The 72,089-nt window shown below is 33.7% G+C and overlaps 5 long non-coding RNA genes across 7 annotated transcripts in view; all 5 read left to right on the forward strand.

Moving 5' to 3' along the window:
* Positions 1-3,446: 3,446 nt before the first annotated feature.
* LOC120203419 lies at positions 3,447-49,463 on the forward strand. Its single transcript, XR_005523828.1, has 3 exons — positions 3,447-3,676; positions 4,447-4,520; positions 49,395-49,463. It is a non-coding gene; the product is annotated as an uncharacterized LOC120203419 (long non-coding RNA).
* Positions 13,748-15,243, forward strand: LOC120203485. Its single transcript, XR_005523832.1, has 3 exons — positions 13,748-13,809; positions 14,581-14,641; positions 15,217-15,243. It is a non-coding gene; the product is annotated as an uncharacterized LOC120203485 (long non-coding RNA).
* LOC120203321 lies at positions 18,606-19,322 on the forward strand. 2 transcript variants are annotated; one of them, XR_005523812.1, is made up of 4 exons: positions 18,606-18,644; positions 18,868-18,960; positions 19,046-19,086; positions 19,289-19,322. It is a non-coding gene; the product is annotated as an uncharacterized LOC120203321 (long non-coding RNA). The 2 variants fall into 2 exon arrangements; XR_005523809.1 differs by lacking the exon at positions 18,606-18,644 and adding an exon at positions 18,660-18,748.
* LOC120203226 lies at positions 19,350-36,525 on the forward strand. 2 transcript variants are annotated; one of them, XR_005523803.1, is made up of 6 exons: positions 19,350-19,400; positions 19,486-19,549; positions 19,624-19,778; positions 28,171-28,427; positions 28,531-28,684; positions 36,324-36,525. It is a non-coding gene; the product is annotated as an uncharacterized LOC120203226 (long non-coding RNA). The 2 variants fall into 2 exon arrangements; XR_005523805.1 differs by having other exon boundaries at positions 36,327-36,525.
* Positions 49,464-68,656: 19,193 nt separating the features above from the next.
* Positions 68,657-72,089, forward strand: part of LOC120203735 — a 3,600-nt gene continuing 167 nt past the window's right edge. The window contains exons 1-7 of the long non-coding RNA XR_005523896.1: positions 68,657-68,688; positions 69,473-69,532; positions 70,124-70,304; positions 70,658-70,719; positions 70,838-70,879; positions 70,978-71,129; positions 71,660-71,785. This is a non-coding gene — a long non-coding RNA (uncharacterized LOC120203735). The remainder of the gene's footprint in view (positions 68,689-69,472; positions 69,533-70,123; positions 70,305-70,657; positions 70,720-70,837; positions 70,880-70,977; positions 71,130-71,659; positions 71,786-72,089) is intronic.

A 72,089-nucleotide genomic window follows, 5' to 3' on the forward strand; every position in this document is an offset into this window, starting at 1 on the left:
CAATCCTTCTCAGATAGTCTTTTCGTCACCAACGGGACTCCCAAATACCTAACAGGTAGCTCTCTGATTTTAAATCCCAAGATGTTCTTAAGAGGGCCGATGTTTGGGTTTTTTAGCCGAAAACTTGGTTACCTGGAGCCTAAGGAAAATGTTCTCTCTTAGGGAGATTGTGAGGTCCTTGTTTGAGGTTGCTATATCTGTTCGGACACAGTGGTTTTGGCAAGAGTTGCGGGTCAAGAACGATAAGGTTCCATGGAAGAAGTTGGTATGGTTCCCTTTGCATGTACCTCGACATGCTGTTATTGTTTGGCTAGCGTTGTTGGATCGTTTGGCCACGAAGAATAGACCTCGTCGCATGAGGGTGGTGATTGAAGGTGCTTGTGTTTTATGTAGGGATGCGGAGAAGAGAAGAAACCACCTCTTATTTGAGTGTGTTTTCTCGGTTGGCATCTGGAGGGATGTGCTGTCTTGGTGGGGTATTCAGCATGTGATTAGGGTTGGGAGAGCGACTTGTAGTGGTAACATATAAATGCTCACCGGTCATTCTCTTTTCCCATGTTCCATCCAAATTAGGGTTCTTCATAGTAATAAATCAGGTATGAGATTGTCATCGATAAACCCTTGTAAACAAATCCAAACTCACCCCACCCAGAAGATTACTTCGGAGAACTTATGAATTACCAGTTCGAGCTCTTTGAAGGTAAACACACGAAGACTTGAGAGAATTGAACAAATCACTCAATAACAGTGGAGACTCCCAATTACTGATATCAAAGAGTGACACCTGGAGTTTGATGCAAATCGGGAGGATGCAATTCAAAAGGAAAAATTAAAATTTACTCAAATATTAGTGATTACTTGTGTAGTTTATCCTTTTTAATTTTATATGTTCATCGTGTTACGTCAACAATCTGTTAAAAGTCTAATAAAAGTTAATTCTCAGTGATCACATCTTAATAAAATAAAAACGGAAGTGGTCAATTTTTTTTTTAAATTTAGTGAAAAATATACAAAACTTAATCGAAAATGATCAATCTTGTAGTTTAGCATTGTATATTATATATAAGTTATAAATCTAGTCTGTAGAAATGACCATCCAGTTCAATTGGTAGAGCACAAGGTTTTTAACCTTGAGGTCGTGGGATTGAGTCCCACAGAGGGCATTTTATAATTCGGAGGTCTTATACGAAGTTGCTCTCAATTGGTATTGGGGTTATATATATATAAGTTATAAATCTAGTCTGTAGAAATGACCATCCAGTTCAATTGGTAGAGCACAAGGTTTTTAACCTTGAGGTCGTGGGATTGAGTCCCACAGAGGGCATTTTATAATTCGGAGGTCTTATACGGAAGTTGCTCTCAACTTGGTATTGGGGGCAGCCTACTATATTACCTCCCCTTACCCCATACATATGAGAAAAAAGGGACAACCATTTTTTTATTATAAATTTAGTCTGTGTATACTGATTTTTAATTTTCGTTTTATACTTTCAAATCGGTTTCATATCATATTCGAGGATGATGGGAATTTGCTTCTTCAAGGTGGTTGCAGATAAAAATAATTATCTTGTCAACATTCTATCTTTGTTGCTAATGCACAAATTTGTTTTTAGAAAAACCTAGAGTTTAAGGATGAGTAAAATTTGACTCAACTCAAAAAATTAATTTTTCTGACTCGATTTGACTTCACTTCACTTGACTCGACTCGATTTTTTTTTAAATTTAAGCCGGTTATAAAATATAATTCGAATAACTCAAATAACTCAAAGGTTTTAGTGGTTATAGTATTGATTTTCAAGTTTTAGTCAAGTGAATCAATTATGTATGATATATGTATATCATATACGGAAAAATGTGAAAAAAATATATGTATGTATATAGTTATAGAAAATCGTTTAAAATAGAATAAAAATATACGATAATATTATACATATTTACAATTAAATTTAAACAGAAACTCGAACAACTCGACTCGAAAAAAATTCAAATAAAGGTTGAGTTATAACATTAGGATTGGTTAACTCAAATAACTCAACTCGATCAAACACTCGTCCCTAATAAAGCCCATATATTGATAACAAAAATGTTATAGGGTGTATTTGCTTCTTGTGACCATAATGCCCAATTTAATTTTTTTCTTTAAAAAATCTAGGATGGTTATAAGGTGTTATTTGTTAAAGATTCACAATCATTTAACAATGAAAGCTCAACCATCCTTATTTAGTCTTTGATGCTCGAACCTAAAACCTCTAGGAATAATAATCACCCCTTTAATTATTGAAATAACTTGATTCGTGCCATTTTAAAATCCTAATTATGATTCAAATAATACAAAAAATTATAATATATAGTTGATGTACTGCCTAAACCTCATGGGTCATGATATGATTACACAAGTTTGAATTCATAGCCTATTATATTTGCAATAATAAACTTAATCCATCTAAGATCCAATTGAGATAGATAGATAATAGATATTTTAACCCTAATTATAATTTTTTATTCTCAATCTTAAAAAAAAAATCAATTTACTCTTTGAATTTTCTTTTCTAGTTTAATCTTGATTTTTTTATTTTTGTTGTGAAATTAAATTAACTATAAAAAACACATGCTAAGCTTACACCAATTATTATCTTTTTAACAACGGTAGCATTTTTTTATTTTAGGTAATTTATGTAAATTGTTTTTTAAAATTGTTTAAAAGAATATTGATTTTTATCTCATTAATAGGATGAATATTTGACATGTATCTGATAGGTTTCGATTTGTCCAATCATATGCGATTTTTTATTTTAAAATTTGGAGTTCATTTCGGATTAAATTTGTTTTGAAAGATAATATTAGATCGGACTCAGATTTATAATAAAAAATACTCGATCCCAAAAAAAATATATAATCTTCATATATTTGATGATCATTTTTATAATATCTCTCTATAAATAATTTTTCAATTATATCTTTATTTTAGCTAATAAAAGTAAGATTATATATATATATATATATTTGTGTTCGTAATATCAAAGGAAAGTATGAGTTCTTACCTTAAAATAGGGTCAAAAATATCGATTGAACATAATGACTACCGGTATTTGTTATGTGCAGTAAATTACATCAGAGTGCTTTAGCCTTACAGAGTCAAACTTCTCTTAATCTGAATTTGTTTTGAAAACTTAATCAAATATTTTTGAATCAAATAAAATAATCTTTAAATCAAATGGGAGCCTCCATAGGAGCCAACGGCTCATATTCAACCAACGGCTATCATATCTAACGGGGATCTTTTGCAGCTTCGTTATTTTTTATTTTTCTTCTCGGTATGTTGCATTTATTAATGTCCCGGTGTTTCTTTGTCTTCACCGCCTTTTCTTTCTTTCTTATCTTCGAGGAACAATTTCAAGTCCAAGAAAACCCTCCTTTGCCTTGCCTTAATCCATCTTTATCCCCAAATCAAATCTTTCCAAAATTATACCCAAAAAGCCTTCCCACTTTCTCTCTACTTCAACTCTTCCCATTTCCATTGGATCGATTGCGTCGTCACCAGCTTCTTCTCTCGTTAGGGTTTTGTTTCTTTTCTTTGGGGGGTGCCGTTTTCCTTCAACGAACGGGGGATCTTTTGCTGCTTCGTTATTTTTGAATTTTTTTCTCGTTATGGACTATGAAGTTTGCGATAGTAGTGGTATGTTGCATTCATTAATATTGTATTATTGTATTGAACAATGCCTGGTGCTTCTGGGTTTCTTTTTCTTCACCCCTTTTCTTTCTTTCATTTTTTGATTCGAATTGGAATATTGGGTAATGGGTGCATTTTTTTTGGGGTTGGGGTAAAATAAGAAAGGAGGGTTTAGGGTTTAATTGGGGTCATTGGCTATTTGTTCAATTTTATCAAGGAAATGATTTCTTGCGCTTTTCCTTTCAGAGAGAGAGAGAGAGAAATCCATGATATTAAAGCATTAATTTTTTTCTCTGTTTGGAAGAAAAGTTAATTTTCTTTCGTTCTTTCATTGTTCAATTACTTTTCCATAATACGCTAGATATTAGTTGGCTGATACAATGAATTTCCATAATACGCTTGATATTAAGTTGTTATAGATATATATCATGTTATATTCTCTTGTGTGTTGCCCATGATCTTTTTCATTGTTTTGTCTCTTATTGTTCTTTATTTTGTTTTATCGTGATTCAGAGAGAGAGAGAGAGAAATCCATGATATTAAAGCATTAATTTTTTTCTCTGTTTGAAAGAAAAGTTAATTTTCTTTCGTTCTTTCATTGTTCAATTACTTTTCCATAATACGCTAGATATTTAGTTGGCTGATACAATGAATTTTTCCATAATACGCTTGATATTAAGTTGTTATAGATATATATCATGTTATATTCTCTTGTGTGTTGCCCATGATCTTTTTCATTGTTTTTGTCTCTTATTGTTCTTTATTTTTGTTTTCAGGGACAAATCTTTCTAAAAAGGATTGCGGTGAGTTACGGGAAAGATGCTTGTCTTTTCTTTTAGAGCTGCCACAGGTTAAGATGCTTGTTAATTTATTCTTAATTAAATTTATTTATTCTTAGTTTAAATTAATATATTCTTAATTTATATTAATTTATTCTTAATTATATTAATTTATTCTTAATTATATTAATTTATTGTTGGTATTGTAATGTCATCGTTTCGGTGCACTTTTTTTCCCTCCGATTAGTTGTAGGGAGGTTTTTTAACAGGCCCGATTCGATGTTTTGTTTTGTATGTTTTTTCTCTATCTATACAAAACACCCCTTTCAAAAAAAGAATTATATTAATTTATTCTTGAATTAAATTAATTTATTCTTAGTTATATTAATTTATTGTTGGTATTGTAATGTCATCGTTTCGGTGCACTTTTTTTCCTCCAATTAGGTGTAGGGAGGTTTTGTAACGTGGCCCGATTTGATGTTTTGTTTTGTATGGTTTTTCTCTATCTATACAAAACACCCCTTTCATTTTTTCTTAATTTATATTAAGTTATTCATAATTTATGTTAACTTATTCTTAATTTATATTAATATATTAATATAGTTTATAAGTATAATAATATTCATATTTAAATTATAAATGACAAAATATTAAAGATATATTATTTACTCTTTTTTCCTGAATGCAAAGATGTGTCTCCAACTTGTTTTGAAATTAGATACCAGCTGGATCACTTACTCAGGTTTGTTTCCTTTAAATGAGTTTTGTTGTTTTTCTTACCTTGGCTCTGATATTTTGGGATTTGACTTATTGTGCTATCTTCAAATTCCATTTTTCGGCTATTATGAATGGATTTTGGGTTGTGTTATGGATATTGACAAAGCACCGCCGGATGTGTTGTCTATTATATTTACGTTGTTGGAAGGTTCAAGCTTATTCACAACTGGTTCCGGGGAGGTATGAGTCTCTGATCTAAAGTTTCATAATGAAACTAGTGTTCCTGTTTGACCTTGTAGCTCCAAGGATGAAAAGTTATCTTTGATCTTTTATTATTTTAGGTAGTTTGCTTTGATTAACTTGGTCAATTATATAAATGTTAAAAGCTGTTTTCTAATTTTATTTTCATTTCCATGTTGACTTTTATTTTATTTTTTTGCAAACTAATTCCATGCTTTTTCATAATAAAGCTTCCAAGAATTATATCTGAATAAATAAAGATTCAAAAATAACTTTTATATTTGCAGTCTTTCCCAACTTGTAATGTATAAACTATAAAGTATACTTTGCCTACTTGAAAATCTTTTGCATGTGTTGGGGCTGAATTATCACTTATTATGCATTTTTAAGTTCTAATAATTGTGTAACTAGACTAGTTTCATTTTTAAGTTTCACTTTGTACTTGTTTTATTTTTGTGTTTTCACCGTTCGTTTTGCTCTTGAGACTGCCAATGGATGTGATTGTAATATTTACTTTGTCCCGTGGAGTTGTTTTCTTTTATTCTCCTCCTTTCTTTTTTTAATCATCTTGGTTGTTGAAGGCCCAAACCTGAAAGAACATGTCCATGGCATTTAATATGTGTTGAAATAAGGTACTCTTTTCCTCCTTCTGCTAGTTTCTCCTTTCATTTATGAAAGGGACAATTATGAAGGGGGGTTTTAATGAGACCTCCTACTTTTATAAAAAAAAAATGTGTTGAATCAATCTAATGCACTAAACTAATTCATTTCTTGTACCTTACATCAATTGCAAATTGGGAGGTTTCTCACTTTCAGAGATCTTTTGTCGTGGTAGCATTTGATAATGTGTCTAAATTGGGACCTGAGGATTCATTTATTCATGGTGCCTTGTTTTGCTTGATGGTCTAAGTTTAGGTATACTCCTCTAGTATTGAATATTTATTTTAATTCTTTGTTCTTCCTGATGTGAAGAATGTGATGTGGATTTATTGACATTACTGGCACTGACAACTTCCCAGTAAATGCTTTTTTCTATGTAGAATTGTGACTAACCTTCATGATTAATATTGACTTCTCTTAGTGTTTTTTTTCCTGTTCAAAGACATGGTATTTGTTTGCTGATATTTTGTAAGTTGTTTATATAAATATATATCATGTTATAATCTCTTGCGTGTTGCCCATGATCTTTGTCATTGTTTTTGTCTCTTATTGTTCTTTATTTTTGTTTTCAGGGACTGGTCTTTCTAAAGTGGATTGTGGTGAGTTACGGGAAAGATGCTTGTCTTAGAGCTGCTACAGGTAATTGTTTTATTTTTTGGGAAAAATTAAAAAGCATTGTTAATTTTCTTGAATTATTAATTTATTCTTGAATTATATAAATTTATTTAAAATTTTAACACTATGATAAGATAGTATGCCATCTTGTCCTGGTAAAAAAAGAATAGTTTATCCATCTAAATAGTCGGTGGAAAGATGCAACATATTATTGAATATTGAGGGCTAAAAGAAACAATCATTTCTTTCAAAATGTTGAGATGCCAAAACCATTTCAGTTAATTAATAAATTACTTCTTTCATTTTTTTTTTTTATATTTGCCTCCATTGTCTTCACTTCTGAGTGGTCCATTATTGTCCTTCACAAGTATCATGGTGCATGTCTGTACAAGTGTTAATGGATATGAATTTTGCATATATTATTGGAAAGCAATATTTAAGCTATTTAGTTTTAGTTTCCAGGCTGCAGTTTAAAAATTGTCTGAACTGAGTAGTCAATGATATTGTGAAAAACAATCTTTAAGTAAAGCCTTTTTTCTTCTTCCACATCAAATCATTTTTTCGTATGTGGAATGCATCCTGCAATTACATAATGCTGATCTGTCACAGTAGTTTTGTTCCATTCTTATTCTTCTTCTTCTTGAAAAAGAAAGAAAGAAAAGGCAACTACAAGCTATAAGTCTTTGTCTTGTTCCTTTGAGGTAATATTATAACTTTCTTATGTTGCTCTTTGTGTACTTCATGAATAGAACTAATCTCTTAACATAGGCATTAACAGTTTTAGGAACTTGGTTATGAATTTCAGCGAACCAACTCTAATTAATTATTTATCCTTTTTGGCAGGTTTTAGAGTGTCTTAAAGAAAGCTTTGGATTATTTTTGGATATCATGTTCTTTATATCCATTAACTATATCCGAATAAAACAAGCATCTATGAACAACATGTTTTCAAGTATTTAGGTTGTACCACAAGTTACATTTTAATGATTTCCAGGGTGTATTTTAAGTTTAGATTATTAAATTACTTGGATATGTTGTCATTATGTCTTTCCAACTAAAAGAAGGTAAAACGAAGAAAAAGGCTTCTTCAATACACTAATGTTTTTCTTATTCTTGTTACTATGTTATGTGTTGTATGAGGCTAGCAACAGGAATGTCATTCAACCACTAATAGGTTTTTCTATTGACTGTTATCTTGTTTTCTTTTTATGTTTCTTCCCTAGTAATTGTTGTCCAAGAAGGCTGGAGGAGACAATGGTTGAATCTCATCAAACTCATCTCCATCCCTAATGAAGGTGTATGAGGTACTTGGTACAATTCCTTGGGGTTTTACCAATTATGCTAGCTTGGACCTTTTTCTACCATGATTGGATCCATAACTAAAAAATATTTGTACTTAAAAACTTTCTTGACATGCTTTTTCAATCACAGCTAACCTAGAAAATAATGGGCGAAAATGTTATTATGAGGACATATGAAGTGTGAAAATGTTATTATGCTTCATGTGGGAAACTATTTATTTTAATTACAACTCATATAAAGATGTTAAAAAAGATCATGATGTGCAATATATCTGATAATGACCTGGCTTAGTCACTTTATCACGGATATTCATGCATTAATTCATCCTTTTTTTCTCAGATTGTCAGTGACTCACCATGTTAATTACATATTTGACTCGCCTGCCTCGACAAGGCCCTCTTGACTTTTGAATCACATTTAGCAGCTGTCCATATTATAGCCATCTCAGAAACTTCCATGCCAAATCATATTGTTTTTATTTTTTGCATTTCAGTACAAAATGTCTCTTGTTTTCCCTTTTTTATTTTCTAAATTAAATAAACTGATACTGTTATTTTTCATGCTTGTTTGGTTGTCAAAGGGAAGCATGCAGGGCTTTTGGGATCATATGGTGTTCAAATCAATCACTTCCATAATGAATTCTGGTTTGCTAAAGAAGCTTGACTTTGATGATTTGCTTTTGCTGCCGGTTGATATGGATCCTTCTACATGTCATGAAAAATTATAAGGTTGCTGGCAAGATCAGCAAAATAATTCATGCTGAAATGCATCATTATTTAGAGCAATCTTCTATGCTTATAGATGGTCATATCTTCGTCTAGGTTTATTAAAGGTATTCTTACTCTTTAAGACTGCTTGAGATGACATCTGGATGTTCTTTATGCTTCATTGAAAAAAAGTGAAAAAAGAAAATACAAGCTTGTTTGTTTAATATATTGTTTTCCCTGATGCATTATAACATTTGAGAAATTGAGGTGTACCTGTTTATTGGGAATTATGGGGTTCACCTTGCAAAAAAGTAAAAAAAATCCTTAACTGAAGTTTTCAAGTTGCTATATATGAATTTAAGTTTTTACTACTACAAATCAATTTTGTTTTTTTCAGGTTTTAATGATTTCATTGGTTTGCTGGACGATTGCTTCTGAATACGCTAATTCTTCTTGAAAAGATAGCAGTGGCCACCACATCTCTAGTTTTGTTGTAGCAATCTTTTCATTCTGTAACATCTCTCCATGCTTCAGAATGAATTTTTGTTTTTCTGCATTTCACTTAGTAACATTCATAGTTTTGTGCTGTTAACTTAAGACTTTGTTGAGTTGGGTCATGTCATTGTTTTGGTCTTTTGCTGGTTCATGTTCTGTCCGATATGAGATAATAAAGAGAGTTCAACAAAAGGTTTCTTAGTATACTAGGATTATAGGTTCATACCAGTTTCTAATGGAAGAACTGCTGTTTCTGATCGCCTCTCAAGAAAAAGCATCCTTCATTTGCTGGATTTGATTGGACCGAGGGGAGTGAAAGGTAAGGTAAGGAAGATGATACTTTATTGCTAAATTTTTCGACTGTATATAAAGTTAGCTATATAGCAACATTATGAAAGTTAATCTATTTAATGTGGTGCTCAGTGTTTCATACATCAATGATACCATGTTCTGTGAAATGCATATTGCTTTAGATCCGTCGTCGTTCATGATATATGCATATTGGTAATTTGAATATCTCTTGCAAAGTTTATGAATTCAGTTAATCTAAGTTCCGCTCATTCTGTTAAGTTTTACAGTTTTCCTATGAGCATGGAATCTTGACTTTTCCTTGTATTCTGATTGTAACTAACTAGGGTCTGTAATAAATAATTATAATGAAGTTTTAGTTGTAATAAAATCCATGAATTAAGAATATGCTTTCTTTTCTTCTTATTTATGTTAATATTACATTTCATGTAACATCTTTTCTTTCTCTGTCAAAAACAGTTTTGTCTTGAAGAATGATTCCATGCTACTTTTTTCACATTTATGAGAAGGAGTGCCCGAACAAATTGGACAATAAATTCTTCTTATAGAGATTATGCATCAGTTGTTGCTCCGGTTTGAAGTTCAAATCCTTCTTATTTATTATCATGAATCAAACTAAGCAAGTAATATTCTACTTAGCTCCCCTTCCACATTCCCTTCAATGCTGGCTCTCTTTTATTTTTCTTTTTTGATTGGAGTAGCAAAAAGATTGTTTTTTCCTTTTTTTAACTTGAGAAATTTACTAATGTTTCAAAAATCATGTATATATGTATTTATACATGTGTATATATGTAAAATCTAGGTAAATTTTCAGAGATATTCTTCTACATCTTTAGTAGTCATTGGAGCATGTTTATCATGTGTGGATGTCATATTGCTTACGAAGAAAAAGATTCATGGGGATTTTCACTTATACCATGAGTGGCTTTTAAAATTTTCACATTTCATGGCCCGGGTAAGCTTTCCTACGTTTAAGTCATTGACTTTTGACTCAAAACTTTAAGCAGTTTTCTTTCTTTTATGAACTTTGTTCTGGTATCTTAATAATGTTTGTTTGTTTCTAAAATATTTAGGAAATGATCATGTTCTTTTTGAGGTGTATTTGTTTTCAACACATATTGTGCGGTACAGTCCTCGGTGGATGGTGGATTATAAAAACTATGTTTGAAATCCCTCATTTACAAAGAGGCATTCTCTTCAATGGAGGTACTTTGTTTTTCCTTTTAGAGATATTTTCCAATTTATCAAGTGCTTCTCTATAATTTATTGGGTTGTTTACCTTGCTCATCTTTAAGAATTTAATGGTGTGTTAAACATTCCAATTTATGTGCCAAGCATTCTATGTTTTGTTTATGTTGCTCTGTGGACCATGTAATGCATTCAAGTAGGTTTGCAGGCTTGACTTCTCATATCATGATAATATAAAATTTTAACCCTATGAGAAGATAGTATGCCATCTTGTCATGGTAAAAAAGGAATAGTTAAAAGAAGAACACATTATGGATGTTTTTATGGTACAATGCCATAACCATCTAAATAGTCGGAGGAAAGATGCAACACATTATTGAATATTGGGTAAAAGAAACAATCATTTCTTTCAAAATGTTGAGATGCCAAAACCATTTCAGATAATTAACATCTTACTTCTTGCAATTTCATTTTTTTATATTTGCGTCCATTGTCTTCACTTCTGAGTGGTCCATTATTGTCCTTCACAAGTCATTGGTGCATGTCTATTCAAGTGTTAATGGATATGTTTGCATATGTTCTTGGAAAGCAATATTTAAGCCATTTAGTTTCCAGGTTGAAGTTTAAAACTTGTCTGAACCGAGTAGTAAATGATATTGTGAAAACAATCTTTAAGGAAAGCCTTTTCTTCTTCCATTTCAAATCATCTTTTCGTATGTGGAATGCATCTTGCAATTACATAATGCTGATCTGTCACAGTAGTTTATTCCATTCTTATTCTTCTTCTTCTTGAAAAAAGAAGAAAGAAGAGGCAACTACAAGCTAGAAGGCTTTGTCTTCCTTTGAAGTAATATTATCTTTCTTATGTTGCTCTTTGTGTACTTCATGAATAGAACTAATCTCTTAACATAGGCATTAACAATTTTAGTAAGTTGGTAATGAATTTTCAGCGAACCAACTCTAATTAATTATTTATCATTTTTGCAGGTTTTAGAGTGTCTTAAAGAAAGCTCTGCTTTATTTTGGATATGTCTGTATATCCATTAACTTTATCCGAATAAAACAAGCATCTATGAATAGCAGGTATGATTCAAGTATTTAGGTTGTACCACAAGTTACATTTTAATGCTTTCCATGGTGTATTTAAGTTTAGATTAGTAAATTAGTTGGATACGTTGGTTGATATTGTCACTATGTCTTTCCATCTAAAAGAAGGTAAAATGAAGAAAAGGCTTCTTCGATACACTAATGTTTTCTATTCTTGTTACTATGTATGTGTTGTATAAGGCTAGCAACAGGAATGTCATTCAACCACTGTGTATGTATTCTTTTATGTTTCTACCTTAGTAATTGTTGTCCAAGAAGACTAGAGGAGAGACAATAGTTGAATCTCATCAAACCCATCTCCATCCCTAACGAAGGTGTGTGAGGTCCTTGGTACAATTCTTGGGGTTTTACCAGTTATGCTGGCTTGTGTTTGGACCTTTTTCTATCATGGTTGGATCCATACCAAGTAAGATAAAAGTTTTAGGACTAGTCAAATATTTATACTTAAAAACTTTCTTGACATGCTTTTTCAATCAGAGCTAACCTATAAATAATGGGCGATAGATGGTATGTAAAAGATTAATACAACTAAAAACTATATCGAGGATTTGTGAGGAGGACATGAAGTGTGAAATGTTTATTATGCTTCATGTGGGAAACTGTTTATTTTAATTACAACTATATAAAGATGTTAAAAAGGATCACGATGTGCAATATCTGATAATGACCTTGCTCTGTCACTTCATCACGGATATTCATGCATTAGTTATTCATCATTTTTTTCTCAGAATCATGATGTGCAATATATCTGATAATGACCTTGCTCAGTCACTTCATCACAGATATCATGCATTAGTTTATTCATCTTTTTTCTCATTACATGTCAGTGACTCAATTTAATTACATATTGTATAGCTTTCCCATTAGTATTCTTAGCTTATGTTTAAACTTGTTTAATAATAATCAAATTGAAATGGTTTCTCGTCATTGTATGGATATTAGTTACATCTTCTCTTTTTTTCAGATTACATGTTTGTGACTCAACATGGTTAATTACATTTTGCATATCTTATTCTCCAAATTGTAATTAGTAATTCTTAGCTTATCTTTGTAATTAGTAATTCTTAGCGTATCTTTGTAATTAGTATTCTTAGCTTATTTGTAACTTGTAAATGGTAACCAAAACTTATTTTTCCTCGAAGCAGTTTGCCAATGTTCTTATTCATTAGATTTCCCATCTTCGATAATCAACATTTGATAAAGGTTTGATAAAGTTTTCATATCAAAGCCTTATATCTTTACTCTTATGTTATTGAGACTTATTAGCTAAACATTTTCATGCTGAACTTGTAGCCCTCTGGAAGATTCACTTCTTAATTTTGAGATGGACATTGAGGAATGCTATCACACAGACTCTGTAAGAATTCTTTCATCTTAACTTTTCTCGTGCATGCTTCTAGCCTATTTAATGTTTATATGATTTGTATATTTATAGAAATAATTTAAAAACTGTGCTCTAGCAGTGTTTTCCTTATTGTTCTTACACCAAAAGAGTTTGGACCCTCCACAATATTTTATTTTTAGTTGTTTTATTTTTTGTATTTCAGTACAAAATGTGTCTTGTTTTCCTTTTTTTATTTTCTAAATTAAATGATACTATTTTTCATGTTTGCTCGGTTGTCAAAGAGAAGCATGCAGGGCTTTTGGGATTATATGGTGTTCAAATCAATCACTTCCATAATGAATTCTGGTTTGCTAAAGCAGGTTGACTTCGATGATGTGCTGTTTCTGCCAGCTGCTTGATTGAAAAAAAAGTGAAAAGAAAATACAAGCTTGTTTGTTGAATATATCTTTGTGTGTTCCCTAATGCATTAAAATATTGAGAAATTGAGGTATAACTGTTTATTGGGAATTCTGGGGTTCACCTTGCAGAAAAGTAATAATTCTTGACTGAAGTTTTCAAGTTGCTATAATTTGTTTTACTACTACAATATAATTTTGTTTTTTTGCAGGTTTTAATGATTTCATTGGTTTTGCTGGACGACTGTTCTGAATAAGCTAATTCGGTTTCTTCAACAAGGTTTTCATATCTCTAAATCTAAATTCTTGAAAGATAGAAGTGGCCACCACATCTCTAGTTTGTTGTAACAATCTTTTCGTTCTGTAATATCTCTCCATGCTTCAGAATGATTTTGCTTTTTCTGCATTTCACTTAGTACGATGAGTTGGGTCATGTTATGTTTTGGTCTTTTGTTGGTTCATGCTTCTTTCCCATATGAGATGATAAAGATAGTTCGGCAAAAGGTTTCTTAGTATATTAGGATTTAGGTTCCTACCGGTTTCTAAAGGAAGAACTACTATTCTGATCGCCTCTCAAGAAAAAGCATCCTTGTCATTAGCAGGATTTCATTGGACCGAGGGGAGTGAAGGGTAAGGGAAGGGAAGGAGGGAAAATGATACTTTATTGTTAAAATTTTTCGACTGTATACAAAGTTAGCCTATATACCAAAGTTAATCTATTTAGTGTGGTGCTCACTGTTTAATCTATTTAATGTGGTGCTCATTGTTTCATACATCAGTGATACCATGTTTGTTAAATGCATATTTAGATCACAAGTCGGCGTCATGATATATGCATATTCGGTAATTTGAATATCTCTTGCAAAGTTTATGATTTCAGATAATCTATGTTCCGTTCATTCTTTAAGTTTTACAGTTTTCCTATGAACATGGCATCTGACTTTCCTTGTACTCTGATTGAAATCTAGGGTCTGTAATAAATATTATAATGAAGTTTTAGTTGGAATACTTATGATTGACCTTGCTATTTCAACTTCTTTTTCTTTTTCAGGTTCTGGAAATTCGGATGGCTATGTTCTTAAAATATCGTAAGGCCTAGTATCAGTTCTCAAGTGAGCTTTTTTCTCTTTTATAATGATTTTATACGTATCTCTATTATTTTGTCTATGTTTGTGTCTACTGTATTGGTCCGTCAGATTTTGTAACTAAGAAGTGTCCAAAAGTCAAGTTTGTCAAGAAAAGATATGTTAACAGCTTGGGTATATTTAGTTGAGAATATCAAGAAAAGATTTAATTTTTACATGTTATTCCTTCCAAACCATTAGTAAGCAGATAACATGAGGATTGATTTTGTTGTCGCAATAGTTTACTTCTCTTAAGCCTTACTCATATATTCTTAACTACATGCTATTCAAAAATAATAAAAATGTAAAGTTCAATGCAAACCATTAATGGGTTCCTAACCTGCTACACTGGCATGTTATTCAGATTTCTAATAAAATCCATGAATAAGAATTATGTTAACCTTTTTTTCAGTAGACTGTAATGTTGCAAGTGCTGAAGGTACTCCTAATTGCTATAGCATCCATGAAGTTTAGACTTCAGAAGTAATTGTCTAGGATCTAGTTATCTCTTTATTGGTGGTATATGAATTGAATCATTTGTAATTTTTCAACTGAAATTGCAGTCCCATGGGGGAATCTTTGCTGCTGCTTATTTTCACCTCAAAAGCAGAAGAAGCTTCTAAGGAGACCAAATGATAATGGAACAAGTTAGGGATGCACTACATACTGTGTCAAGGCTACCACATTTTCATCTATCAAAGATCTTCAAATATTTCTGGTGCTGATATCAAGTGCATCTTTGTATTTGTTGTTGTTTGATTCATTTGATTTCAAGGTCTCAAGTTTTATGTTTTCCAGGCATTTCTTTAGTGAAGTTTCTTTGGTTTTCACGGTTCTTAAGATGAAATGTATCTACTTTATAAGGCTTAGGCGAGTTTTATTGATTTTCCAGGCATTTCTTTAGTGAAGTTTCTTTTGGTTTTCACGGTTAAGATGAAAATGTATCTACTTTATAAGGCTTAGGCGAACATTATCTGATTTATTGGGTTGAACTTTAGTAGACTTAATGTGTTATATTGCATTGATTAAAGTGGTTTTTATCTCCAAAGGTACAACCGTATTTTCTCATTCTTAAACCATCTAGGCTAAACTTAAATTGTGGTTGATCAAACTATTATAAGACAATAATGTTGGTTCTTGTTTCTTAAATTTTCTGAATAAAAAATTTTGTGCAGAGGCAGCAGGAGCGCAAGCATTCTCACAAATGTCAACGCTCCTCGCACTTATGTAGAAGCAGTAAGTGATATCAGATTTTTTCTTATAGTGAAAGGTATTTCTTTTCAGAGACGTTATTTCCAATTGTGTTTTGCTTGACTTGAGGAATGTAATCGGCTTGATCATCTTCTTTGTCAGGGGAAGCAGTGTTAGAGCTAATGATCACACTTAGGATGGAAGGTAACCCTTCTTAGAGTGAAATGTATTTCTTTTTAGAGACGTTACTCTCAATTGTGTTATGCTTGATGATGCATACTGAAAAATATCTTTTACGATAGGGTTTGCCAACTTCTGTAGCAGTTTGCTCCTAGGGTTTCTTCTCATGCTAGCAATAATAATACTTACCAAGCAGCCATTGATATTAATAATTCAACTTCTCAAAACCATCAAGTGGAGGTCTTTGATGAATTTGTCCCTGCAGTTCCGTTTCAGGTATGAAATTCTATATGAGTTCAATGGTTTTTGTGTTCCAATTCAAGTGTTTTTTCTCTGCAAAGGTACAATTGTATTTTCTCATCTTGCCTTTAATTGTGAGATATTTATTGTTCATGCATTCACTAGTTGACATCCATTTTTCTTCCTTTCTTTAGTAATAAACCTTTTAGAATATTAGCAATGAAATGGAACTCAAATAGAAAAGGTCTATGCTTTATCTAGTTTTTTTATTCAGTTCCATTTATGTACGTTTCTAGATCATGATCAGTGGGATTTGTATGATTACTTTCTTCTGTGTTAACAATTTGTTAAAGATGTTGCTTCTGAGTTTCATTCTTGATATGAGCATTAAATAATGGGGATGTATAAGTCGTGTTCAAGGAATATGGGTGACAAATATGATTATGATTGTTATGAAACATGGATTATGAATGATAAGAAGGTCATGGAAGAGACCATGAGTAAGGCTATAAGATGATGATCGGTATGACAAATATGGGGATTCAAACAATTGTTTGGCAGAGATTATGAAGACCGCTACAGTAGGGATGATGACTACGGAGGAAGAAGTGTTGATGATTATCATACGCACAGGATTTAGGAGCTATGGTAAAGACTGTGCTTTGAGAGGATGGTTCTTCTTGTTGGTATCCACTTATTTACTTTGAGGCCTTTATATGCTATGTTCATTCATGAAACATTAATATTGTTTATTAAATAATGTTGAACATGTCTCAATTTTGTTGAAGTAATAATGAAAAACATTCAAAATGAAGGTGTAAATATATAGTTTCTATTGCACTAGATTAGGATTTTTAAATGTTGAACAGATTTGAAACTTGAGATCCTTGTGAAATTTCGGTTACGATGCTAATACCTTTTTGATATGCTTTACATGGGAATGAATAAGCTTTATCATTTTCTCTTCCAGGGGAAGTAGTGCTAGAGCTAATGATCACTCAGGATGGAGTAACCATGAAATAACTTGATCATCTTCTAATCCAGGCAAAGCTTGATATCTTACACACTTCCCAATAGTGTTTCCAATACTATGTGGGATTGAGCATTACTCAACACTTCAAAGAAAATATAGCAATTTTTGTAGCATGTTCCCGCTTAATCCATATTTAAAAATATTAAAACATTTTCATTTAAACTATATGTAAGTTTGAATTGAAATAGATATCTACAACTCTTTTAATTCTCTTGATAAAATGTTTTAATATTTTTAGATATGGATTAAGTGGGAAAATACTACAAAAATTGCTATATTTTCTTTGAAGTGTTGAGTAATGCTCAATCCCACATAGTATTGGAAACACTATTGGGAAGTGTATTTAAGGCTTGGATTTCCCATTTCCTTGTTGAGTGAAAGAGAACAAGGGGGACTCTCGCGCGCCGCCGCCGCCGCCGTCTCGGGTCGGGTCGGGTCGGGTCGGGTCGTGGTCGTGGTCGTGGTCGTGGTCGTGGTCGTGGTAATACGTGTCTTCGACACGTCCGCGCGGATACTATCTTTTTAGAGAAAATTCTTAAGAAAGAAACAAATGCAACAACTTTTGAAAGAATTTACTCATTTTCTGAATCGCGTTGCGATTCTTGGAATCGCGTTGCGATTTTCTTAATCGCGTTGCGATTCTTGGAAGATCGCGTTGCGATTTTCTGAATCGCGTTGCGATTCTTGGAAGATCGCGTTGCGATTCTTGGAATCGCGTTGCGATTTTCTTAATCGCGTTGCGATTCTTGGAAGATCGCGTTGCGATTTTCTGAATCGCGTTGCGATTTTCTGAATCGCGTTGCGATTTTCTGAATCGCGTTGCGATTCTTGGAAGATCGCGTTGCGATTTTTGGAAGATCGCGTTGCGATTTTATGAATCGCATTGCGATTCTTGGAAGATCGCGTTGCGATTTTCTTTTCAACGTTGCGCTTTTCTAAATCGCGTTGCGGTTTTGATATCGCGTTGCGATTTGTTGGTCATTTTGGCAAATCAAAAAAAAGTTGGTTAAAATCGTATATTATAAGGCATTTTTGGTCACTGAGGCGATTTTCTCTAATGAAAAACATTCAAAATGAAGGTGTAAATATTAATAGTTTCTATTGCACTAGATTAGGATTTTTAAATGTTGAATTACTTGGTAACTTTCTATGGAATTTCTCTATCCAAATGTGCTTTTGAGTTTCATTTCACCATATAACATTCCAGATTTGAAACTTGAGATCCTTGTGAAATTTCGGTTACGATGCTAATACCTTTTGATATGCTTTACATGGGGAATGAAATAAGCTTTATCATTTCTCTTCCAGGGGAAGTGCTAGAGCTAATGATCACTCTCAGGATGGAAGGTAACCATGAAATAAGCTTGATCATCTTCTAATCCAGGCAAAGCTTGATATGCTTTACAAGTGTTGAAATTTAAAGCCTAGACTTGTTGCATCCCACCTCTTAAGTGTGTATTCTTAACCATAGGCTAAACTTCAATTGTAGTTGATCAATATTTTATTAGACAATAATTGTTGGTTTCTTGTTTCTTGAATTTTCTGAAGGAAAAAAATATCTTTTTTGCAGGCAGCATGAGCGCAAGCATTCTCACCAAAATGTCGGTGCTCATCGCAGTTATGTAAAAGCAATAAGTGAGATTCAAATTCCTTATAGTGAAAGGTATTTCTTTTCAGAGACGTGTTACTTTTAATTGTGTTTTGCTTGACATGGGGAATCTAATTAGCTTGATCATCTTCTATGTCAGGGAAGCAGCAATAGAGCTAATGATCACTCTCAGGATGGAAGGTAACCATGAAAGAAGCTTGATCATTTTCTCTTCAAGGGGAAGCTTGATATGCTTTACAAGTGTTGAAATTTAAAGTCTAGACTTGTTGCATCCCACCTCTTAAGTGTATTCTTAAACCATCTGGGCTAAACTTCAATTGTAGTTGATCAATCTTTTATTAGACAATAATTGTTGGTTTCTTGTTTCTTGAATTTTCTGAAGGAAAAAAAAGTCTTTTGAGCAGGCATGAGCAGGCATTCTCACCAAAATGTCGGTGCTTTTGCAGTTATGTAGAAGCAGTAATTGAGATTCAGATTCCTTCTTATAGTGAAAGGTATTTCTTTTCAAAGACATGTTACTTTCAATTGTGTTTTGCTTGACATGGGGAATCTAATTAGCTTGATGATCTTCTCTGTCAGGGGAAGCGGTGCTAGAGCTAATGATCACTCTCAGGATGGAAGGTAACCCTTCTTATAGAGAAAGGTATCTCTTTATTGACATTACTTTCAATTGTGTTTTGCTTGATGGTGCATACTGAAAAATATCTTTTATGATAGGATTTGCCAAACTTCTGTAGCAGTTGCTCCCGGGGTTTCTCCTCATGCTAGCGATAATAATCATAACCAAGTAGCCCTTGATCTTAATAATTCAGCTTCTCGAAACCATCAAGTGGAGGTCTTTCATGAATTTGATCTATGTGGTTCAGTTTCAGGTATGAAATTCTATATGAATTCAATGTTCCAATTCTATTACCTAGATGGTTATATCCACTACTCCTGAAATAGTTAGCAATGAGTGAGAGAGTCTTAGGAGGTCCGCACTCTGGCGAGGAGTGGACGGTGTTTGTTGATTATCTTAGCAAAAGAGTCACTTGGAGATCATTAAAGGAAATTTTTAGTCACCATGGGAGTGTTTTGAGAGTTTATATCCCGAATAGTTCTAACAAACCAAATTATAGAGATCATTCGTTTGCGTTTGTTCAGTTTGCGAAGGAAAAAGAAATGCTGGAGGCGATAGAGAAGGTCAATGGTACTTGGATTGACAGGAAGAGAGTTTCGGTATGTGTAGCTAAATATCGGAGGCAGAGGACCTTGCAAGTTGGTGGAAGTAAGTCCAGAAAAGATGAAGATAAGTCGACTAAGGGTGCGAAACAGAGGAGTAGAGCGGGATCTGAGTCTTTTAGTCGGTTTAGGGATGAGAGGTCATATATGGTTGCTTTAACCTCGTCTGATGGGATGAGGAAAGTCCCGGTTGATGAAAGGGTAGGGAGGGTCACCCTTGTAAAGATAATGGAATTAGAAATCTTGGGAGATGCAAATTCCCTCTGATGAAAGGGATTGGGTGAAGAGAGCATTGACAGGGATTATCAAACCTCACTTTGATCTGGAACTAGTGCTGAAGGGATTGGCAAGTGATGGGTTCAAGGTTAAAGGAGCTAGTTGGGGTTATGCGTGGAACTCTTGCATATTAACCTTGATTCGGAGGAAGATTTTAAGGAGGTGTGGTCGAGCAGATTAGTGGAATTGTCCTTCTGGTTGATTGGATTGATATCCTTCTGAATGATGACGGTACCGATGGCTTTCTGTTCAGTAGAGTTAATTGGTATCCCGTATTATGCTGGAATGTCCTCTTTATGGAGAAACTTGTCTCAAAGTTGGGGAAGCTAGTCTGTATCCACGATTCGACGGTGAAAAGAGGGACATGGCGGTGGCCAGGCCTTACTGAGGGTGGCCAGTCCCTATGATGTTCAGGAGTCTGTTACGCTGGGCTCGTATGGGAGATCTTTTAAAGTTAAAATTAACGTGGGGTCGGTCTTATTAAACAGGAAAGTTTTTTGGTAGGAAATTCAATGGTTGCCGGAGAGGATAGGTTCAGAGATGATGAATTTTCAGAGGATGAAGAAGAACAGTGCGCTGTTGGGGGTGGTAGACCAGACCTGCCAGTTGAGGATACTAGGGACAGAGTAGACAGATGGTTAGTAGGGGATGGAAGTTCAGCTTTAGTTGGCGATGAAGCAGGTCAGAATTTACTGTGGAAGGAGGGAGAAGGTCAATCTAGTGGAGTAAGGTGTCAGACTTTCCAGCAGAGGATTTGAATTTGAGAGGGAATTATCAGGGTATTGGGATTAGGAATATTTTTTCTAATGAAAATGATAAGCCCAATCAGAGGACTTGAGTGAGCCCATTAGACTTTCTACGGCTGGTCCAGTTGTTATTTTAAAGCAGCTGGGCTGTGGTAATCTAATAGAATCTGGGGTGGTGGAACTTGGAGACTTACAGCAAAAGGAGATGGATTACTCAAATAGGCAGGGTCGGGATAGAGCTACGCCGCTTTGCGTACCATTTTTGCTTAAGGATGGTACGAAAGTCAGTTTACAGAATATTGTTTTAATGAGGTCTGATGGAGGAAAGAGTAATTCGGGATAAAGGAGAGGGTAATGCGGACAGAACAGAGGTGGAAAGGGTTGAGAATCCAGTTATACTAACTGGTTTCCAGGGGCGGATTATAAAGAAAAGAAGTTAAGGATTGCTCCAACGAGGTCTGATAGTTCTGGTTGGAGGGTGAAGTGTCATTTAGTTTTCATGATCGAGTTTATGAAAGACTGGATAGAGGTCTGGATAGGGAAAGTTTGGATCGAAACCAGTGTTAATTCAGCGCCCCCAAACAAATGTATTGAAGCAAGACTGGAGGCTGCTGCTTCTAGAGATGTTTGTGATATGTTGGGGATCTCTTTCAAATGGGGTAATCAAATTCTGGAAAAGGAGATCTTGAAGATGGAGCTTAGTGAGAATAGTAGAAGCTTGACTGATTTTTTTCAAGATAGTAAAGGTTGTTGCTTTTATTAATTATGTCACAAATCAATTGATTTCATGGAATGTGAGAGGGCTTGGAAAAAAGGAAAAATCAAGAGCTGTTGCTAGATTAGTTTTCAAAAATCAAACCGATGATTCTGTTTCTCCAGGAAACTAAGTTGAACAAATGTCGAAAGGGATTGTTGAGGAAAAAGGGGGAAATTTCCTAAAAGGGTCTAGCTTTCAGCCATCTACTGGTTCTGCAGGGGGTCTAATCTGTCTGTGGAACGAAAATCTGTTTGAAGTGAGCAGGGAGTTTAAGCATAATAGGTTCCTTGCTTTATCAGGAAAGGTTAAGACTGTTAACTTTGATTGTGGGTTATAATGTGTATGGGCCGTCGGTTGAGTCTGATAAGAGGAGTTTTTAAGTGAGCTAATGTTTTTTACACAACAGCTTGATTTGCCTGTATGCTTAGGGGATTTCAATGCTTATATAGATCCGAGGAGAAATTGGAGTCCAACAGAATTGGCATTCTATGGAGGTATTTTCCAACTTTGTATTTAATCTTAACCTTATGGATCTTCCTTTAGTTGGAGGGAGATTTACTTGGTGCAACAATAGAGAAGCTTCAACGTGGATTAGATTAGATCGGTTTCTATTAAGTGGTGATTTTTTCCAGATATTTCCAAAAGTTATCCAGAAATTGTTGCCGAAATCCTTATCTGATCATAAACCCTATAATGCTGGAAGATGACCACAACAATTGGGGCCCTAAACCTTTCCGGTTTTTTAACTATTTACTAGAGGATGAAGGGTTTGATGGGTTGGTTCATGATGCTGTGGGTGATTTAAAGAGGGAGAATGCAAGAAGGGGTATGTTGAGTATTCTTCATGGAACGAAGAAAGCCATTAAGAAGTGGCCATACAACAATAATATGGGATGTAGAAAAGATTTCAGAGCTCGAAAATAGGATAAACGACTTGGAATTAAAGTCTCAGGGTCGGGGAATTTCAACACAAGAATGGGGGCAACTAGTAGCTTGGAGGAATGAATTGTGGGGTCTGCATAGGAAGGAGGAGAGTATTTGGTTCCAAAAATCACGTAATAAATGGATCAAGGATGGGGATAGAATACCAGATTTATCACATTTGCGCTCTGAATAGGAGCAGAATGAATGCTATTTCGTCTTTGAAAGTGGCTGGGATTGATATTTCTGATCCCAACATGATTAAATCGGCTATTTTTGATTACTTTAAAGTAAATACAATGAGATATCATCTCTGGAGGTGGAGGAATGTAATCTGAATTTTGCCAAATTGACCGTGGAACAAAAGGCTGGATTAGAGGTTAGTATCACTGAACAGAAGTGTGGGATGCTGTTTTTAAGGCGGACAGTGCTAAGGCACCTGGTCCGGATGGATTTACTATGGGTTTCTTTAAAAAATACTGGACTATATTGAAAGACCTTGTCATGCAGTTTGTTCAAGATTTTCAAAGAGGGAAATTATGGGAAAAGGGAGTGAATCATTCCTTCATTACGTTAATTCCAAAGAAGGTTAACCCACAGGGAATTGAAGATTTCAGACCCATTAGTCTCGTTGGCAGTCTCTACAAGATTATTTCTAAAATACTCTCGAAAAGACTAGTCTCTGTTATTCAAGGTTTGGTTAGCCCTTCACAATTCTCATTTATTCCGGGTAGGCAGTTGCTAGATTGTGCACTTTTGGCAAATGAAGGAATCGAATATTGGAGAAAACAAGGGAGGAAAGGAATTGTCTTTAAAGCTGACTTCCGTAGGGCCTATGATTCGGTTGAGTGGCCTATCTTATTCAGGATATTGAAGGACATGGGTTTTGGGGATAAATGGATCTCATGGATTAAATGTTGTGTTTCAACGGCATCTATTTCGGTGTTAGTTAATGGTTCCCCTACCGAGGAATTCAATTTAGTAAGGGTTGAGACAAGGGGCAGCCTTTCCCCTCTCCTATTCAATTTAGTGGGGGAATTATTAAATCTTATGTTGATTAAGGCAGTTGATAAAGGGCTTTCAAGGGTTTAGCATTGGTAGGATTGGCAATTCCTTCCAGTGACTCATCTGCAGTTTGCTGATGATTTAATCCTCTTCTGCAGCGATTCAACAATGCAATTTCTAAACTTGAGAAGAGTGTTGAGGGTCTTCGGTGTGATGTCTGGGGTGCATTAAATCTGTCAAAGTGTACTGTATTTGGGTTAATATGGATGCTGATAGGGTTCAGGATTGTGCTAGGAAAGCAAGATGTGGAGTGGGGTATTTCCAATGTCTATCTTGGTTTACCGATTGGATCTAGGAAAAATTCAGTGGGTATGTGGGAACCGGTTGTCCAGAATTTTAATAAGAAGTTAGCTGGGTGGAAAGTAATTCACTGTCGTTGGCGGGCAGACTTGTTTTGGTTAAATCGGTGCTTTCATCTTTGCCAATTTTTTACCTATCGATTTTCAAGATTCCACACAAAGTGGCTCAGAAGTTGAACTCGCTGATGGCCAACTTCCTTTGGGGATATGATCTTGAGAAAAAACGAATCCACTGGGTGAATTGGAAGTCGGTTGTCAACCAATCGAAGAGGGTGGTCTGGGTAACTGGATTTTAAGGGTGATTAATAGGGTCCTTCTAGGGAAATGGGTTTGGAAATTTGCTAATGAAAAATATAGTCAGTGGAAGAACTGATTTGCAGCAAATCCAACGTTAGCACTTTGTCTCTCAATTTCAGATGCGTCTACACCTTTGATTCCTGGATATGGAGAGGTATTCTCAGTAACTATAATAAGAATGATAAGATTGGTGGATTTTGAGAAATAATTCAAGGTCATTGTAGGGATGGGCGGTCGATTGCTTTTTGGAATGATATTTGGATTACTAATCTGCCTTTAAAAAGACAATTCCCAAGAATTAGCTTTGTCGACAAACAAATGGGGGATGATCTCTGAGTTTGGTGAGTATGAAGATGAGGTTTGGGGTGGAATATACAACTAGAAGAATGTTGTGTGATTGGGAATGGACCAGTGGATTGCATTTATGTCTTTGATTGACAAGTCGTCGCTGTCACGATGTGTGGATGATTTTTGGGCTGGTCAGGAAAGGGGGATGGCACTTTCTCGGTCAAATCTTGTCGATATCGTTACAAGATAGGTCGGAAGGGAGTTTTGTATGGAAGAAGTGGGTTGGGATGGATTGGCGCCTCCAAGAGTTCAAACTTTATTATGGCAGATCTGTCATCAAAAGTGGCAGTGAGAGTGGAATTGAAGAGAAGAGGACTTCAGATTCGGATGTTCTTTGTCCTATGTGTCATGATCAGGATGAAACTGTTGCACACCTGTTCCTAACGTGCCCTATTGCCTCGGAATTGTGGAGTAAATTTCTAAGGTTATGGAATATCTCTACGGTGATGCCTCAAGACCCTTCTTCAATTTTGTGTTCGTGGTCGAACCTTAGGAATAATTCCCTATTTGGAGGTTTATTCGTCTGTCATATTTGGTCTATTGGAAGGCCAGAAATGAGGTTGTATTTGAAAATGGCATATGTGACTCTACTGTTCTGTTTCTTCATTACTAGATTTAGATGGCTAAAGGTTCTTGGCTAAATACCCGGGGGTTCGGATTGACAGACCTCTAGTAGGGATCCTACGCGGCGGATTATTACCCTCTAATTCGAGTTCTAAGAAGATTAGTGCTGGACTCCTCCTCCATCTGATATGTTCAAACTCATGTCGACGGGCAGTGACTGGAGATGGGATGCAGGGTGGTATTGGTGGGGTTTTGAGAGACTCCTGCAGCTGCACTTTAGCTAATTTTCTTCCGCAGTGGGCCCTGGTCCCCCTATTCTATCTGAACTGAAAGCGATTAAGAAAGGATTGCTCTTCTGGAAATAGGAGTTCTTGTTTCTACAAAGGGTGTTGTTCTGAGATGGGTTTCTAGGAGTTGAATATGAGGCAGATAGGTTAGCTAAGCAGGGAATCGGATGAGTGTTGAAGGCTTAGTGTTGTTCGTTACGATATGTGGTGTGGGGTTAGGCTGATGGGTGTTTTTTTTTCTCATCGCTTTTTGTATTATGGTCATGGTGTATTTTCGAGGGTTAGAGTGTTATGTTTATCCTGTGTTTCTCAGGACCAGGATGTTTTGTGTATCTTATGTAATTCTGGTTTTTCAATAAAATGAGGTGCTCTTTTCCTCCCTCAATCAGTTTACATCAAATGTAAACTATGAGGGAGGTTCCTAAGGAGTCCTACTATTCCTATCAAAAAAAAATTACCTAGATGGTCATAGTCATCTTCAATTATGAAACATAGTTTATGTTATGTTCTTTTTTCTTGACATATAGCCCTGAAAATGTAATTTTCCGAGTTGTCCAAATATTAGGTTTGACATGCGCTGTTGTCTCAATTTCCATTTTATTATTTTTTAATTTATCTTTTATGTGGTAGGTTTTAGTGTACTTTCTATCTTTGAATTACATGATTCTTACCAAATTGTTAGTCATTTAAATAGGAATATTACATTTTGGGGGCATAAACCTTTTACTGTTAGTTACATACTAGTGACAATTTTATATTAAAACCTGAAAGACTATTTTGCTGACTTATTTCAATTTTGATTTTAAATTGAAATATAAAATCCTTTAACCTGTTTTGGATTGTCTTTAAGTATGCAGAGTATTTCTTTCTCGATTTACTATTTTTGAATATTTAATTTCTTCTATGTAGTCTTTTTGTTTTTTTATAACATTTAAGGGAAGACATAATTCATTTGAAAGCCTTCTATTTTTGAATGCTTATTGTCTTCAAATTTTTTTTGTTCAATTTGATTTTGGAAATCAAATGTTTATTTTTTGCATAATGATTACAGACATGATCTGTTTTTAATTCCGAAAGATTAGAAGCCTATGGATCATCTTGAGGGAGATAATGGTTTAGATGGTGGTAAAAGTTTTCCTCTGTCTACAACAAGTATATTGAATATGGTTTGCGGTTATGTGATAATTGTTCTTCTGACAGGTATGGACCCTTTGGTCTGCTAACCTTGATTTTCATGGATGCGCTGTTGCTTCAAATTCCATTTTATTATTTTTTAATTTATCTTTTATGTGGTTGGTTGTAGTGTACTTTCTATCTTTGAATTACATGTTTCTTACCAAATTGTTAGTCATTTAAATAGGAATATTACATTTTGGGGCATAAACCTTTTACTGTTAGTTACATACTAGTGACAATTTTATATTAAAACCTGAAAGACTATTTTGCTGACTTATTTCAATTTTGATTTTAAATTGAAATATAAAATCCTTGAACCTGTTTTGGATTGTCTTTAAGTATGCAGAGTATTTCTTTCTCGATTTACTATTTTTGAATATTTAATTTCTTCTCTGTAGTCTTTATGTTTTTTTATAACATTTAATGGAAGACATAATTCATCTGAAAGCCCTTCTATTTTTGAATGCTTATTGTATTCATATTTATTTTTGTTCAATTTGATTTTGGAAATTCAAATGTTAATTTTTTGCATAATGATTGCTGACATGATCTGTTTTTAATTCCGTAAGATTAGAAACTTATTGTCTATGGATCATCTTGAGAGAGATAATGGTTTAGATGGTAAAAGTTTTCCTCTGTCTACAACAAGTATATCGAATATGGTTTGAGGTTTTGTTGATAATTGTTCTTCTAACAGGTATGGACTCTTTGGTCTGTTAGCCTTGATTTTCATGGTTCTTAAGATGAAATGTATTTGCTTTATAAGGTTTAGATGAAACATTCTGTTATATAGGGTTGAACTTTAGTATACTTGAAGTGTTATGTTGTATATGTTGTTCACATAACAGTGAAAGACACGTTTATGCTACTCATTTACATTTTGATGTCACATTAATTTGTCCATGAATTTTTTTTGAGATTGATTAAAATGGTTTTTTTATCCAAAGGTGCAGCTGTATTTTCTCATCCATACCTTTAATTGTAAGATATTCATTGTTCATGCATTCACCAATTGACATCCATTTTTTTCTTTCTTTCTTGAGTAATAAAACTTTGAGAATATTAGCATATAAATGGAACTCAAATAGAAAAGCTCCATGCTTAATATAGTTCTTTTTTATTTATTTCCATTTATGTACATTCTAGTTACATTTCTTGATCATGATCAGTGGGATCTGTATGATTACATTCCTTCTCCTGTAAACAGCTTGTTAAAGATATTGCTTTGGAGTTTAATTCTTGATATGAGAATATTAATTAGTGGGGATGTTGTGTTCTTCCATAATATTTTCTTGTTTGTTCTACAGGTTTCAAAAGACATCAACAGGTGGAATGTATAGGAAAGATTAATGAGGATATAACTACAAATATGATTATAATCATTATGGAAACAGGGATTATGATGATCAGATTGGTCATGGAAGAGACCTTGAGTACGGATATAGAGATGATGGTCAGTGGGAATTCAAACATTTGTGTTACTTTCATTGTGTTTTGCTTGACATGATCATCTTCTCTGTTAGAGGAAGTGGTGCTGGAGCTGATGATCACTATCGGGATGAAGGTAACCCTAACCCTTCTTATAGTGAAAAGTATTTCTTTTCAAATACATGTCACTTTCAATTGTGTTTTGCTTGATACACACTGAAAAATATATTTTATGATAGGTTTGACCAACTTCTGTAACAGTTGCTCTTGGGGGTTCTCCTCCTGCTAGTAATAATAATCCTTACCAAGTAGCCCTTGATCTTAATAATCCAGCTTCTCGAAATCATCAAGTGAAGGTCTTTGATGAATTTGATCCATTTGGTTCAGTTTCAGGTATGAAATTCTATATGATTTTAATGGTTTATATTGTAAAGTTTAAACCAAGAAAACAAGCTTGAAAGAAAAAAGGAGAGGAGCAGAAAATCAAAGGAGAAAAGAATGCATATTGTCTAAACAAAGATGGAGAGGTTTGGACTACTCTCGTCATTCTAACAATTTCATTTAAAAGGATTACAAAACACAATAATTTGAAATGCACACCTGTCAAACATTAGTGTAAAATAAACACTCAACTTAAAACAGACTAAAAAACAACAAAAAAAACATTACACCTGATATACATGACAAAATCGTTTGCAACCTAAATTCTCAACTGCAACATACTATCTGATTTCTAGTTTAAGGTTCTAGGTTGCAACATAATATTTGATTTTCAGTATCAAACTCAAAACATCAACACTCCAACTTGAGGTTGATATTGGTCATATCAAGCTCATGTCTGAGAAAAGAAATTCTATTCCTTTTTTTATAAGAGTAGGCCTCGTTAAAACCCCCTTCATGATTAAAGGAACGCCTACTGGAATTCCTTAATCAGCGGAAGAAGGAAAAGAGTACCTCAAATATTGTTGATAAAAAAGTATTACAAAGAGAAGACTACTTCCAATAACAACCCCTTTCAACTGAAAGCCCAAAAAACAAAAGGAAGAACACCCAAGCTGAAACTCCCAAACTTAACCAATACCAGATTTAGCTAAACCATCAGCCTCTATATTAGCTGCCCTAGTTACAACGAATAACCTTGCTGAACTCTTAACCTTTCAACAATATCCTTAACAATAGTAACAAACACCTCTGGACATTTATCTAGATTCTTAACCCACTCCACAGACAACTTGCTATCACTTTCAATAATTAAACGTTTCTTAAAACTCCATCAAAAGGAATTAAAGAAGATTAAACCCTGCTTGATTGCCTTGAGCTCCAACAAGGTAAGTGGACCTGGACCATCAGCTTCTTGGAAAGAACCAGGCATCGAACCAACTTCATCTCTCAAAATCCCGCCCAGTCCACTAGTCTTCCAATCAGCACTGACGGCTGCATCCACATTCAGCTTAGAAACCTTTGGGAGGAGGGGACTAAGGAATCTGTTCAACTAACAGATTTTTAGAATTCGAGCAGATATCCCCTAGAGAAAGATCACTAATGAGGTCTTTGGAAATGGAAACATCATTAGTCTTTGCTAAGAACCAAGAAACAAGCCTGAACCTAGCAGTAAAAAATAATTTATTCTGATCTAACATCCCCCCCATAAAAACAATAGCATTTCTAAATTTCCAAATTATCTAAAGAATATTCCTAAGCTAAAAGAAACAATTTAGCATTTTCGTGAAAAACCGAAGAAATATCCATAGATTGAGGAACCGATTCCACGAAACTGGACAGGAGAAGAAAACGTGTGCGGAAGATTCCAACTCTTGCTTACGTAATGGACAAGACATCCACTATTCCTTGAACCCCTCTTTGATAATTCTGCCTTTACAGCTAATTTTTATGAACAACTGTCACGAAAAAGTCTCCACCCTAGGAGGCACCAGCCCCCTTCAAAGGATACTCTTCCAAAGGGGATCTGCTTCCGAGCTAAAAGAACACTACTTCACAAGAGCTGCCAGTATAAAAACCCTCCCCATTACCTTTCCAAAACAAACCATCTCTCGAAACTTTCGAAAGACTAGTTCTATTAATGATTGATAACAATTCTGTCCACTGATCCAATTCACAATCGCTTAATTTTCTTCTCATCTCTATATTATAAACCCAACCTTCATTTCGAATTTTGCCAAATTCTATTAACTTACAATTTTAATTTGTTGAAAGGACAAAAAGTCTAGGGAATGCATCTTTGAGAGTAGATTCCAACTCCCATATGTCTTGCCAAAACCGAATGAAAATGTACATAAACAAGCTGCGAAACTTGGACCGAAAAGAATCTTCTTTAAAATGATTTTCACCATCGATTTCCGAAGTCAAGAAGCTTGTGTCGGAATCTTACTGTTGAACAACAATAAATTCTTGTCAATATTGTACTTATTGCAAATCATCTTCCTCCAATTGGATTCTTTATCATTAGAGAACCTCCAAGACCATTTTCTAAGAAGAGCTCTATTCATAAAATTGAGTTCCAACACACCGAGACCCCATTCTCTTTGGCTTTGCACACTGTCAACCAATTAACCCAATGAATCTTATTTTTTCTATTCACCCTCCATAAGAATCTAGCCATGATGGAATTGACCTTTTTATTCACAGAATAAGGCATCTTGAATAAGGATAAATAATAAGAAGCTTGTCTAGTGGGGTGGTGCGTGGACTTTGTCAAAATTGGTCATCTCGCCAGACAAATGCAAACGAAGGGCCTCACTGGCTTCACCTTAATGAGAGCTGCAGGTAATGCGATTTTAATGATTTTCGAAGACAATGCTTCCTTGAGAAGTGTGAAGAACGATAAATCAAAGATTCTCGCAGAGTGGTTCTCCATAGTTGAAGCTTGGTCAGAGAGTTTGGTAATGGAGTGTCGTCGAGTATGGTTAGTTTGCGAGGGTGTTCATTTTCACACATGGAATTGAGATACTTTCAAGAACATTGTTGATAAGTGGGGTTTATTACTAGCTATCGACGAAAGTTGTCAGTCTCCATCATCCTTTGATCGGGCAAAAATTCAAGTCCTTACAAAGGTTGATGCGAGAATTGATGCGATGGTGGAATTGAAGGTTGGTGACAACTTCTTCAAGGTCATGGTGCATGAGATAGAGCCTTCATTCAAACCAAACTTGGGCTCTGAAGAAGAAGAGTCTCATTAGATCTTGTCTCTTCAATTGTGGTTGTTTTAGTCTATATGGTTGTAGGTGTTGCTTTAATTTGTATTATGTTCTGTTGCGCTGTTTTATTCCTACTGTTGGTGTGTAATTAGAAGTAAGGTGTTTAGACTGTGGCTTTGGATGAGGTTATATGAGGTTAAAGTGTTTGTTGTAATTGTGTACATCCATGAGAGGATATTCCGTGGTGTCTTTTGTATCGAGTTTTATCAATAAAATTTGAGGTACTCTTTTCTTCCTTCCAATATTCGTTAACATACATTTAGTATGTGAACGAATACGAAGGGAGTTTTAATGAGACATCCAACTTCTATAAAAAAAAGGATAAATAATAAGAAGGAAGAGAACAAAAGAATCGCCTTTAACAAGACCAATTTCCCTTCCAAAAAGAGTTGTGGCCTTATAACCTGAAAGTTCTTGTAAAAATTTTGAAGAACCAGATCCTATAAGGCAGCAAAATTTATGATAGCACCAAGAGGCAGCACAAGATAATCTGAAGGGAATATTCCAACTGTGCAACCAATGACACTTGCTCATTCCTTCACCTCCTCTTCACTTGTGTTAATGCCAAATAATTGCTTTTGTTAAGATTCAATTGAAGACCGGACATAACTTCAAAGACTCTTAGAACTCTCTTAACATTAAGAATCTGCATCTTCGAGGCCTTACAAAAAATAATTAGATCGTCTACGAATTGCAAATGCAATAAATTGAAAGAACGTTCTTGCTTTTGATCACCAAACCATCAAATAAGCCCAAGGAAATCGTTTTAAGTAACAATAAGTTGAGAAGTTCCCCAATCAAATTAAACAACGGAAAAAAGGAGCAACATTGTCTAAGCCCTTTGTCATTGGGAATTCCTCAGTAGGCACCCATTAACCAAAACTGACACCGAGACATTAGTAACTCATTTTCTAATCCAATTACATCTTTTGTCCCCGAAACCCATCTTCTTCACACCTTAAAAAGAATTGGCCAATCCACTGTGTCATAAGCCTTTCTAAAATCCACCTTGAAAAACAACCTTTTAGACCTTTTTTCCTCCAGTAGTCAATTCCTTCATGGCGATAAAAGAGCAATCAAGGATTTGTCGACCAGGGATGAAAGCAAATTGTGAAGAACTGATGATCCTTAATGCAACATCTCAATCTCCTCGAAAGACACTTGGAAAGAATCTTATACATCCCTCCAACAAAGCTGATAGGCCTATAGTCATCTAAGCCACCAATGTTGGAACCCTTAGGGATGAGTGTAATGAAGGTATGATTGATCCCAAGCTCTCAATTTTCCAACGAAAAAGTTGTGGAAAAATCTCAAATATCTTCTTTTAAAAAGGACCAAAACCTCTTGAAAAAACCCATATTATACCCGTCCGACCCTGGAGCTTTTGCTATCGCACGAGTTTAAGGCATCCCAAATTTCTCCTCCGAAAATCATTTTCTAGAAGAAGACATTGTTCCAAGGAAATACTAGCAAAATTCAGCCTCACATCTTCCAGTTCCAAGGTAGATCGATTGTAAATTTCGAAAAATGATATCGGACACTTACCTTAATGAGAGCCGAATCCTTGATGATGGTTCTTTAATATTCAGAACATTCAAGGAATTCAACCTCTTCCTTATGGAAGCACAAGTATTGAAGAATCTTGAATTACGATCTCCGTCTTTCGCCTATTTCACTCTCGATTTTTGGAACCAAATCTGTTCCTCGATTTATATATCCCCTAGATCATTTCTCAGCGAAACCAGATCTACAACAATCCCATTCGAATTATGATTCTGCTGTAGCTTCTTTTCTAAATTGTGATTTTTCCTTCAAAACCTCAATGATTGATGCACTAGGACATTGACCCCTCGAACCAGACAAGTCTTTAATGGCATATTTCATGCTTATCAGAATACTTAAAATTCCAGCTCTATTTTGATTTTTCTTAAACTCTTTGATGGAAGAAACGACCAGCTTCTCAAAACCAACCTCTTCCATTAGATAATTGAACAACTTGAAAGGTCTTTTGCCTCAACTTGCTCCTCCATTTTCAAGAATGAATGATGGCATTATGGTCTTAAACCGACTTGGGAAGAAGAAATTGATTGATCTCAGGAAAGGTTGTCATGAAATTAAAATCCACCAAGAACCTGTCAAGTCTAATGAAAGTTGGATAATCCTGATTATTGCACCAAGTGAACATTCCTCCAGATAAAGGTAAATCAATTAATCCAGTTTGAAGAATAAAAAGCCTAAAAATCTCTATGAAATTCATGTTCTGGGATCTACCTTTCTCTTCATCAAATAAGTATACGTTGAAATCCCCTCCCATACATAAGGGGTACTGTGACTAGCCAGAAACAAACAAAGTTCCTCAAGAGTTAGCTTTCTCATCCTCTATGGAAGGCCCATACACGTTAATGAAACCACATCTAAAATTATTAATTCTAAACTTCCCAAAGATGGCTATGAACCTTTTGTTAACAAAATGATCTTCCACTTTGAAAATATTATCATCCCAACAACTTACAAGACCTCCTTAGGAGCCTTCTGTTGGTGACAGTGCAACCCCTTGAAAATTGTTCAACCCCTTTGTAACCCCCTTAGACCGATGCGGATAGCCCGATCCGATCTGGAGTGTCACATTAGGCCACCAGAGCGACCCACTGTAAAAATAACGAAAAATTTAAAACTTTTCTTAAAACATGTAAAATCATAAAATGATTTATTATTATTCAGAAATTAAATAGGTTTTTCAAACTCAGATATAAAACAAAATACAAAATACTCTGCAAGCAACGCCGGAAGAACTCCCTTACTGATGCTGATAGCTATAATGGTACAATTCTTTTAACCTGCAATTATAAGTAATAGAGTGAGCTTTGAAAAGCTCAGTAATACAGAACTACCAGATGATGCTATAGGACATGCAGATAAATTGAAAGCCATAATTTCTTTATTCAATCAGACGTATACAAATTTTCGGAATAATCTAAGGTTCCACTGGTAGTTCATCGAATAGAAGCCATGAATATGTCAATTCATAGGAAGCATTTCATACTATCACGTTTTCATGAGATCGAATAGGATGTCTAGTGTGTTCCAACAGTACAATAAATCATAATAGGTACACTTATCAAATGATAGTTCAGTAAATCTCATAAAATCATAATGAAGTTTAAATTTTGAAACTCGTAGTTTAAACCTTTCTCTTGTACCATCCGCAGTTCCCAGAACTACTTCCATAGGGCTTACCTTAAGCACACAACGAAAAGGAAGCCAACTTAAGAATAGGCTTTGGGGCCTGTATCCTTAAGTTCGCAAGTCCGTAGGGCTTACCCTAAGCACACAGTAAAGGGAGCCAACCTAATGGAGCATCTTGGGGCCCGTGAGCCTACCCAAGAGTCACATTAGGTCCGTAAGGTTTACCAGCTTGATCAGAGCTATACTCTGTAATGCAATCCATCCAAAATCAATATTTCAAAATACAATTTATGCAATAAGCATAATTTCCATAAATCCGTAATCATTGTTATAATATCAGTCATAGTCCATAAACCATCACCGGTAAGTCGGTGTATCAATAAACAGTAAATCATAGATTTCAATGTACCATATTTCAAAACAGATAAAACAATTATGTAGTACATAAGGAACACACTAGAGAATCCAAGTATTTTCAGAGGCCATTGTAGTTATCAGTATGGTAACACGAAACTTATGAAATTTGATCGAATTCCAGGAACGAGGTCATATTGAAGAGAACCGATTAATAACCAATCTAATCAGACATTTAAGGTTGATACTTTCGAATCCCTCTATAATTCATATATCTTAGGAAAGTGTTCAAGTATGAACAGAGTAATTTGAGCTGATAAAGTAGAAACGAAGATTCAGGGCACTTACCATCTATGTCAATCGATCGGGCTATCAACAACTCCTAAAATGATGTATTTCAATTGGTCAATTCATTGCCCTTCCAGGGTATTTATACTTTAATACCAACAATTCTTGTTTATAGATCATCTTCAAATCATCGCTGAACATCTAAAGGAATAATAGAGAATCCAAATCATCTTTATTCTATCCACATGGCAACAATATCACGAATTTTCAACGTATTTAATTCTTGGAGAATGGCTCGGTGGTGGGTTCTTTTCAAGAGGCTTCTGGTCCGGGTCCTCCCATTTTGATAGAGCTTATAGCAATTAAGAAGGGCTTGATTTTCTTTGCTTCAATTCAGCGGCGTTTTGAGGATCGCTTGATTGTTGAATCCGATAGTAAAGTTGCGGTGGACTGGATCAAGAACTTTGATAGATGTCCCAATGTATATAAACCTTGTGTACGGAATTATTACTAAGTTAAGAGGTTTGGGAGGCATCATTCGATGGGTTGCTAGGTCAGCTAATGTTGAGGCTGATGCCTTAGCAAATGCTGGTATTGGCCAGCTGTTTAGCCTTTTGGTTATGTTTGGGTTTGTTATTTTTTTACTATGGGTTGGTGTGTATAGGGAGTCTATATGATTGTTCCCCAAGTATTATGTAATTATGTGTTTAATGAATTAAGACACTCTTTTCCTCTTCCGCTGATTAAGGAGCACTTTATGATCCATTAATTATGAAGGGGTTTTTAACGAGGCCTGTCATTCCTATCAAAAAAAAAAATTTGAGTAGAATAGAGGATCTAAAATCAAAATTAGACCAAAACTAAATGAAATATATTTTATATAAAAACCAAGTTCTTCCCACTTCCATTTTCAATTTTACATCTCTTATTTTGCCATCTCTCTAAATCCCTTCATTTATCCTTTCTGGTTTCTCTTCTCTCCATAATAGAAGATGTGTGAGATCCTCCACATTCAAGGTGACCAGTGCGGCAACCAAATCGGAGCCAAGATTTGGGAGGTTGTTTGTGCCGAGCACGACATATATCCAACCGATCGTTACCAAGGAGACCAAGATCTTCAACTCGAGAGAATCAATATCTACTACAACGATGATGGGCTCTTCCAGCTCCAGTGAGGCCGCGATGAAAACACCTAAGGTAAGTTTCGGTTTTTGTTTCTTTTTCTCTTTTGTTTTACCTTTTTGTCTTTCAATTTTCCCCTAAAAACTCATTGTTTTTTTTGTTTCCCCGATCCCTCTTCTTCTCTGATTTTTTCTCGCTTAAACCCCAATCCCTTTATTTTTTTGATTGCATCTCCTCTTATCCCTGCTGCAGAACTACGATGTACCAAATCGCGATTTTGAAACGACCTGGAACTCGTTCGTACCGCGTTTTGGATCGCAGCGCACAGTACGTAGATCGTGGGCTTTTGAGCGATTTATGTAACTATGCCCATACCCTTTAAATGAATTACTGGCCCAGCAGGAATAATCCTAGAGATAGGGTAATCGGGCTCATTGTTGCCCACTGATTGGGCCTGTGAACTTGTATATGAAAATGCCAAATTTCTTATGCCTAGACCCGCATACTCTCCAACATTTTTCTGCCAAAGTCAAAGGAGTCTGACACCATGTTATTAATGCATTTCTCATTCCTTTTTCCAAATGGAGTTTGTTGTCCCTCACCAACTCCCATCAATCTGAAACCCACCCCTTGTTCAATCCACGTGACAACCTTTTGTCGTATACTCTCTATTAACTTTCCAGCACTTCAACATCAACTGACGTTCGACTGGCAACATCCTCTTCCGAAGAAACTTACTCATGACTCTCATCGGAAACTTTCTCCGCAACCTTGAAAGAGCCTTTGTCAACAAATCAACAACTTACGAAATTCCATCTTGATCTACAAATTCTTTTCAGCTTCACGAATTGCATGGAACTTTACGTTATGTGATTTGTTCTACCATGCTGAAGTGGATTTTCAGCAATTGCTATAACATAATTTACAAAGTAGAACAGTAGCATCTTCTTGCTCAAATCGAAGATCAGAATGCAAATATTGCAACCAAATTTGATTGATTTGCTACAGCAACAACAACAATGTATTCAGTAACACTTGATGCTCCTTTCCAGCAACTACAAAACCTTTAGGTTGATTCACATATATGTCTACTTCAAGATCTTCATTCAAGAAGGTAGATTTTACATCCAAATGGAATACATTCCAACCCAATTGACCTGCAATGGCAATGAGTAATCTTATGGTATCGAGTCTAGCAACCGTTTCAAATGTGTCACCGTAGTCAACTCCACCCATCTGTGCATACCCTTTTACAACCAACCTCGCCTTATGCTTGAACACAGTGCCATTGGATTGAACTTGGTCCTATACACCCACTTCACACCTATAATGTTCTTGTCATTAGGTCGATCAGTCAAGAACCATGTACATTTTTCTCAATAGCAGAAATTTGTGCCTTCATTGCATCAATCCATTCAGGTACCTTTGAAGCTTCAATAAAACGTGTTGGTTCAACAAAGATAAAATTGCACCTTTCATACACGCCAACTAAGGATTTGGTTTTGATAACCTCAACGGCAGTAATATTTGTTGTATCGAAACAATCACTAGTTTCATCATTCTAATATTATCAGTTGTAATAACTTCTTCAGTTATAAGTGTATCATGTTTCTGCACATCATTCTTCTCCCAATTACAATAAGAACCTTCATCAAAAGTGACGTCTCTAGTTACCACAACTTTCTTGTTTTCCAAATTGAAGACGCTATACCCTTGGATTGAGAAGAATATCCATAAAAATTCTTTTCCAGGCCATTTCATCTAACTTGGACCTCATATTGGCAGGTATATGACTGAAGCAAATTGAACCAAACACTTTAAGGTGTTCCACATGGTTTAGACCCAGACCATGCTTCAAGAGGAATTTCCCATTCACAACCTTGGTTGCTAACCTGTTCAATAAACACAGAAGTAGCGACGACTTCTGCCCAAAAAGATTTGGGAAGATGTTTTTCAAACAACATGCATCTTGACATATTCAAAACAGTTCTATTTCTCCTTTCACAAACTACATTTTGTTGAGTGTGAGGAACAATGAGTTGATGATGAATCCCAGTGTCTGCAAAAATCATTAAACTCCTTGGACGTATTCTCACCATTGTCCGTTCTTAAGACCTTCAACCTGCAATCACTTTGATTTTCAACAAATTTCTTGAATTCTTTTTATACCTTCTTAACCGTCAAGCATAGATATCTTAACGGACATTGGAAGAGGAAAAGAGTGTCCAAATCTCTACCTTAAAAAACTCAACCTACACAACTAATTGAAAACACCCTACATTACCCTATGCCCGACTTAGCTAAATCATCTCCTTCCCAACTAATACTCTGAACATGCCTAATGATCACATTATAATCCAACACGCGCTTGGCAATTTCCTTAACCAGATGAGCAAAAGCAACAGGACTTGCTTCCGGATTTTTAATACAATTCAAAGCATTGGAAGAATCACTTTCTAAAATAAGACGCCCCTTTTCGCTCCACTCCGAATCCAAAAAAAAAAAAAAAAGATTTAAGCCAGCTTGAATTGCTTTGAACTCAGCAAGAATCGGAGGGCCTGGACCCAGACACATACGAGGACTGTACTAGCTTACTTCAGCATTCCTAAGCAGTCTAACCGATACCACTACACCTCGTATCCCCGATAACAATTCCCAATCAAGGAGATCTGACACTCATTAATATGTTCTCTATCTCTGTTCTGCATCGAAGATTATTGTCCCCCATCGCCGCTTTCAATTCCAACTGTTTTCCTCTTCAGTCCACGTGTCCACCCTTATTCGTGCTTCCCCAAATGGCTGCTCATTTTCATCTTCCTCCATTCTCGTCCGACCGCCTACCTTATCCTCCGACGATGCATCTTTACTCAAAAAATCATCTGAAGCCTCCTCTGGTGCTTTTTCTAGGAAATCAATCGGCTTTTTGAACACCGAACCCAACTTATTCTCATTTAAGGATCTCCCATATGATCCTAAAGTAATCATATTCAGAACTTCAAAAAGGCTCACCACCCTCACTAGTAATCTCGCCTCTTTATTCTTGGTCGACTCTTGAATGCAAACCAGCGTGCCCCACCTCCCAGCAACCTTTCCAAGAACGATTCGTGCCAGCGTAAAAGTGGAACACCACAATTCAATCAAGTAGTAGGCCATTGGGACTCCATCATCATTCAGAAGGGGAGCCAGCCAGTCAAACCAGAAAATAACTCGTCTTTCTTATTATTCGTGTTTCCGATAACTCTTCAATCGATCTGAAAGTGATAATACAGGAATTCCATGCATAACCCCAGCTAGCGAACTTTACTTCAATTCCATCATTGAACAAAGCCTTCTGCATCAGTTCCAACTCAATAGATGATTTAATGATCCATGTTAAAGAGCATTTCATCCAATTCAATTCATCTGGATGGATATACATCTCCCAAACATTCCTCATCTCAATTGTAGGTTGCATGTACACCCTATAATCTCCCGGGTTTCAAGTTCATCCCTCAACCTTCTAGCCTAGACCAGTGTTTCTTTGTAAGATTTGTCATCCTTATACTTCTCGGAGACTCAACTCCCTATTTGATCTTCATTTTTTTCACCTTTAGTGACTTCTTAGCTTCCGCCTGGGCTCTATCTGCATCAACTTCCCTTCTTTGAGGATTATGATATTTTGCAGCCCCCACAGATACTCTTCTCCCATCAATCCACGTTCCATGACATTTCCAATAGCCTTCCTTAGACCATCCTCATTAGCAAACTGAACAAAAGTGAACATAGAGGCTTTGTACTTTGGTTTGTTCTTAATACTTGGAATAAATATCCTAACGACTGGACCTTGATAATGGAAGAGTTCTCTTAACGCTCTCCTTGAGACTCTCTTGCTCAGATATCCATGAACGTTGTCCATTCCTCACCGGATGAAGAATGACTTTTCAAATTCTCTCTTGCTCCCTCTCTCCCGCTCTTCTCATGTTTTAAGCTTGATATCTGCTGTTTAATATTGCTCTAGCATAAATCTAAAATCTTAAGTGTTGGAATCATCGTTGATATCTGCTGTTTATATTGCTCTAGCATAAAATCTAAAATCTTAAGTGTTGGAATCATCGAGAGTGCAAGTAAAAATGGTATAACTACAACATTTAGATTTCAAAACTTTCACTATTTTTAGTCTATAAGCAGTTACGAAACGAAAGGAGGATAGATTTAGACTAGTTAGGGCCACAAGAATCACCAACCGAGTATTGTGAATTAAGATTTTAGGACTATATATTGGTTTATTTTCTTGAATTCTTTGAACGTTGACAATACTTTATCTTAGTCTTAAAAATAAACCCAGCACATTCTTGTCAAGTCATCTATAAACATCATAAAATACTTGCTGCCATTAATAGAATTAGTATTTTAGTCCTTTGCTTGCTTCTTTTAGTCCACCAGAATTTTTCAGTGTGGCAAAGCTTATAACAAAAGGTATACTGAAATTTGGTATTGCCCTTTTCTTTGAACCGACAATCCTTTCAGCAGATTTGTCTTCTTACAAATAGGACATGGGGACTTTCTATTCTGACCAGCAGGAGAAAACAAATGCCTTACCTGGTTCGAACTTTCAATTTTTTCCCTAAGTTGTTTAAACTCACTCCTTTATGAGCATCAATAAATGCACCTTCACTCGCCTCTTGACTTGTCACAATATTCCTCAATAGTTGAAATTTTGCTTCGAACCAACACTGATCATGACTTTCTCCACATATTTTCATCCGATGTCTTGACCATAAAGACGGGTTTGGTTTACATGTCCAACCTCATTGAAAAATCTTTGATTAACTCACCTCCATTTGCAGCATAGAAAATTCTCTTTATAGTCAAAAGCTTTGTTTCTTACTCTATCTCCTCCCTCATAATTTCCTTGAGTTTATCCCAAACTCTCTTGGGTGTTTCAAGATCCATAATGTTGGTGAAAATGTGGTCTCCTAGCCCGGAGTGAATACACGTTAAAGCTTTATCCTTTTCAAATATTTCTTCATCATAAGCTTTGAGTTGAGCAAGAATGAGATTTGGTAAGAGATCTCAGATTTCATCTTAACTGCCCAAACATGGTATGAGTTCCTGTAAAATTAGGAACATTGTTGAAGGAGCATTTGAAGAAGCCATTTTAGAAAACACTCAAAAAACTCAAACACAAAGTGTTTTAGTCACTCTCAAATAGCAATAAAACCTCACAGCCCTCAAGAACAACTCTGATTACCACTGTTAATGTTAAACCAAGAAACAAGCTTGAAAGCAAAAAAGGAGAGGAGCAGCAGAAAAAGAGAAAAGAACGCAAATGCACAGCTGTCGAACAGTAGTGTAAAGAAACACTTAAAACAAACTCAAAAACAGCTAAAGACGTCATTACACCTGACATACAAGAAAAACCGGTTGCAATTGCAACCTAATTTCTCTTTTCCAGTTTAAGGTTCTAGGTTGCAGCCTAATATCTGATTTACAGTATCAAACTCAAAACATCAACATCTATGTTCCAATTCTATACCTGGATGGTCATAGTCATCTTCAATTATGAAACTTAGTTATGTTATGTTCTTTGTCTTGACATATCTTATAGGAATTGTAATTCTGAGTTTTCCAAATATTAGGTTTGACATGCTTGCTTAACATTCCATTTTATTTTATTTATTTTCATGTGATAGGTTTAGTGTATTTTCTGTATGTAAACACATGTTCTTTGCCGAATGATTAGACATTTAAATGAGGACATTACTTTTGGGATCTCAGCCTTTTGTTGTTAGTTATTGACATGCTCTGTTGCTTCACATTCCATTTTATTTTTATTTATTTTTCATGTGATAGGTTTTAGTGTATTTTCTGTATGTAAATTACATGTTTCTTGCCGATGATTAGACATTTAAATGAGGACATTACTTTTGGGATCTCAGCCTTTGTTGTTAGTTATACATCCTCTTTACCCCTTCTTTGATGTAGTGCTTGAATATTGGGAAGATTGAATATAATTATGACCCTTCAATTTGTGGTGTGTGATAGAGATTGGATAGGCGTCTGTTATGTTGAGAGAAGAACCAGGCTGAGAAACTTGATTATTGGTCGAGTTATTTTCAGAATCTGTAGGCTGAGAAACAATTTGTTTCTTCAGGAAATCTCATTCAATTTCAAAAAAAAAAAAAGGCAAGAGTTTTTTATAGATTGTAATACAAGAATTGTACTTAGTTGGGACTCTTATCTAAACTACTTGAACATATTCATATAACTTTACAATAATAAACCCTAATTTAAATTACAATAGGTTATAATTTACACTTAGATTGGAATCTTGTTGAACCTTGTTGTATTTATCTTCTAGAATTGCAAGTAATATATCTATTTCTCATCAATTACAATTGTTCCAATTACTGCTCCTGTTGCAGCAATTGTGTCCCTGCTACTGTTGTTCGTTATGCTTCGATCAATGTTGAAATAGACTTATTGAATGTTTTGTTTGATCCGTTTGCTATACACTTGAAAACCATGCTACTGATTCTGATGCCCGTGCCAACTCTTGTGCTATGACCACCTTTGCTACTAATCAGCCATCATCCAATTTTGGAAATCAGGTAACGTGATTCTTTTAATTAAGGAACTGGTTAAAGATTTTCCCCTATTTTCTCTGTCCTATCTCTCCCTTATTTGCCCTAAACTTTTTCTTTTTTTTTTATTCCAGTGGACTTCAATATATATATATATATAATATATATATTGTTTTGATTCAGTGTTTTGATGATTACTCTGGTGATAACCCTTTTAAAGTTGTCCCTTCAGCTGATGTTAACTCAGTTGCGTAACAAATTTCTACTTACATGCCTACTTTTCGGCTTGCAACAAATCAAAATGCGGTAGTTCCTCAGCCCCTTTCTACAAATTCGGAGACAGTCACAAACTTCAACTTTGGGGATTCAATCTCTGCCAATAATGTAAGTGGTTAAAAATAACAAACACAACTGTTAACGTTACTCCTACTTATAAGGTAACCGATACAAAACAAAACAAGACTCAACCGTAAACATTACTCATATTTAATAAGGTAACCGGTTAAAAATGAAAGGTGCAACCGTTAACGTTACTCCTGTTTGTAGGTAACATGTTAAAAATAACAAGGCGCAACCGTTAACGTTACTCTTATAAGTTGTGCAATCGTAAACATTACTCCTATCTGTAAGGTAACATGTTAAAATTAAAAAGGCACATGTTAATCGAAAAAAAACAAAACAAGACACAATCGTAAATGTCACTCCTACTTATAAGGTAACCAGTTAAAAATAGAAGTAGCCTATAATATTACTCTTACTTATGAGCTAACTGGTAAAAAACAAAACTTGGTGCAACCATAAATGTTACTCATACTTTTATGGTAACCGGTTAAAAATAACAAGGTGCAACCTATAATATTACTCAAGAATGTTAACCAGTTTAATATAACTTGGCCGGTTACCAAATTTTTAAATATTTTGTGTTTTCAACCTACAATATAATGATTATGCCAATATTTTTGGTCGCGATTAAACAAGTTTGTTAAGTTTTTTATTAAATTTTTGGTCACATCGTTTTTAGCCTTATATTAGTCTATTTTTCTTTAGACTTTCCCTTATATTTACCTATGTACATTTACAATGCGTTTTAACTTGTATGCATCTATGGTATGTTTTGTATAGTCCCTATTTTTATATCCATTACTTCTCATATTATATGTATATATTAATAATATATAGGTATTTTATAATTATTAATTAATGACAATATATATATATATAGGTAACTTATCAATATGGTTTTGTGCATATAAGTCTAGACACATAACATCATTTTGCATATTATGAGCCTCGTAAGTATAACTAGATCCAAACTTCATCATTTGACTAAGGGTAATAATTCTTTTGTTTTATATTTGTGAAGGATTGTCTCATAGTTCGAGGGTCCAATCTGATCGTATAGAGTAAAAGTTGTATCCCATTTAGTGTCACATAAAATTGATATTCATAAAATTTGTACAACCGAGGGAAAATGATATGTTCTTGTATTTAAATTGATGTAGAAAAAGTCGTTTCTATTCCAAATACTTTTTTTGTCTTTTTAAATATTTGAACATTCTTTATCAGGTTTAAGGAAGGTCTAAGGAATTGATGATCTCTTAATTTTTATAATTCATGTGCATTTATCATATTTTTCCTCTTAGGTACATCGATAATAATTAAGATTGAGAATTACAAGAGAAGATATGATATTTTGATATTCTTGGAATTATCAAATTAATAAATTAAGATTTATTTGGTCACTAAAAATTGGATCTTCAATTAAAAAATTTGAATTCGTACACTTCCTTGCAAAGACAACAACTAACTAACTAGATATCGATTTTAGGACGTTCTTGGGGTATGATTCTTTCCTACGTAATCGACTCTCAAACTCAATTTTGATACACAAATCTTAAAACGTTGTTTTGATAATTTTTAAAAACTAAATTTTATTAAATGACAATCATTTTAGGTATCTAATCACACTCTAATTAAGATTGATGATGACTTTTAATCATGATTCTTTTAAATATGGACTCCAATTTAGTGGAGGCGACAAACAACCGTTGCAGGTGCTCGGGTACAAGCGAGCAGCAGGCGTAGGCACATAGGGATCTCGAATTGGAATGAATCTGGGCCGTTGGATCATTTGCCTTGTATTTCTTTTTTTTTTAGTTTGTAATTGGGCCTGAAAATTCCAAAGTTTAATATAAGTTATCATTTATTTAGAGGTCATTTTTTATATATATTATATATATATATATATATAATAATATCCATATAAAATATATTCATCTTTATAATAAAGAACACACTCCAACAACCATTAACCCCCCCCCACACAGATAATATATATACGTAACATATTAACCTATATATATAATATATTTACAATACAAACACACGCACACGCCTTTACCATAATATCCTCACCCATATCAAACATATACATAAGTCATATATAATAATATATACCCATATAATTAAAAACACACATATATAAACTAAATGAAGCCTGATAATCTCATGTATTTAAACTATTAATATTTATAAAATACGAATGAAACTTGATGAAACCCGGTCAAACGAACATCTACAGTCACGTTCCATGTATTCATATACCAGATGTTTGTGTTCATCCTCGTAGCAATATCCAATAAGTTCACTACGTAGGGGTTCTTTAATTGTCTAAAAAAGTAACTTTAGCTTGTGGGAAAAAAGAATATCAGAATTAGTAGTCATTTTACTATATTCAACATAAATTCATCAAGAACAACATTGAAATGGTAACATATAAATGTCACCAGTCATTCCCTTTGCCGTGTCATCCAAATTAGGGATCTTCATAGTAATAAATTGAGCCTTCAAGTTAGGTCTGAGATTGTCATCGATAAACCCTTGTAAACAAGTCCAAACTCATTCTCACCCAGAAGATTACTTTCAGAGAACTTATGAGTTACCAGTTCGAGCTCTTTGAAAGTAAACACACGATACTTAAAAGAGAATTGACAAATCACTCAATAACAGTGGAGAGACATAGTCGGGATATAAAAGAGTGACACCGGGGTTTTATGCAATTTATGCAATTCGAGATGATGCAATTCAATAGGAAAAATTAAATTTACTCAAATATTAGTGATTATTGTGTAGTTTATCATTTTTAATTTATATGTTAATTGTGTTACGTCAACAATCTATTAAAGTCTAACAATAGTTAACCCTCAGTGACCGCATCTAATAAAATAAAAACGAAGTGATTAAATATTATATTTATGAATTCAGTGAAAAATATACAAAATTTAATCGAAAATGATCAATATTGTAGTTACCATTATATATATATACAAAACTAATTTGTTTATTTCGTTTTATACTTTCAAATCGGTTTTATATTATATATACGAGGATGATGGGAATTTGCTTCTTCAAGGTGGTTGCGGAAAAAAAATTATCTTATCAACATCTATCTTTGTTGCTAATGCACAAATTTGTTTTTAGCAAAACATAGAGTTAAGGATGAGTAAAATTTCACTCAACTCAAAAAAATTAATTTTTTCGAGTTGATTTGACTTCACTTGATTCGACTCAAAAAAATTTAATTTAAGTCTGTTATAAAATATAACTCGAATAGTGACTCGAATAACTCAAACCTTTAGTGATTAGAGTATTGATTTTCAAGTTTTAGTCAAGTGCATCAATTCTATATGATTTGTATATCACATATGAAAAAATGTGAAAAAATATATGTATGTATAGTTATAGAAAATTGTTTAAATTGGAATAAAAGTATACCATAATATACATATTATAATTAAATTTAAACAAACTTGAGCAACTCGACTCGAAAAATTTCAAATAAAGTTGAGTTATAACATTAGGACACTAGTTAACTCAAATAACTCGACTCGTATCTCCTCGATCAAACACTCATCCCTAATAAAGCCCATGTATTGATAACAAAAATGTTATAGGTGTATTTGCTTCTTGTGACCATGAAATACCAAGTTTAATTTTTTTTCTTTAAATAATCTAGGATGGTTATAAGGTGTTATTTGTTTGAAAGATTCACAATCATTTAACAATGAAAGCTCAAACATCCTTATTTAGTATTTGATGCTCGAACCTAAAACCTCTAGGAATAACAATCATCCCTTTTCACTGAAATAGCTTGATTCGTGCCATTTTAAAATTCTAATTATGAATCAAATAATACAAAAAATTATAATATATAGTTGATGTATTGCCTAAACCTCGTGGACCATGATATGATTACACAAGTTTGAATTCTAGCCTATTATATTTGCATAATAAAATTAATCCATCTAAGATCCAATTGAGATAGATGGATAATAGATATTTTAACCCTAATTATAATTTCTTTTCTCAAACTTTAAAAAATAAATTTAGTCTTTGAATATTCTTTTCTAGTTTAATCTTGATTTTTTATTTTTTTCAAATTAAATTAACTATAAAAGGAGTTTAAAATGTTTAAAAATAATAAAAAAATATCAAAAGTAAAAATCTATTCAAATTCATAAAATATAAAAATTTAACGAATTTAAAATAATAAAATTAAGTATTAGTTTATTTGTATAACGATTATTGAAACATCAAGAAAATTATTAATTATTAATAATAATTTTAAGTGAAATTAATTTTTGTTTAAGAGTGACTGATCATGTTGTCTTACCAATTTATGGTTAAAAAAAAGATACGGATTTGAATTTGTTAAAATATATAAATATATACAAATACTTAAATTCTATGAGTATTCAAATAATAAATAAATGATTTTCAAATTAAAATATAGATATATATTTTATTTAAAAAATCAAATATTTAAATATGTGGGTACTCGAAAATCTAGTACCACTAATGAAAACCTATATTGAATAGTATTTTTTTTCAAATTGTTTTTTAAAATTGTTTAAAAGAATATTGTTTTTTTATCTCATTAATAGGATGGACATTTGACAAGTATCTTATAGGTTTCGATTTGTCCGATCATATACTATTTTTTATTTTAAAATTTCGAGTTCGTTTCGGATTAAATTTGTGTTCCGTAATATCAAATGAAAGTATGAGTTCTTACCTTAAAATAGGGTCAAAAATATCGATTGAACATAATGGCTACTGGTATTTGTTATGTGCAGTAAATTACATCAGAGTGCTTTAGCCTTACACAGTCAAACTTCTCTTAATCTGAATTTGTTTTGAAAACTTAATCAAATATTTTTGAATCAAGGTTAGAACAGTAAAAAAAAAAACAGCCCGTGGCCATCCTTATTCAATATTCAACCAACGGCTCATATGTAACGGCTCATAGGAGCCTATCATATGTAACGGCTCATAGGAGCCTATCATATGTAACGAGCCTATCATATGTAACGGCTCATATTCAACCAATGGCTATCATATCTAACGGGAATTTTTGCTGCTTCGTTATTTTTGAACTTTTCTTCCCGGTATGTTGCATTTATTAATGTCCCGATATTTCTTTTTCTTCACTGCCTTTCTTTCTTTCTTATCTTCGAGGAACAATTTCAAGTCCAAGAAAACCCTCCTTTGCCTTGCCTTAATCCATCTTCCATCCCAAATCAAATCTCTTTCCAAAATTATACCAAAAAGCCTTCCACTTCTCTCTACTTCAACTCTTCCCATTTCCATTGGATCGATTGCGTCGTCACCAGCTTCTTCTCTCGTTAGGGTTTTGTTTCTTTTCTTTCGGGGGTGCTGTTTTCCTTCAACGAACGGGGGATCTTTTGCTGCTTCGTTATTTTTGAATTTTTTTCTCGGTATGGACTATGAAGTTTGCGATAGTAGTGGTATGTTGCATTCATTAATGTTGTATTATTGTATTGAACAATGCCTGGTGTTCTGGGTTTCTTTTTTCACCCTTTCTTCTTTCATTTTTTGATTCGAATTGGAATATTGGGTAATGGTTGCATTTTGTTTTGGGGTTGGGGTAAAATAAGGAAGGAGGGTTTAGGGTTTAATTGGGGTCATTGGCTATTTGTTCAATTTTATCAGGGAAATGATTTCTTGCGTTTTTCCTCTGGGTTTTGTTTGTTTCCAGCTTTTAGGTTTTATTTCCAAGCGTTTCTTTGAATTCTAATCGTGATTCATAGAGAGAGAGAGAGAGAGAGAGAGAGAAATCCATGATATTAAAGCATTATTTTTTTCTCTGTTTGAAGAATAGTTAATTTTCTTTCGTTCTTTCATTGTTCAATTACTTTTCCATAATACGCTAGATATTAGTTGGTTGATACAATGAATTTTTCCATAATACGCTAGATGTTAAGCTGTTATAGATATATCATGTTTATTCTCTTGTGTGTTGCCCATGATCTTTTCGTTGTTTTTGTCTCTTATTGTATTTATTTTTGTTTTCAGGGACAAATCTTTCTAAAAAGGATTGCGGTGAGTTACGGGAAAGATGCTTGTCTTTTCTTTTAGAGCTGCCACAGGTTAAGATGCTTGTTAATTTATTCTTAATTTAAATTATTTATTCGTAATTTAAATATATTTTTAATTTATAATTTTAATTATATTAATTTATTGTTGGTATTGTAATGTCATTGTTTCGGTGCACTTTTTTCCCTCCGATTAGGTGTAGGGAGGTTTTTTAACAGGCCCGATTCGATGTTTGTTTTGTATGGTTTTTCTCTATCTATACAAAACACCCCTTTCAAAAAAGAATTATATTAATCTATTCTGAATTAAATTAATTTATTCTTAGTTATATTAATTTATTGTTGGTATTGTAATGTCATCGTTTCGGTGCACTTTTTCCTCCAATTAGGTTAGGAGGTTTTGTAATGTGGCCCGATTTGATGTTTTGTTTTGTATGGTTTTTCTCTATCTATACAAAACACCCTTTCATTTTTTCTTAATTTATATTAAGTTATTCATAATTTATGTTAACTTATTCTTAATTTATTCTTAATTTTTATAATATATTAATATAGTTTATAAGTATAATAATATTCATATTTAAATTATAAATGACAAAATATATAAGAATATATTAAGTTATTTATATTAATTTACTCTTTTTCCTGAATGCAAAGATGTGTCTCCAACTTGTTTTGAAATTAGATAGCAGCCTGGATCACTTACTAGGTTTGTTTCCTTTAAATGAGTTTGTGTTTTTCTTACTTTGGCTCTTGATATTTGGGATTTGACTTATTTGTGCTATCTTCAAATTCCATTTTCCTCAGGCTATTCTGAATGGATTTTGGGTTGTGTTATGGATATTGACAAAGCACCGCCGGATGTGTTGTCTATTATATTTACGTTGTTGGAAGGTTCAAGCTTATTCACAACTGGTTCGGGGAGGTATGGTCTGATCTAAAGTTTCATAATGAAACTAGTGTTCCTGTTTGACCTTGTAGCTCCAAGGATGAAAAGTTATCTTTGATCTTTATTATTTTAGGTAGTTTGCTTGCTTTGATTAACTTGGCAATATATAAATGTAAAAGCTGTTTTCTAATTTTATTTCATTTCCATGTTGACTTTTATTTTATTTTTTGCAAACTAATTCCATGCTTTTTCAAATAAAGCTTCCAAGAATTATATCTCTGAATAAATATAAGATTCAAAAATAACTTTTATATTGCGGTCTTTCCCAACTTGTAATGTATAAACTATAAAGTATACTTTGCCTACTTGAAAATCTTTTGCATGTGTTGGGGTGAATTATCACTTATATGCATTTTTAAGTTCTAATTTGTGTAACTAGACTAGTTTCATTTTTAAGTTCCACTTTGTACTTGTTTTTTTTTTATGTTTTCACCGTTCGTTTTGCTCTGAGACTGCCAATGGATTGATTGTAATATTTACTTTGTCCCGTGGAGTTGTTTTTATTCTCCTCCTTTCTTTTTTTAATCATCTTGGTTGTTGAAGGCCCAAACCTGAAAGAACATGTCCATGGCATTTAATATGTGTTGAAATAAGGTACTCTTTTCCTCCTTCGCTAGTTTCTCCTTTCATTTATGAAAGGGACAATTATGAAGGGGGGTTTTAATGAGACCTCCTACTTTTATAAAAAAAAAAAATGTGTTGAATCAATCTAATGCACTAAACTAATTCATTTCTGTACCTTACATCAATTGCAAATTGGGAGGTTTCTCACTTTCAGAGATCTTTTGTCGTGGTAGCATTTGATAATGTGTCTAAATTGGGACCTGAGGATTCATTATTCATGGTGCCTTGTTTTGCTTGATGGTCTAAGTTTAGGTATACTCCTCTAGTATTGAATATTATTTTAATTCTTTGTTCTTCCTGATGTGAAGAATGTGATGTGGATTATTGACATTACTGGCACTGACAACTTCCCAGTAAATGCTTTTTCTATGTAGAATTGTGACTAACCTTCATGATTAATATTGACTTCTCTTAGTGTTTTTTTCCTGTTCAAAGACATGGTATTTGTTTGCTGATATTTTGTAAGTTGTTTATAAAATATCATGTTATATTCTCTTGCGTGTTGCCCATGATCTTTGTCATGTTTTGTCTCTTATTGTTCTTTATTTTGTTTTCAGGGACTGGTCTTTCTAAAGTGGATTGTGGTGAGTTACGGGAAAGATGCTTGTCTTAGAGCTGCTACAGGTAACTGTTTTTTTTTTGGGAAAAATTAAAAAAGCATTGTTAATTTTTCTTGAATTATATTAATTTATTCTTGAATTATATAAATTTATTTAAAATTTTAACACTATGATAAGATAGTATGCCATCTTGTCCTGGTAAAAAAAGAATAGTTTATCCATCTAAATAGTCGGTGGAAAGATGCAACATATTATTGAATATTGAGGGCTAAAAGAAACAATCATTTCTTTCAAAATGTTGAGATGCCAAAACCATTTCAGTTAATTAATAAATTACTTCTTGCAATTTTTTTTTATTTGCCTCCATTGTCTTACTTCGAGTGGTCCATTATTGTCCTTCACAAGTATCTTGGTGCATGTCTGTACAAGTGTTAATGATATGTTTGCATATATTATTGGAAAGCAATATTTAAGCTATTTAGTTTTAGTTTCCAGGCTGCAGTTTAAAAATTGTCTGAACTGAGTAGTCAATGATATTGTGAAAAACAATCTTTAAGTAAAGCCTTTTTTCTTCTTCCACATCAAATCATTTTTTTGTATGTGGAATGCATCCTGCAATTACATAATGCTGATCTGTCACAGTAGTTTTGTTCCATTCTTATTCTTCTTCTTCTTGAAAAAGAAAGAAAGAAAAGGCAACTACAAGCTATAAGTCTTTGTCTTGTTCCTTTGAGGTAATATTATAACTTTCTTATGTTGCTCTTTGTGTACTTCATGAATAGAACTAATCTCTTAACATAGGCATTAACAGTTTTAGGAACTTGGTTATGAATTTTCAGCGAACCAACTCTAATTAATTATTTATCCTTTTTGGCAGGTTTTAGAATGTCTTAAAGAAAGCTTTGGATTATTTTTGGATATCATGTTCTTTATATCCATTAACTATATCCGAATAAAACAAGCATCTATGAACAACATGTATGTTTTCAAGTATTTAGGTTGTACCACAAGTTACATTTTAATGATTTCCATTGTATTTTAAGTTTAGGTTATTAAATTACTTGGATATGTTGTCATTACGTCTTTCCAACTAAAAGAAGGTTAAAACGAAGAAAAAGGCTTCTTCAATACACTATGTTTTTCTTATTCTTGTTACTATGTTATGTTGTATGAGGGCACAAGAATGTCATTCAACCACTAATAGGTTTTTCTATTGACTGTTATCTTGTATTTTTTATGTTTCTTCCCTAGTAATTGTTGTCCAAGAAGGCTGGAGGAGACAATGGTTGAATCTCATCAAACTCATCTCCATCCCTAATGAAGGTATATGAGGTACTTGGTACAATTCCTTGGGGTTTTACCAATTATGCTAGCTTGTGCTTGGACCTTTTCTACCATGATTGGATCCATAACTAAAAGTTCTATGACTAGTCAAATATTTGTACTTAAAACTTTCTTGACATGCTTTTTCAATCACAGCTAACCTAGAAAATAATGGGCGAAAATGTTATTATGAGGACATATGAAGTGTGAAAATGTTATTATGCTTCATGTGGGAAACGGTTTATTTTAATTACAACTCATATAAAGATGTTAAAAAAGATCATGATGTGCAATATATCTGATAATGACCTGGCTTAGTCACTTTATCGGATATTCATGCATTAATTCATCCTTTTTTTCTCAGATTGTAAGTGACTCGACATGTTAATTACATATTTGGCTCGCCTGCCTCGACAAGGCCCTCTTGACTTTTGAATCACATTTAGCAGTTGTCCATATTATAGCCATCTCAGAAACTTCCATGCCAAATCATATTGTTTTTATTTTTGCATTTCAGTACAAAATGTCTCTTGTTTCCCTTTTTTATTTTCTAAATTAAATAAACTGATACTGTTATTTTTCATGCTTGTTTGGTTGTCAAAGGGAAGCATGCAGGCTTTTGGGATCATATGGTTCAAATCAATCACCATAGTGAATTTGGTTTGCTAAAGAAGCTTGACTTTGATGATGCTTTTGCTGCCGGTGATATGGATCCTTTCATGTCATGAAAAATTATAAGGTAGCAAGATCAGCAAAATAATTCATGCTGAAATGCATCATTATTTAGAGCAATCTTCTATGCTTATAGATGGTCATATCTTCGTCTAGGTTTATTAAAGGTATTCTTACTCTTTAAGACTGCTTGAGATGACATCTGGATGTTCTTTATGCTTCATTGAAAAAAAGTGAAAAAAGAAAATACAAGCTTGTTTGTTTATATTTGTTTTCCCTGATGCATTATAATATTTTGAGAAATTGGTGTACTGTTTATTGGGAATTCTGGGGTTCCTTGCAAAAAAGTAAAAAAAATCCTTAACTGAAGTTTTCAAGTGCTATATATGAATTTATGTTTTTACTACTACAAATACAATTTGTTTTTGCAGGTTTTTAATGATTTCATTGGTTTTGCTGGACGATTGCTTCTGAATACGCTAATTCTTCTGAAAGATAGCAGTGGCCACCGCATCTCTAGTTTTTGTGTAGCAATCTTTTCATTCTGTAACATTCTCCATGCTTCAGAATGAATTTTTTGTTTTTCTGCTTTCACTTAGTAACATTCATAGTTTTGTGCTGTTAACTTAAGACTTTGTTGAGTTGGGTCATGTCATTGTTTTGGTCTTTTGCTGGTTTGCTTCTGTCCGATGAGATAATAAAGAGAGTTCAACAAAAGGTTTCTTAGTATACTAGGATTATAGGTTCATACCAGTTTCTAATGGAAGAACTGCTGTTTCTGATCGCCTCTCAAGAAAAAGCACCTTGTCATTTTCTGGATTTGATTGGACCGAGGGGAGTGAAAGGTAAGGTAAGGGAAGATGATACTTTATTGCTAAAATTTTCGACTGTATATAAGTTAGCCTATATAGCAACATTATGAAAGTTAATCTATTTAATGTGGTGCTCAGTGTTCATACATCAATGATACCATATTCTGTGAATGCATATTGCTTTAGATCACAAGTCGTCGTTCATGATATATGCATATTTGGTAATTTGAATATCTCTTGCAAAGTTTATGAATTCAGTTAATCTAAGTTCCGCTCATTCTGTTAAGTTTTACAGTTTTCTGAGCATGGAATCTTGACTTTTCCTTGTATTCTGATTGTAACTAACTAGAATCGTAATAAATAATTATAATGAAGTTTTAGTTGTAATAAAATCCATGAATTAAGAATGCTTTCTTTTCTTCTTATTATGTTAATATACATTTCATGTAACATCTTTTCTTTCTCTGTCAAAAACAGTTTTGTCTTGAAGAGGATTCCATGCTATTTTTTCACATTTATGAGAAGGAGTGCCCGAACAAATTGGACAATAAATTCTTCTTATATAGATTATGCATCAGTTGTTGCTCCGGTTTGAAGTTCAAAACCTTTATTATTATCATGATCAAACTAAGCAAGTAATATTCTACTTAGCCCCTTCCACATTCCCTTCAATGCTGCTCTCTTTTATTTTTCTTTTTTGATTGGAGTAGCAAAAAGATTGTTTTTGCCTTTTTTTAACTTGAGAAATTTACTAATGTTTCAAAAATCATGTATATATGTTTATACATGTGTATATATAAAATCTAGGTAAAATTTTCAGAGAATGTTCTTCTACATTATAGTAGTCATTGGAGCATGTTATCATGTGTGGATGTCATATTGCTTACGAAGAAAAAGATTCATGGGGATTTTCACTTATACCATGAGTGGCTTTTAAAATTTTCACATTTCATGGCCCGGGTCTTGACTTTTTTACTCAAAACTTTAATCAGTTTCTTCTTTTATGAACTTTGTTCTGGTATCTTAATATTGTTTGTTTGTTCTAAAAATTTAGGAAATGATCATGTTCTTTTCGAGGTGTATTTGTTTTCAACATATTGTGCGGTACAGTCCTCAGTGGATGGTGGATTATAAAAACTATGTTTGAAATCCCTCATTTACAAGAGGCATTCTCTTCAATGGAGGTACTTTGTTTTTCCTTTTAGAGATATTTTCCAATTTATCAAGTGCTTCTTTATAATTATTGGGTTGTTGACCTTGCTCATCTTAAGAATTAATGGTGTGTTAACATTCCAATTTATGTGCCAAGCATTCTTATGTTTTGTTTATGTTTGCTCTGTGACCATGTATGCATTCAAGTAGGTTTGCAGGCTTGACTTTCATATCATGATATATAAATTTTAACCCTATGAGAAGATAGTATGCCATCTTGTCATGGTAAAAAGGAATAGTTAAAAGAAGAACACATTATGGATGTTTTATGGTACAATGCCATAACCATCTAAATAGTCGGAGGAAAGATGCAACACATTATTGAATATTGGGTAAAGAAACAATCATTTCTTTCAAAATGTTGAGATGCCAAAACCATTTCAGATAATAACATCTTACTTCTTGCAATTTCATTTTTTTATTTGCGTCCATTGTCTTCACTTCTGAGTGGTCCATTATTGTCCTTCACAAGTATCATTGGTGCATGTCTATTCAAGTGTTAATGGATATGAATTTTGCATATGTTCTTGGAAAGCATATTTAAGCCATTTAGTTTCTAGGTTGAAGTTTAAACTTGTGAACCGAGTAGTCAATGATATTGTGAAAACAATCTTTAAGTAAAGCCTTTCTTCTTCCATTTCAAATCATCTTTTCGTATGTGGAATGCATCTTGCAATTACATAATGCTGATCTGTCACAGTATTTTTTTCCATTCTTATTCTTCTTCTTCTGAAAAAAGAAAGAAAGAAGAGGCAAACTACAAGCTAGAAGGCTTTGTCTTGTTCCTTTTGAAGTAATATTATATCTTTCTTATGTTGCTCTTTGTGTACTTCAGAATAGAACTAATCTTAACATAGGCATTAACAATTTTAGTAAGTTGGTAATGAATTTTCAGCGAACCAACTCTAATTATTATTTATCATTTTTGCAGGTTTAGTGTCTTAAAGAAAGCTCTGCTTTATTTTTGGATATCATGTTCTGTATATCCATTAACTTTATCCGAATAAAACAAGCATCTATGAATAGCAGGTATGATTTCAAGTATTTAGGTTGTACCACAAGTTACATTTTAATGCTTTCCATGGTGTCTTTTAAGTTTAGATTATTAAATTAGTTGGATATGTGTCACTATGTCTTTCCAACTAAAAGAAGGTAAAACGAAGAAAAAGGCTTCTTCGATACACTAATGTTTTTCTTATCTTGTTACTATGTTATGTGTTGTATAAGGCTAGCAACAGGAATGTCATTCAACCACTGTGGTATTGTATTCTTTTTATGTTTCTACCTTAGTAATTGTTGTCCAAGAAGACTAGAGGAGAGACAATAGTTGAATCATCAAACCCATCTCCATCCCTAACGAAGGTGTGTGAGGTCCTTGGTACAATTCTTGGGGTTTACCAGTTATGCTGGCTTGTGCTTGGACCTTTTTCTATCATGGTTGGATCCATAACCAAGTAAGATAAAGTTTTAGGACTAGTCAAATATTGTACTTAAAAACTTTCTTGACATGCTTTTTCAATCAGAGCTAACCTATAAAATAATGGGCGAGATGTAACCCCCTCAAACCGATACGGATATCCCGATCCGATCTGGGGTGTCACATTAGGGCCACCGGAGCGACCCACTGTAAAAATGGTGGAAAATTAAAACTTTTATTAAAATATGTAACTTATAAATGATTTATCATATGCAGAAAAAACAGATTTCCAGACTCGTATATAAATCAAAATACATTACATGCCCCCTAATCACAAGTACATACTCTGCAACCATGCCGGAAGAACTTCCTTACTGAAGCGATAGATGCACTGGTACATTGTTTTAACCTGAAAAGGTGAGTAATAGAGTGAGCTTTGGAAAGCTCAGTAATACAGAACTACCAGATGATGCTACATGACATGTAGATAAATGGAAGCCATATAATTTCCTTATTGAATCTCAGTCATAAGAAACCTTTCAAAGTATGACATTTTCAGGAGATCTAATAGAAGTCTAGTGTGTTCCAACAGTATATAAAATCATAATAAGTACAAATCATAGTCCAGTAAATCTCACAATTTCGTAAAGAGTTTAACTTTGAAAATCATAATTTAAACCCTTTTCTGGTACACCATCAGTAGTTCCCAAAAATTTTTCCATATAGCTTACTTTATGCACATAGCAAAAAGAAGCCGACTTAGGATATGCTATGAAGCTTGTATCCTTAAGCCAAGTCAATAAGTCCATATAGCTTACCCTAAGCACATAGCAAAGGAAAGCCGACCTAATGAAACATCTTGGGGCCCTCAGAGTCACATTAGGCCCATTTAGCTTGATCAAGCTATTCCATCGTAATTCCAATTCCAAAATTCAATTGCACCGTGACATAAATTCCATAAATCCAAAACATGGTATCATATACCATTTCAAAACAAAAATTAGATAACAACCATATTCATAAATTGTCACATTAATTGGTGCATCCATAAAACAATAACCAATGAATTCGGTGTACCACATATTAAAACCAATAAAACAGTTCAGTAATAAGTAGGGAACACACTAGAGAATCCAAGTATTTCCAGAGGCCATTGTAGTTATCATTTTGGATAACATGAAACTTAGAAATTTGAACGAATTCCTGGAACAAGGTCCTATTGAGGAGAATCGTACTAACCGATCTAGCCAGACATTAATGTTGATACATTAGAATCCCACTATATTTTCACGTGCTTTAGGAAAACGTTCAGGAACCTTTATACATAATAATTCTAAATTCAGATTTACTACGAGTGATTCCATTACCCAAACAATCAGGGGTATTCAGGAATATACATTAAATTCATAGGATTTCAGCCCAATTGAACCAAATGAGATATTCGAATCTTTTTCATATGCGTTACTTTGTTTTTCAAACATGACGAAGTGATTTTAGATGAAATAGAATCGAAGATTCAAGTCATTTACAATCTACGACTATCGATCATATTATCAAACAACTCGAGTTACACAAACACTCAAACTGATGCATGTCACAAGTCAATTCATTATCCTCCCAGTGTATTCACTCTTTAATACCATAGTGCAGATCCATAGATCATCCCCATAATCATCACTGAATAAATCTTCCAACGGTCTTTATTTCATTTCCACGTTTCAACAATATCAGGAAATACTGACGTACTTGATCCATGGCTCATAAACCATAATGACAATTCATCATGTAAGTTCAACAGTGTTTCCAAACTCATCAAATCACCTATTTAATCCTTAGTCATTGATGTTACTTAGTTCGTTAGTAAGCAGTCTATCCCGATTACTTTAAAGTTTTCCAGAATAATTCAGACGTTTCTGAATTTCAAATACACTTTGTACTTCATTTCAGTTCAATTTACTCATATAATAAAGTTATTCTGGTATTCGTGGTAGATTTGACTCACGAATACCCACTTATTAGTACTGTATGCACTCTAGAGTTGAGCTGAGCCAAGTACTTCTAGAATTATCATCGATCCAAATTTGAGAATGACAAACATTCAAGTGTACTTATATCATCAGGTAATGATATAGCAATAACGTTGGTTGATCACTTAAGATGCGTTCCACAACTTTTAAGAGCAGTACAACATCCATGTTTATTTGGATTCCTTAATTAATCCAAGACATTTACTTATTCTAGGCCAATAGGGTATTTTGGTCATTTTGGTGCTCAATTTTTCTATTCATTTCAAGCTTGAGTATATCTATTCATTCTGAGCTTGGTGACATTCTTGAGTCATTTCCATCCTAGGGGATTTTGGCCATTTACAAATCTAGAATATTCAATCATTTCCTTTCGTTCGATCTTATTATTTAATTCAATTTATCATTTGTCAGTCCCTTTGAACTATTCTGACAAAATATCACATCGATAAATTATTATTCTTCACGTACTTACTCAATTAAGATATTTCCAATTAAATGCCTTCTCAGATGTTACTAACGGATTATCAAATTTTCCATACAAAAATAGGATCTCAACAATCAAATCAGTAATTTATCGGTTTAAAAACAAATTTCATGTTACTTCCTCATTCAGAGTCAACTTGGACTATTTTTACCTCTCAAGGCATTTTCGTAATTCTTAGTCAGATAATTTATGTATTAACTCTTAACGAAAATAACTATACTTTAGAGATCCAATGGTTAATTGCTTTCCCGAACATTCTTTGATCTCAAATGATTCCTTACAGACTTTAGTATCTTATACAAACCCTTTTAGGGTTAAAAACCAATTATCCAAATTTTCTAAGTAAAACTAGCATTTCTTATGCACATCTGTAATTATATCGGATCAATATGTCTTTTCAGAGTTATTAACCAACTTCCAGGGACAATTCTTGTCATCTTACAATATAAGGGTATTTCGTAATCTTACCCTACCGAGTATTCTCATAATTTCCCATCCAAGTACCTTTAACATTATCCTTAAATATAAGTTACAATCCATGGATGATTTCTTTATCACAAATCACACAACTTGTAATTTAATTCTAACATTCTCTCAATCTCTTATATTAATCATTCGATCCGAATTCAATTATCGAATTCTACCACATTCATATCGAGTGTATAAATTAATCAACTCCACAAAAGTGATCAACATTATCTTATTATGCATTACCAATATCATGTTCCTAAAGCATAAGAGGTAGTAAAGTATTACCTCGATTCCGTGCAATACTGATTGACCATTTAAATTCCATTCGAACGCCCTCGATCTTTAATTCAACTTCCATATTTTCCTCTCGATCCAAACCATCAAATATTTTAACTCGTATTCAAATATTTTCCTTGCCATAAGATAGCTTATTAGAATTGAATAATAATTTGGAAACCCAAATGATTAAACAAAAACTTTCAAAGTCGTTAAAATATTTAATAACAAAATCAGGTACTAGATTGAATTAATTTAAACTATCATAGCTTGGTTGAATTTTATTAAAACTGATGGACAAGTTAGAACCTTACCAACATAGAGGACTGAAACTATGATTTGTCCATCTTGCTATCGTAACCCCCACACACGTGATTTTCAAAAGAAATTATGAAACTTCTTCATCTCACGCTACCATCGCCATTTCTATATTTTTTTTCAGTGCTCTTTTCATATCTCAAGCAAGGAGGTTCCAACGCAGATCATCGCCGCCATTAACCATCGGTGGTACCACATCGGCCGTCGTCAGTGACCGCCAGTCAAAACCAAATTATTCCGTTCGAATCATCTCATTCTCCTTATCACAAATATAGTCTCTGATCTCGAGAATATTTATAAATAGATGCAGATCTACAAAAAGTGTTTCAGATCCGAGCGCTCTATGTTCCCATCCAGTTCGCTTATCTCCATTCGAATTTTGAAGTAGAAACCATGGCTGCCTCGTATGCCTTCGAATTTGCTTTGGACCCTTTGACCAGTTCTGATTGAGGAAGCTCCAAGGGGCGGCAGACTTAGCTAGCGACCAGATCGCGTTGGCTAGATACCCTCCACTTCCCTTTCTGATGCCTCGTTCGTGATATAGGATCAAACCTATTTCTTCTTTCCCTATTGCGTTGTGCTATGTTCATTTCCAGCTGTAGTCATAACATTTAATGTTCTTTGTCATCAGTGTAACGCTGGAACAGAAATTTCTGGTACTGCTGGTGTTGTTTTTGATCTGTTGAGTTCTGAAGATGATGATGCAAAAGGTAGCAGCAGCGACCCCGAACGAACATATTGCTCTAATTATCAAACTTCATTTCCAAAGGCCACCTGATTATTTTTCCTTTGAATCTTCTTTCTATTTCCTTCTTTTTCTATTAACATTATTTAATTGCTTTGTTGGTTATTCATCAAATTATAGAGTAACCGAATGGATTATTGGTTCTCTGTTTCAAATATGACTTTTCACCACAATATCTTATCAATGAATGGTTCCAAATATTTTGAATAAACTATTATTTAATGAGATAAGGTAGAAGATTGCAACCAAATCACTATCACATTTGCAGGACCCACTAGGCTACTATGATACAACCAGATATGATTTATTATTGGGTAGGTGAAATTATACTTCATTGTTTGGGGTGTTACAATTCTCCCCTCTTTAAAAGAATTTCGTCCTCGAAATTCATTCATGTCATAGAATTGTAGAAATGAAAATTCAATCAGTTCTTTCATATCTTCAAATAACTTTTACAGAATTACTGATCTTCTACTAATCCTTAACCAGAGTATACATCTTATCAGAACTCTCACTCCTTCAAATAAAAGAATCAGAACGGAAATATCTTTCTATATTCATTCAGCTTGGATACGAGAATAGGTTCGTAGAGCTATATCATATCCCAATTTCATTTATGGAGTTGGCAAAATTTCTCAGATAAGTAACTCTCACATGGCTCTTGAGGTACTTTACAGAATTTTGATAGACGTTACTGGTATTTCTTTATAAAACGGTAGAATCCTAACGGATAAAAACTTAGGTTTGCTCTTTACAGATAGGGAATCAACCTTGGAGTTCTGGCTCAGAGAAGTACGATTGTAATCTAGGGCATATATTGATCAGACATCATTTGACATTTGACCGGCTGGTCTATCATGAAAATTTTGACTCAAACCATAAGCTCTGATACCACTAAATGTAACCCCCTCAAACTGATACGGATATCCCGATCCGATCTGGGGTGTCACATTAGGGCCACCGGAGCGACCCACTGTAAAAATGGTGGAAAATTTAAAACTTTTATTAAAATATGTAACTTATAAAATGATTTATCAATATGCAGAAATAAAACAGATTTCCAGACTCGTATATAAATCAACTGATACCACTAAATGTAACCCCCTCAAACTGATACGGATATCCCGATCCGATCTGGGGTGTCACATTAGGGCCACCGGAGCGACCCACTGTAAAAATGGTGGAAAATTTAAAACTTTTATTAAAATATGTAACTTATAAAATGATTTATCAATATGCAGAAATAAAACAGATTTCCAGACTCGTATATAAATCAAAATACAATTACATGCCCCCTAATCACAAGTACCATACTCTGCAACCATGCCGGAAGAACTTCCTTACTGAAGTCGATAGATGCACTGGTACAATTGTTTTAACCTGAAAAGGTGAGTAATAGAGTGAGCTTTGGAAAGCTCAGTAATACAGAACTACCAGATGATGCTACATGACATGTAGATAAATGGAAAGCCATATAATTTCCTTATTGAATCTCAGTTCATAAGAAACCTTTCAAAGTATGACATTTTCAGGAGATCTAATAGAATGTCTAGTGTGTTCCAACAGTATAATAAAATCATAATAAGTACAAATCATAGTCCAGTAAATCTCACAATTTCGTAAAAGAGTTTAACTTTTGAAAATCATAATTTAAACCCTTTTCTGGTACACCATCAGTAGTTCCCAAAAATTATTTTCCATATAGCTTACTTTATGCACATAGCAAAAAGAAAGCCGACTTAAGGATATGCTATGAAGCTTGTATCCTTAAGCCCAAGTCAATAAGTCCATATAGCTTACCCTAAGCACATAGCAAAGGAAAGCCGACCTAATGAAACATCTTGGGGCCCTCAAGAGTCACATTAGGCCCATTTAGCTTGATCAGAGCTATTCCATCGTAATTCAATTCCAAAATTCAATTGCACCGTGACATAAATTCCATAAATCCAAAAACATGGTAATCATATACCATTTCAAAACAAAAATTAGATAACAGCCATATTCCATAAATTGTCACATTAAATTGGTGCATCCATAAAACAATAACCAATGAATTCGGTGTACCACATATTAAAACCAATAAAACAGTTCAGTAATAAGTAGGGAACACACTAGAGAATCCAAGTATTTCCAGAGGCCATTGTAGTTATCATTTTGGATAACATGAAACTTATGAATTTGAACGAATTCCTGGAACAAGGTCCTATTGAGGAGAATCGATTACTAACCGATCTAGCCAGACATTTAATGTTGATACATTAGAATCCCACTATATTTTCACGTGCTTTAGGAAAACGTTCAGGAACCTTTATACATAATAATTCTAAATTCAGATTTACTACGAGTGATTCCATTACCCAAACAATCAGGGGTATTCAGGAATATACATTAAATTCATAGGATTTCAGCCCAATTGAACCAAATGAGATATTCAGAATCTTTTTCATATGCGTTACTTGTTTTTTCAAACATGACCGAAGTGATTTTAGATGAAATATAGAATCGAAGATTCAAGTCATTTACAATCTACTATCGATCATATTATCAAACAACTCGAGTTACACAACACTCAAACTGATGCATGTCAACAAGTCAATTCATTATCCTCCCAGTGTATTCACTCTTTAATACCATAGCAGATCCATAGATCATCCCCATAATCATCACTGAATAAATCTTCCAACGGTCTTTATTTCATTTCCGTTTCAACAATATCAGGAAATACTGACGTACTTGATCCATGGCTCATAAACCATAATGACAATTCATCATGTAGTTCAACAGTGTTTCCAAACTCATCAAATCACCTATTTAATCCTTAGTCATTGATGTTACTTAGTTCGTTTAGTAAGCAAGTCTATCCCGATTACTTTAAAGTTTTCCAGAATAATTCAGACGTTTCTGAATTTCAAATACACTTTGTACTTCATTTCAGTTCAATTTACTCATTAATAAAGTTATTCTGGTATTCGTGGTAGATTTGACTCACGAATACCCACTTATTAGTACTGTAGCACTCTAGAGTTGAGCTGAGCCAAGTACTTTGAGAAGATGAACAACATTCAAGTGGTACTTATATCTTCAGGTAATGATATAGCATAACGTTGGTTGATCACTTAAGATGCGTTCCACAACTTTAAGAGCAGTACAACATCCATGTTATTTGGATTCCTTAATTAATCCAAGACATTTACTTTTCTAGGCCATAGGGTATTTTGGTCATTTTGGTGCTCAATATTTTTCTATTCATTTCAAAGCTTGAGTATATCTATTCATTCCTGAGCTTGGTGACATTCTTGAGTCATTTCCATCCTATGGTATTTTGGTCATTTTACAATCTAGAATATTTCAATCATTTCCTTTCGTTCGATCTATATTAATTCAAATTTATTTATGTCAGTCCATTTGAACTATTCTGACAAAATATCACCATCGATAATTATTATTCTTCACGTACTTACTCAATTAAGATATTTCCAAGTTAAATGCCTTCTCAGATGTTACTAACGGATTATCAAAATTTTCCATACAAAAATAGGATCTCACAATCAAATCAGTAATTATCGGTTTAAAAACAAATTCTCATGTTACTCATTCAGAGTCAACTTGGACTATTTTTACCTCTCAAGGGCATTTTCGTAATCTTAATCAGATAATTTATGTATTAACTCTTAACGAAAATAACTATACTTTAGAGATCCAATGGTTAATTGCTTTCCCGAACATTCTTTGATCTCAAAATGATTCCTTAACAAACTTATAGTATCTTATACAAACCCTTTTAGGGTTAAAAACCAATTATCCAAATTTTCTAAGTAAAACTAGCATTTCTTATGCACATCTTAATCATCGGATCAATATGTCTTTTCAGAGTTATTACCAACTTCCAGGACAATTCTTGTCATCTTACAATATAAGGGTATTTTCGTAATCTTACCCTACCGGAGTATTCTCATAATTCCCATCCAAGTACCTTTACATTTATCCTTTAAAATATAAGTTACAAATCCATGGATGATTTCTTTATCACAAATCACCAACTTGTAATTTAATTCTAACATTCCCTCAATCTCTTATATTAATCATTCGATCCGAATTCAATATCGAATTCTACCACATTCATATCGAGTGTATAAATTAAAACTCCACAAAAGTGATCAACATTATCTTATTCATGCATTTACCAATCAACATGTTCCATAAAGCATAAAGAGGTAGTAAAGTATTACCTCGATTTCCGTGCAATACTGATGACCATTTAAATTCCATTCGAACGCCCTCGATCTTTAATTCAACTTCCAATATTTTCCTCTCGATCCAAACCATCAAAATATTTTAACTCGTATTCAAATATTTCCTTGCCATAAAGATAGCTTATATAATTGAAATAATAATTTGGAAACCCCAAATGATTAAACAAAACTTTCAAAGTCGTTAAAATATTTAATAACTAAAATCAGGTACTAGATTGAATTAATTTAAACTATCATAGCTTGGTTGAAATTTTATTAAAACTGATGGACAAGTTAGAACCTTACCAAACATAGAGGACTGAAACTATGATTTGTCCATCTTGCTATCTTAACACCACACACTGATTTCAAAAGAAATTATGAAACTTCTCATCTCACGCTACCATCGCCATTTCTATTTTTTTTCAGTGCTCTTTTCATATCTCAAGCAAGGAGGTTCCAACGGCAGATCATCGGCCGCCATTAACCATCGGTGGATACCACATCGGCCGTCGTCAGTGACCGCCAGTCGAAAACCAAATTATTCCGTTCGAATCATCCATTCTCCTTATCACAATATAGTCTCTGATCATCGAGAATATTATAAATAGATGCAGATCTACAAAAAGTGTTTCAGATCCGAGGCTCTCTATGTTCCCATCCAGTTCGCTTATCTCCATTCGAATTTTGAAGTAGAAACCATGGCTGCCTCGTATGCCTTCGAATTTGCTTTGGACCCTTTGACCAGTTCTGAATTGAGGAAGCTCCAAGGGGCGGCAGACTTAGCTACGACAGATCGACGTTGGCTAGATACCCTCCATAACTTCCCTTTCTGATGCCTCGTTCGTGATATAGGATCAACCTATTTCTTCTTTCCCTATTTGCGTTGTGCTATGTTCATTTCCAGCTGTAGTCATAACATTCATAAATGGTTCTTTGTCATCAGTGTAACGCTGGAACAGAAATTTCTGGTACTGCTGGTGTTGTTTTTGATCTGTTGAGTTCTGAAGATGATGATGCAAAAGGTAGCAGCAGCGACCCGAACGAACATATTGCTCTAATTATCAAACTTCATTTCCAAAGGCCACTGATTATTTTTCCTTTGAATCTTCTTTCTATTTCCTTCTTTTCTATTAACATTATTTAATGCTTTGTTGGTCTATTCATCAAATTATAGAGTAACCGAAATGGATTATTGGTTCTCTGTTTCAAATATGACTTTTCACCACAATATCTTATCAATGAATGGTTCCAAATATTTTGAATAAACTATTATTTAATGAGATAAGGTAGAAGATTGCAACCAAATCACTATCACATTTGCAGGACCCACTAGGCTACTATGATACAACCAGATATGATTTATTATTGGGTAGGTGAAATTATACTTCATTGTTTGGGGTGTTACACGAGAGATGGTATGTAAAAAGATTAATACAACTAAAAACTAGTATCGAGGATTTGTGAGGACATATGAAGTGTGAAAATGTTATTATGCTTCATGTGGGAAACTGTTTATTTTAATTACAACTTATATAAAGATGTTAAAAAGGATCACGATGTGCAATATATCTGATAATGACCTTGCTCTGTCACTTCATCACGGATATTCATGCATTAGTTTATTCATCATTTTTTTCTCAGAATCATGATGTGCAATATATCTGATAATGACCTTGCTCAGTCACTTCATCACAGATATTCATGCATTAGTTTATTCATCTTTTTCTCTCAGATTACATGTCAGTGACTCAACATTTTAATTACATATTTGTATAGCTTTCCCATTAGTAATTCTTAGCTTATGTTTATAACTTGTTTAATAATAATCAAATTGAAATGGTTTCTCGTCATTGTATGGATGTTAGTTACATCTTCTTCTTCTTTTTCAGATTACATGTTTGTGACTCAACATGTTAATTACATATTTGCATATCTTTTATTCTCCAAATTGTAATTAGTAATTCTTAGCTTATCTTTGTAATTAGTAATTCTTAGCTTATCTTTGTAATTAGTAATTCTTAGCTTATTTGTAACTTGTATGATGGTAACCAAAACTTATTTTTCCTCGGAGCAGTTTGCCAAATGTTCTTATTCATTAGATTTCTCATCTTCGATAATCAACATTTTGATAAAGGTTTGATAAAAGTTTTCATATCAAAGCCTTATATCTTTACTTTATGTTATTGAGACTTATTAGCTAAACATTTTTCATGCTGAACTTGTAGCCCTCTGGAAGATTCACTTCTTAATGTTGAGATGGACATTGAGGAATGCTACACACAGACTCTGTAAGAAATTCTTTCATCTTAACTTTCTCGTGCATGCTTCTAGCCTATTTAATGTTTATATGATTTGTATATTTATAGAAATAATTTTAAAAACTGTGCTCTAGCAGTGTATTCCTTATTTGTTCTTACACCAAAAGAGTTTGGACCCTCCACAATATTTTATTTTAGTTGTTTTTATTTTTGTATTTCAGTACAAATGTGTCTTGTTTCCTTTTTTTATTTTCTAAATTAAAATGATACTATTTTCATGTTTGCTCGGTTGTCAAAGAAAAGCATGCAGGGCTTTTGGGATTATATGGTGTTCAAATCAATCACTTCCATAATGAATTCTGGTTTGCTAAAGCAGGTTGACTTCGATGATTTGCTGTTTCTGCCAGCTGAAATGGATCCTTCTACATGTCTTGAAAAATTATTAAGTTGCTGGAAAGATCAGCAAAATAATTCTTGCTGAAATGCATCATTGTTTAGAGCAATATTCTATGCTTATGGTTGGCCATATCTTCGTCTAGGTTATTAAAGGTATTCTTACTCTTAAAGATTGCTTGAGATGACATATGGAAGTTCTTTATGCTTGATTGAAAAAAAAAGTGAAAAAAGAAAATACAAGCTTGTTTGTTGAATATATCTTTGTGTTCCCTAATGCATTAAAACATATTGAGAAATTGAGGTATAACTGTTTATTGGGAATTCTGGGGTTCACCTTGCAGAAAAGTAAATAATTCTTGACTGAAGTTTTCAAGTTGCTATAATTTTGTTTTTACTACTACAAATATAATTTGTTTTTTTTTTTGCAGGTTTTTAATGATTCATTGGTTTTGCTGGACGATGTTCTGAATAAGCTAATTCGGTTTCTTCAACAAGGTTTTCATATCTCTAAATCTAATTCTTCTTGAAAAGATAGAAGTGGCCACCACATCTCTAGTTTTGTTGTAACAATCTTTTCATTCTGTAATATCTCCATGCTTCAGAATGAATTTTTGCTTTTTCTGCATTTCACTTAGTACGATGAGTTGGGTCATGTTATTGTTTGGTCTTTTGTTGGTTCATGCTTCTTTCCCATATGAGATGATAAAGATAGTTCGGCAAAAGGTTTCTTAGTATATTAGGATTATAGGTTCCTACCGGTTTCTAAAGGAAGAACTACTATTTCTGATCGCCTCTCAAGAAAAAGCATCCTTGTCATTAGCAGGATTTCATTGGACCGAGGGGAGTGAAGGGTAAGGGAAGGGAAGGAGGGAAAATGATACTTTATTGTTAAAATTTTTCGACTGTATACAAAGTTAGCCTATAACCAAGTTAATCTATTAGTGTGGTGCTCACTGTTTAATCTATTTAATGTGGTGCTCATGTTTCATACATCAGTGATACCATGTTTTGTTAAATGCATATTGCTTTAGATCACAAGTCGGCGTTCATGATATATGCATATTCGGTAATTTGAATATCTCTTGCAAAGTTTATGATTTCAGATAATCTATGTTCCGTTCATTCTTTTAAGTTTTACAGTTTTCCTATGAACATGGCATCTTGACTTTTCCTTGTACTCTGATTGTAACTATCTAGGGTCTGTAATAAAATTATAATGAAGTTTTAGTTGGAATACTTATGATTGACCTTGCTATTTCAACTTCTTTTCTTTTTTCAGGTTCTGGAAATCGGATGGCTATGTTCTTAAAATATCGTAAGGCCTAGTATCAGTTCTCAAGTGAGCTTTTTTTCTCTTTTAATAATGATTTTATACGTATCTCTATTATTTTGTCTATGTTTGTGTCTACTTGTATTGGTCCGTCAGATTTGTAACTAAGAAGTGTCCAAAAGTCAAGTTTGTCAAGAAAAGATATGTTTAACATAGCATTGGGTATATTTAGTTGAGATCAATAACAAAAAAAGATTAATTTTTACATGGTTATTCCTTCCAAACCATTAGTAAGCAGATAACATGAGGATTGATTTTGTTGTCGCAATAGTTTACTTTCTCTTAAGCCTTACTCATATATTCTTAACTACATGCTTATTCAAAACATAATAAAAATGTAAAGTTCAATGCAAACCATTTATGGGTTCCTAACCTGCTACATTGGCATGCTATTCAGATTTCTAATAAAATCCATGAATTAAGAATTATGTTAACCTTTTTTTCAGTAGACTGTAATGTTGCAAGTGCTGAAGGTACTCTAATTGCTATAGCATCCATGAAGTTTAGACTTCAGAAGTAAATTGTCTAGGATCTAGTTATCTCGTTTATTGTGTGGTATATGAATTGAATCAATTTGTAATTTTTTAACTGAAATTGCAGTCCATGGGGGAATCTTTGCTGCTGCTTCTTATAATTGACCTCAAAAGCAGAAGAAGCTTCCTCAGGAGACCAAAATGATAATGGAACAAGTTTAGGGGATGCACTACATTACTGTGTCATGGATACCACATTTTCATCTATCAAAGATCTTCAAATATTTTCTGGTGGTGCTGATATCAAGGTGCAACTTTGTATTTGTTGTTGTTTTGATTCATTGATTTCAAGGTCTCAAGTTTTATTTGATTTTCCAGCATTTTCTTTAGTGAAGTTTCTTTGGTTTCACGGTTCTTAAGATGAAAATGTATCTACTTTATAAGGCTTAGGCGAAACTTATTGATTTATTGGGTGAACTTTAGTAGACTTAATGTGTTATATTGCATTGATTAAAGTGGTTTTTATCTCCAAAGGTACAGCTGTAGTTTCTCATTCTTAAACCATCTAGGCTAAACTTAAATTGTGGTTGATCAAACTATATAAGACAATAATTGTTGGTTTCTTGTTTCTTAAATTTTCTGAATAAAAAATTTTGTGCAGAGGCAGCAGGAGCGCAAGCATTCTCACCAAATGTCAACGCTCCTCGCACTTATGTAGAAGCAGTAAGTGATATTCAGATTTTTTCTTATAGTGAAAGGTATTTCTTTTCAGAGACGTTACTTTCAATTGTGTTTTGCTTGACTTGAGGAATGTAATCAGCTTGATCATCTTCTTTGTCAGGGGAAGCAGTGCTAGAGCTAATGATCACTCTTAGGATGGAAGGTAACCCTTCTTAGAGTGAAATGTATTTCTTTTTAGAGACGTTACTCTCAATTGTGTTATGCTTGATGATGCATACTGAAAAATATCTTTTACGATAGGGTTTGCCAAACTTCTGTAGCAGTTGCTCCTAGGGTTTTCTCATGCTAGCAATAATAATACTTACCAAGCAGCCATTGATATTAATAATTCAACTTCTCAAAACCATCAAGTGGAGGTCTTTGATGAATTTGATCCTGCAGTTCCGTTTCAGGTATGAAATTCTATATGAGTTCAATGGTTTTTGTGTTCCAATTCAAGTGTTTTTTCTCTGCAAAGGTACAATTGTATTTTCTCAGTCTTGCCTTTAATTGTGAGATATTTATTGTTCATGCATTCACTAGTTGACATCCATTTTTTTCCTTTCTTGAGTAATAAACCTTTTAGAATATTAGCAATGAAATGGAACTCAAATAGAAAAAGGTCTATGCTTTATCTAGTTTTTTTATTCAGTTCCATTTATGTACGTTTCTAGATCATGATCAGTGGGATTTGTATGATTACTTTTCTTCTCCAGTTAACAATTGTTAAAGATGTTGCTTTTGAGTTTCATTCTTGATATGAGAATATTAAATAATGGGGATATAAGTCGTGTTCAAGGAATATGGTGACAAATATGATTATGATTGTTATGAAAACATGGATTATAAATGATAAGAATGGTCATGGAAGAGACCATGAGTAAGGCTATAAAGATGATGATCAGTATGACAAATATGGGGATTCAAATAATTGTTATGGCAGAGATATGAAGACCGCTACAGCAGGGATGATGACTACGGAGGAAGAAGTGTTGATGATTATCAGTACGCACAGGATTTAGGAGCTATGGTAGAGACTGTGCTTTGACGAGGATGGTTCTTCTTGTTGGTATGCACTTATTTACTTTGAGGCCTTTATATTGCTATGTTCATTCATGAAACATTAATATTGTTTATTAAATAATGTTGAACATGTCTCAATTTTTGTTGAAGTAATAATGAAAAACATTCAAAATGAAGGTGTAATATTAATAGTTTCTATTGCACTAGATTAGGATTTTTAAATGTTGAATTTACTTGGTAACTTTCTATGGAATTTCTCTATCCAAATGTGCTTTTGAGTGTCATTTCACCATATAACATTCCAGATTTGAAACTTGAGATCCTTGTGAAATTTCGGTTACGATGCTAAT

This window comes from Hibiscus syriacus, unplaced genomic scaffold (assembly GCF_006381635.1).
Source record: "Hibiscus syriacus cultivar Baekdansim isolate YM2019G1 unplaced genomic scaffold, ASM638163v2 tig00000002_pilon, whole genome shotgun sequence".
Taxonomy (NCBI): Eukaryota; Viridiplantae; Streptophyta; class Magnoliopsida; order Malvales; family Malvaceae; genus Hibiscus; species Hibiscus syriacus.